This window comes from Glycine soja, chromosome 20, assembly GCF_004193775.1.
Source record: "Glycine soja cultivar W05 chromosome 20, ASM419377v2, whole genome shotgun sequence".
In the NCBI taxonomy this organism is placed as follows: Eukaryota; Viridiplantae; Streptophyta; class Magnoliopsida; order Fabales; family Fabaceae; genus Glycine; species Glycine soja.
In genome coordinates this window covers 48,952,230-49,018,248 of record NC_041021.1, presented here as the reverse complement: position 1 = coordinate 49,018,248, position 66,019 = coordinate 48,952,230, and the positions used below count along the sequence as shown (strand labels likewise).

The 66,019-nt window shown below is 31.1% G+C and overlaps 7 protein-coding genes and 2 long non-coding RNA genes across 13 annotated transcripts in view; 4 read left to right on the top strand and 5 right to left on the bottom strand.

Moving 5' to 3' along the window:
• The first annotated feature begins 6,543 nt into the window (after positions 1–6,543).
• Positions 6,544–11,147, top strand: LOC114403419 (pentatricopeptide repeat-containing protein PNM1, mitochondrial-like). 3 transcript variants are annotated; one of them, XR_003664654.1, is made up of 3 exons: positions 6,544–8,204; positions 9,540–9,661; positions 10,762–11,147. XR_003664654.1 is itself a non-coding variant. In XM_028366381.1 (2 exons), exon 1 carries the CDS (start codon positions 6,653–6,655, stop codon positions 8,180–8,182), a length of 1,530 nt encoding a protein of 509 aa, XP_028222182.1. In that variant the 5' UTR covers positions 6,544–6,652; the 3' UTR covers positions 8,183–8,204; positions 9,540–9,902. The 3 variants fall into 3 exon arrangements, 1 of the variants encoding a protein (XP_028222182.1); XR_003664653.1 differs by lacking the exon at positions 10,762–11,147 and having other exon boundaries at positions 6,544–8,960; positions 9,540–9,902; XM_028366381.1 differs by lacking the exon at positions 10,762–11,147 and having other exon boundaries at positions 9,540–9,902.
• A 1,141-nt stretch (positions 11,148–12,288) lies between these two features.
• On the bottom strand, positions 12,289–15,238 carry LOC114403299 (auxin-induced protein AUX28-like). Its single transcript, XM_028366166.1, has 4 exons — positions 14,845–15,238; positions 12,842–13,177; positions 12,695–12,756; positions 12,289–12,611 (listed from the first exon to the last, which is right to left on the bottom strand). The coding sequence occupies exons 1-4, from the start codon at positions 15,090–15,092 to the stop codon at positions 12,574–12,576; spliced, it is 684 nt and encodes a 227-aa protein (XP_028221967.1). The 5' UTR covers positions 15,093–15,238; the 3' UTR covers positions 12,289–12,573.
• Positions 15,239–22,897: 7,659 nt separating this feature from the next.
• Positions 22,898–26,069, top strand: LOC114402872. The gene is made up of 4 exons (XR_003664538.1): positions 22,898–24,221; positions 25,085–25,164; positions 25,396–25,668; positions 25,762–26,069. It is a non-coding gene; the product is annotated as an uncharacterized LOC114402872 (long non-coding RNA).
• Positions 26,070–28,406: 2,337 nt separating this feature from the next.
• Positions 28,407–33,510, bottom strand: LOC114403141 (transcription factor UNE12-like). Of its 2 annotated transcripts, none has more exons than XM_028365922.1 (7): positions 32,865–33,510; positions 32,626–32,754; positions 30,703–30,828; positions 30,472–30,537; positions 30,013–30,078; positions 29,513–29,590; positions 28,407–29,165 (listed from the first exon to the last, which is right to left on the bottom strand). In XM_028365922.1, the coding sequence occupies exons 1-7, from the start codon at positions 33,165–33,167 to the stop codon at positions 28,935–28,937; spliced, it is 999 nt and encodes a 332-aa protein (XP_028221723.1). In that variant the 5' UTR covers positions 33,168–33,510; the 3' UTR covers positions 28,407–28,934. The 2 variants fall into 2 exon arrangements, with proteins under 2 accessions (XP_028221723.1, XP_028221724.1); XM_028365923.1 differs by having other exon boundaries at positions 30,703–30,825.
• Positions 33,511–36,141: 2,631 nt separating this feature from the next.
• LOC114401619 (sec-independent protein translocase protein TATA, chloroplastic-like) lies at positions 36,142–38,486 on the bottom strand. Its single transcript, XM_028364177.1, has 2 exons — positions 38,060–38,486; positions 36,142–37,363 (listed from the first exon to the last, which is right to left on the bottom strand). Exons 1-2 carry the CDS (start codon positions 38,357–38,359, stop codon positions 37,223–37,225), a joined length of 441 nt encoding a protein of 146 aa, XP_028219978.1. The 5' UTR covers positions 38,360–38,486; the 3' UTR covers positions 36,142–37,222.
• Positions 38,487–40,184: 1,698 nt separating this feature from the next.
• Positions 40,185–43,569, bottom strand: LOC114403715 (light-inducible protein CPRF2-like). Its single transcript, XM_028366832.1, has 6 exons — positions 43,110–43,569; positions 42,277–42,373; positions 41,775–41,994; positions 41,209–41,284; positions 40,974–41,099; positions 40,185–40,766 (listed from the first exon to the last, which is right to left on the bottom strand). Exons 1-6 carry the CDS (start codon positions 43,458–43,460, stop codon positions 40,383–40,385), a joined length of 1,254 nt encoding a protein of 417 aa, XP_028222633.1. The 5' UTR covers positions 43,461–43,569; the 3' UTR covers positions 40,185–40,382.
• An 8,885-nt stretch (positions 43,570–52,454) lies between these two features.
• LOC114403164 (GDP-mannose 3,5-epimerase 2-like) lies at positions 52,455–55,947 on the top strand. 2 transcript variants are annotated; one of them, XM_028365947.1, is made up of 7 exons: positions 52,455–52,656; positions 53,375–53,785; positions 53,904–53,997; positions 54,095–54,224; positions 54,353–54,485; positions 54,905–55,112; positions 55,486–55,947. In XM_028365947.1, the coding sequence occupies exons 2-7, from the start codon at positions 53,376–53,378 to the stop codon at positions 55,639–55,641; spliced, it is 1,131 nt and encodes a 376-aa protein (XP_028221748.1). In that variant the 5' UTR covers positions 52,455–52,656; position 53,375; the 3' UTR covers positions 55,642–55,947. The 2 variants fall into 2 exon arrangements, with proteins under 2 accessions (XP_028221748.1, XP_028221747.1); XM_028365946.1 differs by lacking the exon at positions 52,455–52,656 and adding an exon at positions 52,706–52,823.
• Positions 55,948–59,922: 3,975 nt separating this feature from the next.
• LOC114402959 (calmodulin-like protein 8) lies at positions 59,923–61,036 on the top strand. Its single transcript, XM_028365669.1, has 4 exons — positions 59,923–60,137; positions 60,363–60,523; positions 60,623–60,703; positions 60,801–61,036. Exons 1-4 carry the CDS (start codon positions 60,062–60,064, stop codon positions 60,930–60,932), a joined length of 450 nt encoding a protein of 149 aa, XP_028221470.1. The 5' UTR covers positions 59,923–60,061; the 3' UTR covers positions 60,933–61,036.
• Positions 61,037–65,178: 4,142 nt separating this feature from the next.
• Positions 65,179–66,019, bottom strand: part of LOC114402682 — a 930-nt gene continuing 89 nt past the window's right edge. The window contains exons 1-2 of the long non-coding RNA XR_003664497.1: positions 65,654–66,019; positions 65,179–65,469 (exon numbers count right to left, since the gene is read on the bottom strand). The exon at positions 65,654–66,019 is cut by the window's right edge and continues 89 nt beyond it. This is a non-coding gene — a long non-coding RNA (uncharacterized LOC114402682). The remainder of the gene's footprint in view (positions 65,470–65,653) is intronic.

Sequence of the window (66,019 nt, the reverse complement as noted above, 5' to 3'; positions counted from 1 at the left end):
TCTATTTTTGCTTAAATTTGACAAAATTTTGGCAGGCATTTCGCATTGTCTCCAAGTACACAACATGAAATCGGTGAAATTAATTTTCCGATAATCAAGTATGCACCCAGAGAACAACTAGAAATGCATTACCGAAATTTCATCAATTAAACAAAATAATTTTAACCTTAACACATGAATCTACCATAAAAATACAGTCTCCCCAAACTGTCCAAACGGGACAATTCAAGATTAAATACAATGATTAATGCAAACTATCCGCAAGAATCATTGCATCCAATCTCAAATGGGAATCTAAGGTTCACTCATCATGAACACAATTTATATAGCATATATCAATTGTCATTAATGGTAGTGAACACGTAATAAAAATATTCATTGGTAACAAACATTTGTACCTGTGATGATGAGCAGCACGATCCAAAATGAAAGCAAGAATCAAATAAATAACTGAATGAACACCTACATCAATCATCATTCCGAAAAACAAATATCAATATGAATGCTACACTCAAACTTTGAAGAAGAATAAAGGATAATATGGCGGAAATGATACAGTGTTGTTTGCACCCAAACTCTTACTTACGTGGCTAACATAATATTTCGATTAGTGTCCCAAGAACTATAAAATCCCACACATCTTTGGCTGAGATTGATGGTTGACCATTCTTTTGAAGAAATTAAGAAGAAGAAAAAAATTCTTATTTTATTTCATAAGAAAATATTTATTTCGTGATAAATAAAATAACATATTCAATAAATTACTTAATCTCATGTTAACAAGCAAGAAATTTTTTTATTTAAATTGTTATAACAATAAATTAAAGAAGTTTATTTTCACTAATAATTTAAATATTAATGTAATTCTAAGTAAATTATTTTTCGTCAGAGTTAAATATAATTTTCCTACGTGTATCTTTGGAAGATAATTTTGCTTGAAATCACTCGTTAAAATGAGAAATTATGTGTCATGCTAGTTGATCGTGCTTGATAGTTAAGTCAAATAGATTTTATTAAATAAAGAAAACTAAAGATGTGACTTTTTACATTAATTAAGCAATAAAAAACTCAAGATGTGATTTTTTACATGATAGACTTCCATAAAAGATTTTGTAAATATGTACGCAAGTGCCACACTTTTTCAAAGAACTAAAGAATATATCAGCATCATATATACATCCTTCAAATTCTCCACGGGTTTCCTCGGGACGAGGAAGACATATTTTTAAGAAGCCAGAGAGAATATATTACAGCATTTTGAACCATTAAACAAATGCAAGTAACTTTTATACTAACAGATTTTCTTTTCCATGTTTTCTCTTTAGTCAGTATCCAAATGCAATAATGAATGATGGCTGAAAGGGTAAAATGAATTATTGGATTATGAGTTATAGTTAAAGGGAAAACGCATTAGGAAATTGAAAAGGAAAAAGTTATTAAAGCAATCCAAATATCAATACCAGTAGAGACTACAATTGGGTATAATTACCAAAGACAAACAAACATGCAGAGAGACGAAAACACCAACAAATGGAATTCAGATTCAATAAAACAAACAAGATATCGTGACTGATACCAGCTATCAGAATTATAATCCTTTTGACTAATTTAGGCTCCTTAAAAAATTATTTAATTTAATTAATCAAATTAAATCTGTCAACTAAATTATTATGTCATTTTATTTTTCTATTTATTTAATTATTTTTTAATTAATGTTTGAAGGAAAATAATTAAATAAAATCTTATAAAAACAGACAGATAAATTTTTATTTTTTTTATAATTAGATATGAAGAAAGTAATCGATGAACAATAATTTTTTTATAAGTAATTTTAATTAACGAGATATTATATCACTACTTGAATGTTTTAACTTCCTAAATTTTCTATTATAAAAAAAAACAACTTAATTATATATTTAATCCTTAATTTTGAATATAAAGAGTAAGAGAAAGAGAGCGGATGAAGAATAGCCGCAGTGCAGGGGTGGCATTCTGAGCATCAGGCATGGGGTCGTAGGTTAAAGATAACCGGAGAAAAAGGGGCCCTTAATACGCACCGTTTTGTTCAGATTGTTCTCAGCACAATCGAGTGAGTAGTAGAAAGGAATCAAGGATTGGGGAATTCTAGTTTCAGATTCTTATATGCCAACAATGCGCTCCAGAAAACTCTTCAATTCCTTTTACCGAACCATTTCCTCTTCAAGTTTTCCTCCTCCTCCGGTTGTTTCTTCCCGAAGAGTAGTTGTCACTGGTAACTACTAACTAACTCTCTTTCTCTCACTTCACTTCACTGCACATTTCATTTTGATGATCTTTTAGGGCTAGGCATGGTGACGCCACAGCAGAGTTTTAGTAGTTTAACTTAAGGAATAAAAGACGGTGCAGTCAATGATATCAAAAGATAACTGAGATTGTTGCTGATTTTGAAAGAAAAAGCAAAAAAAAAAAAAGAGACAGAGGGAAAATGGTAAAACGTACCTACCAGAGAGAAAAGCTCACGACGGTGCCTCCGGAGAGAATGTACATACACGAAGCAAGCAAACGGTTCACACTAGCCACACCACATCACATCTTTACATAACACGAGTTCCCAATTTCCATATCACAGATCACAGTCTATGGCTTCAAAATCAAAATAATTGGAAATGAAAAGAGAAGAAATTAGGGTTGTGTTTTTTGGTCCAGCCAAAAAAGGCCAATAACTTAAAAGCCCGAAATCAGTGCTTAGCAAAGCCCAAAATAAAAGCTAGGTTTAATTACTTGGTTCTCTTATTTTTAAAGAAGGTTAAATTTGATTCTTTGGTTTATTTATTAGTTATTAGGTTTGATTTAGTTCTTTTATTTTGTAAAAGTTCAATTAAATTTTTTATTTTTTTAAACGAATTTAACGTAGTCCATTTTTTTCTGCGAGCTTCAAACATTTTCAAAAAATGTGACTTAATTTGATTTTAAATAGGATCAAATTAAATTTATTTAAAAAAATAAATGACTCAATCAAAATTTTAAAAGATAAAGGAATCAAATTAAACCTAGAAAATAAAGTACTAGTCAATGCTGGCGATATTGCTAAATGACACCAAATTATCCACATAATTAAAATAATGGCAACAATTAGTGAACACAAAAAAACATCCTCTACCATTTTATCATTTAATTTTAATTATCTTATGACGTTAGTATAGTATTTCAGTATTTCTCCAAATACTCGATGGCAGCATGATCATTGAAAAGGGTCCTAAAGCGTATCGCTTAGCTTAGTCCCTATTTCCACCAATATCATGCGTCGAATCACGAATGAATGCATGACAAGGGGAGAGTACCTTGCCCTTTCCATTAAATGGTTGTTGAATTTTGCTGCTTTTGATTTTTCTCTCTGCAATCCTAACTACTAGTCCTATATTCAATCTTCAATCTGTTTCAACCTAATAAAGAACTAAAGAATATATCAACAAAAAATTCACATAATTAACAAATGAAGTTAAAAATAATAAAAAAATGACAAATATAATAAAAATAAATTACATGTGGATTATAATTAACTCTATATTTAAAGACTTAAAACATAATTTCCATGTCTCATGAAAATAATTTTATTTTTGTTCTGAAAAATTTGTTTAAAAATAATAAAAATATCATTTTTTTTCAAATATAATAATTAAATAATAATATATTGATAATAAATTTTAATTTTTTTACTATATAATTATTTTTACTAACATTCTATAAAAATTCTATAAAAGTTAAACTCTATTATTAAAAACAATTTTTTTTTCAAATTAACTAATATCAAATAATTTATATAAATATGTGTTATATTTAAATGATAATCATGAAATAATAAAATTAAAATTACGAAATTCATTTTAAAAATTTAGTTTAATTTTTAAATGTTTACCTTTTGAATTTATTATTGTTTATTAATTATTATATTTTTTTAATTAAAATATAATTAATAACGCAATATATGATTTTTTTTAAAATATATAAATAATTTAAAAAATTATATTAACATCAGTTATTTGAAAACTGATGTCGTTAAGCACTTACAACATCAGTTTTCAAATAACAGATGTTAAAACTGAATTTAGTATGATTTTAACATCGGTTATTTGAAAAACGATGTTGTAAGTGTTTAACCACATCAGTTTTCAAATAACCGATGTTAAATTAACATCAGTTATTTAAAAACTGATGTCGTTAAGCACTTACAACATCGGTTTTCAAATAACCGATGTTAAAATCATACTAAATTCAGTTTTAACATCTGTTATTTGAAAACCGATGTTGTAAGTGCTTAACGACATCGGTTTTCAAATAACCGATGTTAATAGGACGATGTTAAAACTCATTTTTTTAGTAGTGCTAACTTGATTTAATTTGATAAGGTGCTGGCCAAAAAAAAAACTAAATTGACAAGTTTAAAAAATAATTCAATATTTTTTTTTTATAAAAATAGAAGTAATTAAGTTATAAATAAGTTAAATTCAAGTTTTATTTTCAGTTAAACTTGTTTAAAGTATTCAATTTAACTTTATTATTTACCCTTCTAGTCATGTGTGATAAAAGGGGGAAAAGTGAATACTAAGAATAGATTTAGGGTTTTGTTATATCTATCCTCCTGCTCAGTACACACTTCTATTTATTATTTTTTATTATCATATATATCTTTTATACCCATAATATTTCAAAAAGTTTTTTTGGAATACTATTATTTGTTATGAAAAGATTTTTTTGGAATGTTAAGAAAAACATCCAAAAAAACCAACCGAGTACTAAAATCATTAAAAATTTCATATATACAATTGTACAATAGTGAAGTAAATGAAGTGAAGAAACACATAATTAATATTGATTATTTAATCTGAATAACTCTCCAAGAGGTGCTTCACTGTAGTAACTTTAAGTTTTCAGGATGAAAAAATCCTAACACTTGGAGCAAGAGACTAGGCAAGAAAGAAACAAAGATGTAGAGAGACTAAAGCAAGAGATAGAAGTAGATGAAGATAGTGAAAGAAAGGGGGAATTAGAGGAAACATAAAAAAAGGATAAATAGTCATTTTTGTTTCTGAATATGTAATTTGTTGATAAGTGTGTCTCTAAACAATGAAAATATAAAATTTAGTCTTTGAAATTGTAAAAAGTGCAACAAATATATTCGGTTGTTAACTTTCGTTCGTCGTCATTAATAAAATAATATGTGTGGCATCGAGACAAATTTGTCACTCAAATGATTGTCAATGTAGTCATTTGTAATTCCTAACATAAGAACATATTTGTTATATAATTTTTTTTTTTACTTTTCATCTTCTCAAATAGGAATGGGTAAATAGTCAATTTTATCCCTAAATGTGTAATTCACTAACAAATGCGTCATTGAAATATGAAAATACAAAATTTAGTCTCAAAAGTGTAAAAAGTGTGATAAATATATTTGCACATTAATTTCTGTCTGTCATCATTAATAAAATACTAAAGATTCAAAGAAGTGAAATATAAAATATATTTATCTTTTATTTAGAGTAGATTGTGATCAATTATTATAATTTGAAAAGATTTATAATGGTTGGTACACTGTTACAATGTTTATTTTGGATAATTTTTATTGTGACAGACAAATTAAGATTGATAATCAATATTATTGTTATTATCATGTTTGTTTTAAATTATGTTTGTCAATATATTTTTTAAGTGATTATTGTAATGTTATGTTTTTAACGATAAAAAATAACGAAAATTTACCCTTAAATGAAACAAAATTTTAGGTCTAACAAATTAGTCCAATAGAAACATACTGATATTCAAATCCAATAAAAAATTATTGACATTTTCATCCAATAATGATAATTTATTGACATTTTGGTCCAATGGAATATACTGACATTTAGGTCTAAAAAAAATTACTGACATTTACATTAAAAAATTGTATCTTACTAACATTTTCATCTAATCTAGTCAGCATCGTCACGTTGGTAATCATTTTAGCGACAGATTCGTCCCTCTATACCATGTAGGCTATTTTATTAATGGTGACAAATATAAATTAACGATCGAATGTATTTGTCGTACTTTTTACACTTTTTGAAAATTAAATTTTATATTTTCACCAGGGACAAAAGTAACTATTTACCCATAAAAAAATGTATTGTTGCTATGAAAAAAGAAAGTGTATTTTTATCCTGAAAATGGAGAAACATTGAGGAGAGAACAAGGTTTGAAGTGGTAAGATTATTCAAGTAGTTTGATTTCACAAGAAGGGAACATATATATATATAACAACATTATAGATTTTAAGTGAGGAGAGAATAAGATTTGAAGTGGTAAGATTATTCAAGTAGTTTAATTTCAGAGAAAAGAAGCAGATATAACAACATTATAGATTTTAAGTAAGATAACATTGAGTTAAAAATTCAAGAATTAAATTAGTCATTTACTTTTCTTTTTTTGTTTGAAGGAAACCTTGATCATTCACTTGCGAAAATTGAAGAATGAAGAGAATATTTTTTGAGTGACCAGGAGAATAATTTACCCCACTGCTCAATAAAGCCCAAAATTGAATTGGGCTAACTTGCTGTTGGCACGTTTAGCTTGTAGCTTGTTCCTTCTCCTCCTTCTTCTTCCTAGTCCCGTTCTTACTCACTCTGAAACCCTAAACATGCCGCCATTAGCGCCTCTGCATCTTCGGAAGCTCTTACTCCGTTCTCGTTCCTTATCATTCACTTCTCCCACTCCGATTCACCCTCCTCCTCTGTTTCCCCAACAACCTTCTTCCCATTTCCATTCCCGAACCCTCCTCACTCCTTCTTCGCTCTTCATAATCAGACATTTCTCATCGGAAACCCAAACGGATCAGATTGCGCACTCCCTCTCCTCAGAGCTTCTCAAAGAGCCAGACTCGGACGCTCTCTCCGTCTCGCAGCGCCTTCACCTGAGCTTCTCCCACATCACTCCAACCCCCAATTTGATTCTCCAAACCCTAAACCTCTCCCACGAATCTGGCCGCACTGTATTAGGGTTCCATCAATGGCTCTCTTCCAACCCCCAATTCTCCCACACGGACGACACTCTTTCCTACTTCGTCGACTACTTTGGCCGCCGTAAGGACTTCAAGGCCACGCATGACGTCCTCTCCGCCGCTTCCCCCGCCGCCGGCCCCAAAACCCTAGCCTCCGCGATCGACCGCCTCGTCCGCGCGGGCCGCCCCAGCCAGGCGGTTCAGTTCTTCGAGCGAATGGAGAGAGACTACGGGCTGAAGCGCGATCGTGCTTCCTTAAAAGTGGTCGTGGAGAAGCTGTGTTCGAAGGGTTTCGCTAGTTACGCGGAAAAAATGGTTAAGGATTTGGCGAAGGTGTTTTTCCCCGACGAAGCCACGTGTGATATGTTGATCAAAGGGTGGTGCGTTGATGGGAAGCTCGATGAAGCTCAAAGGCTCGCCGGTGAGATGTATCGTGGTGGGTTTGAGCTTGGTGTGGGGTCTTACAATGCCATGCTTGATTGCGTTTGCAAGCTTTGTCGCCAAAAGGATCCGTTTCAACTTCACTCGGAAGCAGAGAAGGTGTTGGTGGAGATGGAGCACCGTGGGGTTCCAAGGAATGTGGAGACATTCAATGTGTTGATAACGAATTTATGTAAGATTAGGAAGACCGAAGATGCTTTGGGATTGTTTCGTAGCATGGGAGAGTGGGGGTGTTACCCTAATGAGACTACTTTTCTTGTTTTGATTAGGAGTCTGTATCAGGCTGCTAGGTTGGAAGAGGGGGATGAGATGATTGATAGGATGAGGTCTGCTGGGTTTGGTGAGTTTCTAGATAAGAAGGCTTACTATCAGCTCCTCAAGATTTTGTGTGGCATTGAGAGGGTTGATCATGCTTTGAGTGTGTTTGCTATGATGAAGGATGGTGGGTGTGAACCCGGGCTTATAACTTATGACTTGTTGATGGGAAAATTGGGTGCTCACAATCGTATCGATAAGGCTAATGCTCTATTCAATGAAGCGAAGAGTAGAGGGCTGCCTGTGATGCTCAAAGAGTATGCTGTTGACCCGAGGTATTTGAAGAAGAAGAAGGTTGTCAAGGGTGTGAAGAAGAGGGAAACCTTGCCTGAGAAAATGGCTAGGAAGAGAAGCCGCCTGAAACAGATTCGGTTGAGTTTTGTGAAGAAGCCCAAAAGAGTGATGGGTCGTTGATCATTTTTTATACTTTATAAAGGTTTCGGAATAGATTTCCCTATTTAATCATCATTTTCTTTGTTTCATTGTTAGTTTTGAATATTTGGAGATAAATCTTTGCATGGAAATGGCTCCATTGTAGGACATAAATGCCGCCACATATTCAGAAATAATTTTTTGTACTTGGTGCTTTATGTTGGTTCAACTTCTGGGAGATGTATGCTGGGCTTCTTAATGATTATTGACATTGACATCAGGAAAGGGTACAAATTAAATGATAAAATAAATGTGTGTCAAATTAGCAGAAAAAACTGGAATCTGATTAAAAAATTGTTGCTAATTGAATAATCAAATGATGTCTCAGTTTAATCTGGTTTTAATTATGTATTTGTCTCTTACCATAGTTTGCCCCATTCATAAGCTAGTGTTCAATGCTTTGCTGGAAGGTTTACTGCTGAATTTTCAGCATTTGAAACTGAAAAAGGCAAGCATAAAACTTAAGTGTAGTGCAGATTGTAACAACTCACTTTGTAGTACATAGAACAACTGAACAAGAAAAGAAGATGCATGGCAGACTATAGGGTTAAACCAAGATTCTATTCCGCACCAAATGTTTAAAGAATCACCTTGGTATAGAATTGGTTGCTGAAGCTCAGGTCACTAGCTGGCATTGTTGTTGTTGCCATTCAAATCTGTTGCAAAGACTGTCCTTGCAACTAGAGAAAGCTATGGGTAGTTCTGGTAGTGACTCAGATTATTCCAATGATTCTGATGCAGAGGTTAATGTTACAATCAGGTGAAGTAATCATTACAGGCTTAATTAATTGACAGCACTCAATGTGCTATGTTGATCCAAATTCCTATGACTTGGTCATTTCTTTGAATGTCTAATTAGCAGTCGTGATGTGTACCACATGGTCATGCTTCTCATCCTGAGATTGCTGATTTTCTCTTTGAGCCACATATGACTATTTTGATTTCCTCCAACATCATGGCTTATATGTTGTTGGTTTTTTGTTTTTTTACTGATTATGCTCCTTAACTGTAATTATTGACCATTTTATAGTTGAGACGTAGCAACTAATGCCAAGGACTGAATGCTAGTGATGCTTACCTCTGTACATGCTTTTTCGCTATGGTCATTCTTGTATTAATATGTTCAGATGATGATTAAGAAAATAAAGGTGGTTTGAAAAGCATCTTACTTTCTGTTCTCTCTTGATTTTTGGAATGTGTATCTCAATTTCACATATTTATTTGATGATTTGTATGGGTTATTGCCATGTATTCAAGCATCTTTGAAGTTCTTACATGGAGTTCGTTAGTCTTTTTGGATTTGGATTTTTCTACAATTTAATTTGTTTGTCATTTGCAGATTGCTGGAATAAGATTCATGTGGGAAAATGCAGTCAATCAGAAAAGTGAAGTCTGGAGATATAAAGGTCTTGGCTGTATTCTAACTCATACCATACCATGGACCTTGGTGAAACTTTTCAGGTATTGTACTCATTATGGAGAATTTATTATGTCGATATAACTGAAGAGTGAATACTGTTTTGTTGAAAATACATGTGACAGATCAATGCCTTTTCTCTGTGAAATTGCCCTTGCTTGAATACTGAACAAATATTACTTGACAACGTGGCTCTTTGTGTAGTCTGATGCAGCTATCATTCTTATTGTTTCTTCCCCTCCATTGTTTCTATTTTATGTAATTTTAATAACTTATTTCTTCTTATAATGTCTAGTCCTTTTTCTTTTTCTAAAGATAGAGAAGCCTCCTTGCAATAATTGTATGAATTTAAAATTCAAAATTTAAATTCATATTCAGAGTATGGGGTGACGTGCAAGAATGTATCAAAATACCCCTGTAGTGTAGCACTATTGCCAACGCCAATGCTCTATGGCAGCAATCTCCCCATCATGGTGGATTAGGGATCATTAACCACACATATAGGATATTATCCACTGAGGTGTAAGAGGAGTAAATCTTAGTCTTTCAATTTAACTGAAAGGCAAAATTAAATTTATCTAAAATAATCTTGATTTCCTTTAGAAGATACCTGTGATCCTAGAGGCCTAGACCAAAAAAGTATGGGAGAAGTAACTTCTAATTCTTTGTTTTTGTTCAATTTTCTATGTAAACTACTAGAATGTGTTGCAAACGATTTTCTTAAATGTCATGCTAAGAATCTGTTAGTTAACTCAGGATTTCACCGTACAGAGCCATATTTTGCTCTAAGTTATAGCATTGTCAACTATTGTAATCTAGAACCAGAAGTTCGATTTATAGGTAGGTGTTGTTGAGTCAGTTGACAATTTTTTTTTCTGCAAATCTGATGCAGTGCAGTTATATTTCCCTGTTCGATTATACTGCAAGTCTGTAGCATTATCTGGTGGAAATGATGTATAATTAGTTTAGTTATTGGGTTATATAGTTGAGAACTTGAGATGTTAATTTAAGCCCGTACTTTTTAATTTTAAATTGCGATTGAAACGTTACTAAAAAGGTTTCTGTTAAGTCTCGTTTAAGCGTCTTTTTGGTTAAACATACAAATGGAAAATCGGATGTTAATTTTGTTTAATTAAGCTTTCAGTTTCAACAATTGGGACTGGGAGTGTCAAGAAGTTGCAGATGGAAGAGCAACAAGCATCTAAATGATGTAATTAGTATTGTTGCTGCTGACAGTTCTACTCCAAAGCCAACCGAAAATTATGTCTGTTTCAGTTATTCATTCATACGTGTTCCTAACTAATCTGAATTTCATTTTTCTGGGCATATTTCTGCTCATGAAGCATGGTCACATGTGCTGTCTGGATCTTAAGTTTAGCACGTCTAGGACCCATGTTCAACCAGATTTTCTACATCAATAAAGATTGTAGACTTTAGTCAGGTACCATAGACTACCGATTTTGTGCTAGAGTCAGATCTGTCTAAAATATGGCTGCTGGTGTTTAATTTCTATCTATTTTTTTAGAACAAGTAGGATGTATCTTACCTTTAATGTTTATTATTATTTTTCACTCTATTTCTCACTTCTTTTTCTTTCAGTTAAACAATCCGACGTTCAACTTTATTTATACAAAATGTTTAACAAAATTAATTCAAAAGTTACCTGAACTGAAAAATTAATTGTAACTGGAAGTTTAAAAGTTAGGTTGTTGGATCATGAACTTTTATAAGCATTTAACAAAATTATATGTTGAAATAGCTAAAAAAAATATATAATGAAAAAGGGGAATATATTTATGTGATATTTTTATATATTCTAATTTTATTTTAACAATAAAATATATTTTGGGTATTTATAAAATTTGTTTTTGATTATTTTTTAATACCTATAATTTTTTTATTTATGCGGATCAATTATTTTAAGAATAGTCTTATCTAAACTAATTTGACCTATCATTCTCAGTGTACTCTTTGATTAACTGATATGAGAGGATATTTACTTGTATTTTTATTTGTTTTTATTTTTTAACTACAAAATTGTCACATTATTTTTAATTTGTTTCCTACTTTAAAATTTTAAGTAAAAACAAAAAATAGAAATAAATAACAAAAGTAAAAACTAACTTGTACTTCTATTTTAATGACTCTTTAATTTTTAATATCAAATTTTACTAAAAGATAATTTTTTTTAAATGAAATTAAATAATGATAGATAATTAATTTTAGAGTTTAATGCTAATGTAGTATAAAATATTTTTATATTATTATTCAATTAAAAAATATTATTTAAATTATTTTAAAAATAATAAATTTAGCATACTTTAGGATAATTCATTAGTTTTAAAAAAAATTAATGAATTGTCTTCTTTGTTTTCAATTGTAATTGAGAGACCAGAATGAATAAATAATAAAGAGGAAAAAAAAAAAAGAGTTGAGAGTTAAGAGGGAACATGTGAAGAAATTAGTGGATCCCTCAACTTAGGCCGTAACAGGAAGCACATGGCCCGGGTCCACCTTATCTCTTTGTTTACAGATCCAAAGGTATCTAACTCCTTAACCAACCGCGTCACTTATAAGTTATAATTTGACAGACAAGAGAACTTTGAGCATAATGTGAAGGAATCTTGCACAGTACTCAATTGAATGAAAATGGGAGAGGGACAAAACCCAGTTAAGATTAACCCGAAACATTGACATTAGGTAAGCAAGCTGGCAATGGAATAGACAAAGTCACATTTTTTACTTGGAAACAAAAACGGGATCATATAAACATCTTCTATATTATTTCGTGTCCCTAACGAATTTCCAACTATTTTCTCATATTCATATAATACACATATAAGAAAATTACAAAAAAGATAACAAAGGCACATGATAATTAAACTCTTATTCCTATATTAGACTCGATCTTGCTCGAGTCAATTTGCTTCCTTGAGACGCAGATGAAATCACTTCTTCAGCTTCTGTTCTTGCACTTTTCCACGGCTCTTGGCGCTGTGAATTAGAAATAAACAATTTTATGTAAGATAAGATAATAATTTTCTTTGAACATAGGATAAGTGAGTATGGTGACTAACCAAGACCGATTGCCTCGGAGCCTTTCATTATGCGAAGACGCTTGCATGATTCAACGAACATCCTGTGAAATTGTCAAAAAAAGGTAGTATTAAATAGGTTGATAATTAAAGAAAGAAAAGGAAATGAATGAATGAAGGGGCACTGACTCCCAGGGCACATCACCGACGAGCATCCAGTCTCCGTCCTTGTCTTCATATGTGGGTACATAGTCAGAGCCATTGGTCTCATTCATAAAGTCCTTCATCCCTTGGGACCCACACTTTTCAATCGTGAAGGAACTGAACATCTTAGCCAGCGCATCTGACAGCTCCTGGTAGCTCTTGTACAACTTTATGTCCACCTTTCGTAGATACGGTGCACCATCCATGCTCACCTTCACGAAAGCATTCTTCGTGCTCTTCTCTGCCTCTTCTTCATTGCTGTTCCTTTGAACTATGTTCTTTCTAAATGACCTAACTGGTGGCCAACCCACCACTTGTGCCCTGCAATTTCAACTTTGATAACCATCAATAATTCATCCTCTTTATCCCTCCTACTAATAACTAATAATTTTAATTTAATTAGCATATCGTTATCATCGAGGTATTGCTTCATGATTCCTTTTTTTTTTTAGGGGTCAGAGATACTAGTATCACCCAATTCATTAATCTCATCCATGATGTTCTTCAAAGGCGATGAGAATTGAAACTTTAAGGTTACTGCTTCCTGGTTCAAGTCTACATCAACTATTATACATTTTTGTAGTGTTTTTTATCTGATAATTTCTTAATGGAGACAAGAGATTCGATGGAGGGACCCTTGAAAATAGTAAAGCAAGATAGAAATAGGAAATGGGTATGTGCAATGTGTTAGGCGACAGGACAGGGGGGCGTGGTGGACTATATTATCCTTTTTCCGCTATTTTGTGTTTTTGCTAGAATTCAGCCTTTCAAAGAGTTGAATTGAATGGACGGAAAAAGTAAAGATTCCATATGTCTTGTCCTTTTCCTCTGTCTACCCGACAACCAACCATGCCATCCGCAAAAGAAATATCAAATATTAACTTGGTTGCCATTCTATTCCGCCATCCTTCAACACTTTCCCTTGCTCATTTTCAGGATCACAATTCTCTTTTCACACTCCAATACCTAATTACACACCCATTCTATGTTTTGCTTTTTAATTACTTAATAAACTGTCAAAATTATAAGTGTGATCTCAATTGATTATAGTCTTTAACATTAGTAATTTTCATGGTAGAAATCAAATAAAAAGGTTTTCAAGTAAAGGTTCATTAATTTTAGAAAGAAAAAAAAACCAAACATATAATTTAATTTTAATGTACTCTTGACATTAGACAAATTTAGACAAGTCATTCAATGGTATGCCCGCTGTATCAATTAGACTCCAAGTGAATTAAACTAAACTCTTACAAATTACACTTCAAAATTATTACAAACAATTTTTTTAAAAAAAAAACTTTCAGAAGCAATCATACTTTTATAACGTGCCAAAATAATTAAATTCTTTAATTTACAATCAAATTTTTAGATTTATTTTCTTACAATAAAATCCAAACATGTTTAAAATACCAGGTTGGCAGAGTAAAGCTAGGCAGAGATCAGCAATAAGAAATATAATAACTAGTTAATTACTCAACTGCGACCTTTTCAACCAGAAACAAACTTCAAAGTTCTAAGTAACTTGTAGCAGCATCTCTTTTTCTATTATCTTTTTCAATTGAAAGTTAAATCAATCAGTTTTTTCTTTCTTCCTCCTCAAACTTCCACACTCTACAAACAAGGTAAAGAAGAATTCCTCGTTCTAATTAGTAATTTTCTGTGCATCATCGTTTCACAGATTGAACAAAACCTGCTAATCTGATTCCATTTCATAAACAAGGAAAATATTCATTTTTTCGTCAACAGCTATATATTACCCTTTCTATGTCTCAGACAAAATCTAAGTTACATATGTGCCAGGTTATATAGATCAGATAACAAGAGGAAAGAAAAAAGGCACAGCATAGCAGAATATAGAATCCTCAAATTTTTGTCTCAAACTAAAACTTTTCATACCAACAAAAAAAAAAAAAAAGAACCAAATTTTCTATGGGAAGAAACACATGGAATTGAAATCAAGGGAAAGCATAAGGAGAAGAAGAACTGACTTTGCAGGTGGTTTTGCTGGATCATTAGCTGGAGGAGGTTCAGCAGTGGTAGTCTTGTTCTCTTTGGGCTTCTCTGTAGACACAGATGAGGGTGAATCCGAGGCAGAGTCGTTAATGCAAGAAGAAAGATTAAGCTTCAAATCAACAGAAGCAGTTTCAGAGAAGCCTCTCTTGGCAGCACTTCCCTTGAGTGCTGAGTCGTTGCCAGGGAGGCCGAGTCGCAACTCGGTTTCTTCGAAGTTAATCATCTTGTGGTTGTTGTCCAACACAAGACGCGCCTGCGAATTAAGGGTATCTTTTTCTCAGGTGGAGTTCGGGAAAGTCAAGTTATTCTTCGGTGAAAGCGAAACAGAGAGAGAGAGAGATAATGAGAATTTGGGAAATGGAAACATAGAACCATGGTTTTGCTGATAATAATATGGGGTGCAGTGGGCCGAGGGAACCACGCCGTTAAGATGCTGCCACGTGTAGGGGTTGGATCATCCGTGGGTTGTCGGGTGGTGACGTCACGGGTGATGTCATGATAAGAATGATTGTAGTGCGGCTAGTGGACATCCCAGTTTCCCTGCCTGCCTGCCTGCCTGGGCTCCACACCCCCAATTTACAATTATTCCTTTCCTTCTCAACCTTTTTTACTCTTTCACCTCTTTTTCTATTTCCTTTTTCAATAAATTAACTAAACCGTAGTAATTATTAGTACAGAAAATAAAAAAGCAAAAGCACTATAAAAAAGAAATAAATATTTTTTTACAAAGCCAAATAAATATGTCAATATATACAAAATTAAAATATAGTATTATAATGCAGAGTATATTAATATAATGATATTATCAATGTGATTGGATGCAGCAGAAAAAACTAGTTTCTCATGATATGATAAATTAAAGTTTAATTTTTTCATTAAAAGAAATATTCATATTTAATAATGTTGTAAAAATCAATCCAATCATCAATTCAAAGTTAAACCAGTGAATTAATAATTCACCAAATTTAACTATGTATATATTGAAAACTAAAAAATAATACAACTACATGAATTCATATTATAATATAAACATATAGTATTATTACTAATATTTATAACATAATATAAACTATAAAATGAGACTATACTAAGAATAATATATACTATAATCTATAACTTATCATTTATATTATATATTATATACTATATTTTTTATTATATATTATTTGATTAATAATATATGTTATATATATTTATGTTTTTACTTAAATAACAGCTAACAAGTTAGTTTAATGGTATGATAAGCACTTATGGTTTGTTAATTAATATGTATAAAGATATTAAATATTATAAGTGGATAAAAAATTATCTAAAATATTTCAAACGGTCATGTATTTTTATAAAGTATTAAATTTTGGTGCTAGAAACATACAAACACACAGAGAGCACACTGGTCGAGATTTCCAATCTGACGGGACACCGTGCAACATGCAGAGATGGAAAAGTGTGTAGCCATTTGACAGCATTACACTATGCCTCATGCATCCATCATTTTTATTTTTTTAAAAAGGTGAACTGCAATGCCCGATCCAATAACTCAACTTCTAAATTACATAGAGTATGTCTTTATTGTTAAATTGTTCAACATTCTGTCATCTTCAACCTTTTCTCTTTTCAAATGACTATTACGTGATCAGATAAAAAGATTACAAAGTTAAATGAATATGAAATAAGTAAATGTACATTAGTAAGACAGATACTGATCAAAATATATAGTAGTTATAAATATATAAGTAATTATTATCATGTGTAAAAGATGATTTTATTATTATAAAATAGGAGAGGTTATAGTTTTTCTTTTCTTTTTAAATAAGACTACGCACTCTCCGTCCTAGAGAGTATTTGTTCGAGACTATACTCAATGTTATTCAATTGAGAAAAGAAAAATACTTAATTCTGTCTAACGTTGCCTCAGTTGCTTAGAAAAAATATTACACAAACAAACATAACTGGATTCTAAGAAGCCTAGTATTTATCAGGATAGTTTCACAAAAATATCTTTGGTATCTCTCATAATTTCAATAAATATATTATTACATTTTTCAATACAACATTATTTATTACAAAATAAAATTAAAATAAATATTTGAATATCTTATTTAAAAAGTGAAAACATCAGTTAATTTGAAAAAAAAATAATGACTAAAATTACCTTCATTTTGGAATGGAGAGAATGGTAAATAATCAAATAGTAGTAATCCTTTGAGAGGGATGGATCCATAAATCTATTAGAGGGGACAAAAAAAATTTCTTTCATTGCAAATTTTTAAATATATAACTTTATTATTACACATAAATTTAAATAAATTTTTATTTTAAATAATGATAATTTTAATCATTATCATAATAACAACAAACACAAAATTACTTTTATATAATTTTACACTAGTTATCACCTTAATTATTATCATAATAACAACAAACAAAAGTATTTTTTCATAATTTTACATATCCATATGTATATACATAAAAAAGTATCAAGAGGGAGGGGGGCTAGACTCTGCGTTTCCTCCTCTAGATTTGTCATTCTCCTTGTATATAAGAAAAAAAATTACTTCATATCTTAGACTCAAATATAAATAAATCTAATTAATTTTACTCCTAATTAATAATATCATTTTTAAAATATTTTTCATTTAATTACAACTCTATTGTCAATTATTCTATTTTATTCGTGATGTCAAATTTTAATAAATAACATTTTAAAAATAACCTTATATTTTACTTAAAATTAGGAAAAATAATGATTTTAACTAACTTTTTTATATAAAAGTAATTATTTCTTCTTATATATCGTATTTTATTTGATGGACAACTTTTATAGTACATGCTTAAGGACACCTTTTCTTTAAGTTTATTTGGTCTTGTTAAATAATATTCTAAAGGCATTGTTAAAGGAACTAAAAAGAAAATATATTTATTTGTAAATCATAGAAGAATATAAAAAAGATCATGATATAATAATTTTTTCTCAATAAGAATATTTATATTTTAAAATTTTTAATTAATATCCTTAGGACACTGGTTAATATTTATCAAATTTTCTTTTAATGAATTTACCTTGAAAAAGAGAGAAATAAAATTGAAAAGGATATTAGACTTTTATTGTTTATTTGAGAAAAATATGAATTAGGAATAAGACAAATTATTTTAGTACAACTTAGAAAAAGACATTTTCGTCCAAATTGAGATTAAATGAGAGGGAAATTCTCTCTCTCTCTCTTCAATTTTTGTTTTAATTTATTTAAAAGATAAATAATTTTCTAGAAACAAAAATTTAAAATAAATAAATTTATGTTAAGAAAAAATAATTGAGAATAAATTATAATTTTTTAATAATCAAAATACTTTTCATGTAATTTATTTTTTTCTCCCCGCTCTATTTTTCACTCTTCTGGACAAACGAAGAGAAAATTGTCCATTTCTTTTTCTTTATATTTCTATCTATTCAAACAATAGTTTTTCACTTTATTTTTCTTTTATTTATGTCTTTTTAATTCTTTATTCTAATGTCAATCTAAACAGCGCGTCCCCTCCCTAAAGATGGTTCCTAATAATTATTACAAGTATGCAGATAGGTTTTTTTTACAAAAATTAATTATCTACAAAAATAATAAATATTTTACACCTATTATCTATAAAAGTGACAGAATTCTTATCCATATTATCTAGCATAATTATCATTATTTTTTTTAATTTAATTAGAGCAATAATATAAAGGTTTTTTACATTACTATTTAATCATAAATTATTATACATGATAAAATTATTAAATCTAATAATAGTTACTTTAAAATTAATATGTAATATTATTTTTCTAAATGATTGACAATATTTTTTTTACATAAATATATAAACATTAAACTCTTAATTTTTCTCCAACACTAAAGACATTTATACACTGGTAAATGTATGGAAATTGTTAGTGAGATTATTAGTCATTATATATATTTGGAAGTTTAAAATTATATTTTAATAGTATATAGAAATTTGGAAAGTAACAAATCGCAAAGGGTGACTTTAATTAGTTTCAATTCAAATGAAGGATGATTTTGTTTTGACTTACATAGCATTCTATTATTTCTTTAGAGAATTGATGATTAAAAATGTAATAAATATATGACAATGCACCGTGGGATTGAAATTCTACGATGTAATTATTATATCAACTTAAATTATAATTTTTCAGAAATCTTTTTTTTCTAGTAATTTTAACTTTAATTCTTAGATATTAAGTTAGATTAAACATTTAAAGAGAATTCTTTGTGTTTATGTTGATCCAATCACTCGAATAAAATTATTTCTAGTAAAAAATATACCTATGATGTAGACAAAAAAAAAACATAACTTTAAAACAAATATTAATCACTAATTACACATTATTCACGGTAACAGGAAAACGAGTTTCGCACGTGTATATATATAGGATAATGTTAAATGACACGTCATCCATTTTTTAGTTATCTTTTTATTTAAAAAAAAATACTATTCTGATTAAAATATGTAACTAATATCTTTATTCATATTTAAGTTATTTTTAATTTCTTAATATTATATTTCTCATTATTCATTTATAATAAATATATAAAATATTTAAAGATTAAATAAAGATGAGGATATATTTTCGAAGATAATAATTACTAATATATTAGTGAATATTTAATCATTGCCGCAAACTAATCTAATCTGAATTTAATTGCTAGAGGAACATCATCAATGAGGGAATCTTTTTTCATTATAGTACTACTACTCCTCTTTTTATTGGTAGGTGTGGTAGTACTCCCTTTAAGCTGGTCTATTTGTTTCAAGGTTTTAGAAATATTCTAACAAAAATCACAATTAGTATTAAAAAGGATAAAGTTTACAATTAAGGATCATATGTATTGTGTAGTAAAAGAGAGATAAGGTCTCCTATTATTGTGACTAGCATTGAATCATTTTAATTACAGCACTTATCATTTTCGCGGTGCCTATCTAAAGCGACCCACAAGAGAGGGGTCCAAACACAGTTCTGCATTAAAAGTTTCGTTGTCTTCGGTTTCATAAACATAGGTTAAATAATTTGTACGGAAAACATGTAAAAAAACATGGCTTAAATAATTTTGCATCATTTCTCAAATTTTCAAATTAGGTAGAGTAGTGTTACTGGCTTTTAATTCTTCTATGTCCTAATTAACACGTCAAGGTTCTGCTCTGCCTCGTATCAATTATTTGATAACCTGTTGTTGCGTTGAGCAATTGTCGAATTTTCTTCCATTGTCACTATACGTACGCTATCACAAAACATCATTAATTAGACATTCAAACAAATTAATGGCTGAAAATAAGGAGAAGGAAAATACTTATGTAACCATTTAACGAATTATGTTTTGGTTCTGTTATTATATTTTTTTGTTAAACCAAAAATCAACAATGGCATATACCTGTCTGTCTATCCTAAGCCAGAATAGTATACTCAAGTCCCTAATTTCTCGTTTTTCCTTTATTCAAAAGTGTCACGATATGGGTACTGATAAATTTTGTAGGAATGATTCAAGATAGGCAAAGCCATATGTGAAATGATATTTTGATGAGATTAGGATACGAGTTTCTTCTTTAAATGAGACATTGAACTAACCTCGTCCACCGACTCACGAACCACCAATACAAAAACAACAATGCAAAATGTGTTGGATGCTCGAAGTTAATTTACAAGCTATTAACAAAGTAAATGCAATTATTTTCTCCACGTGACGTAAGTTTATAAATTTTCAGCAAGTAACATTATGCAATGGTTGAGTAAAGGAATTGCCTTGACGGGATTCGAATCTCTTGAATGATATTCTTCATAGCTGTGATGGTGATTTGAATGAAACAGGGGGAATATATCTTGGTGGTTGGTGATCCAGGACTTGCAATAAGGATGATACATGACCCGAAATGGAGATGAGGAATGCCCCGAAAAATATTTTTATTGTAGAGATAATCATATTTTTTAGATAAATATTTCATTTTTATTTTTTTAAATATTTTTTTTATCATCTACTATTACTAATTTGAAGATTGTAAATAATCTTATTTGCAATTAAATGATTTTATCTGTTGTATTTTTTTCATCAATATATTGATTTTTCATAATCAGAGCAAGTATATATGAATATATACTTACTTAACAAATATATGGATGAGAATCAAAATTAGAGTTTTGTTGACCATTATCATTAGCACATTAGTTAAAAAACTAAAAGAAAAAAAAATGAATTCATGAAAGGAAAGAAAATAAAATATATCATAAAAGAACTAAAATTAAGATCTTATTAATCAGTATTATTATTGTGTAATCATAAAATAGAAAAAAAAAATCATATGAACAACATAATTTTTTTCCCACACCATATCCTATTCATTGTCATCCTCAAGTGACACAAAGGACCCATTTGCCCCATTCCTTAATACCAACCAATCCCACTCATTTACAAGTCACACCCTCGTGTGGAATTGACCCCATCCATTGTAATAGACATTGGTCCTACGTGCCTGGCCTCCCTGGTCTCTCGTTGTAGGCCTATATTTCTTAGTACTAGTATTACTATTAGTACTATTTAATACCAAGTACAAACTATTACACCACACCAATGACATTAATGTGATGAGAGTGCGATGAAGGTTGAACCAATGTCTTTTTTCCTCAAAAACAGATCCTTTTACTTTTATAATTGTTTTTATAATAACACTAAATATTTTATATAATTATTTTTTCATTAGCATTTTGATTATTACATTTAATACTATTTTTTAAGTTGGTTTTTTTCTTAAAAAAAACTTTAAACTGTAATTCCTACACTAAAAAGTGCTAGCAAATTACCGTTTCCTCTAAGTATAACACCAATATAAAATTGTTAACTTTGTCAATTTTTGTAACCTTTCGTATGTGATAAAGCAAATGCCATGGAAGATAAACCTTAAATATGACTGTAGCCTATGTTCGTTTTCGACAAAAGAAATGCCATGAGGGTGACTAAAACAGTGAAATGTGGAGAAATTATAACTTTCATTCGTTCGTTTGAGAAGAAAACTACAGTAAGTTTTGTACAAAATCAACGGGACACGTGCTTTTGGATTTCTTCGCAAAATTGAGACGATTTGCGAAGAAAAAGACAGTGAACAAAGTGTAAAACTGGTCTTTCCAAAACTACTATCTGGGACATGCACACCTGGCACGATTTTCATTCCAAATCGAATCTGCTGCATGAATATTCAATTATGTTTAGGAAAATTGAATATGGTAACCAAATTATTCGAATATGGTGCGTCCAACTTATAAGAAGTGCGTAAATATCCCGTGAAACTATCCATATTGAATTATCCTCACACATATTCGATTTTGTGGAAACAAAAATCTAATATCATGCATGCCAAAATTGAATATGGGTGCTTTCCAATTGAACGTTGGGTTTAGTAATCAAATGACTTTATTTGTATTCTTTTTATATTTATTTGCTTAAAATTGATTAAGAATTATAGTCATTATATTTTCAACCTTTACAAATGGGCAAGCCTACTAACCAAGAGGCATATGAAGTTTTTTATTTGGTAGACTAATATGCCTTCCATTGAGTCAGTATACACGCAACTCATTTCTTAAGTTGGATATTGATTAAGAAATACGAATATCAAATTCGACCATGTCTATCGTTTCATAGTATCACTAAAGTGTCCATGGTGACAGAGGAAAGGTAAGAAAAAGAATGGATTCATGGAAGGAAAGGATGTGGCCAAGTTGGCTTATTGATGTATTATGGCTTTTACATTTAAAATGTCTAATATACTTATTTCTTCTAATTATTATCCCTTATATATAATTTTAAATTAGCCGAATCATAAGCCAATTAGGTTCAAGACTATAGTTCAAGTTATGTATATGTGTTGTAATATATTAAAGTTAAAAAAATAAATTAAACCCAATCCAACTTACCAACTTAAATTAGATCACCCATATATAATTTGCTTGAGGCTCTTGCTAAATAAGTCTCCCCCCCCCCCAAAAAAAAACTAAATCATACCAAGAACCCACATCAATTGAAAATCAATAGATCATTACTCATTTTCACTAAAAAAAAAAAATCAACTGAATCACGTTTGATAACTATAGAAACATATATTATGTCTGTAGCAAACCACCCCACCATGAACCTCTGCAAAATCTCAAAATCATTGTTAACCACACACACCATGAACCTCCACAAACCGCCCCTACCTCCAAACCACAGTGAATCCCTTAATATTCGTCGTCTCTACTCCCTCTTGCAACCTCAATCAGACCCAAATCCCAAACAACAAATTGAGATCCAAAATCGAAACCTTTAAAACAGAAAATGCGACTTCCTCGCCGATTAGGAGAAGTTGTCGTCATTGTCACTGCTGCTGGTGATAGCGACAGTATATTGGGTCCCAATTCATCTTGAACAGGACCCGCCTTTGGCCATGCTCTGGACCCAAACCCTAACCTCCAAGATCAAGGGATTCCCTTTCTCAACCATGGCGTCCTTAATCCTCTTTTCCACCGGTGCCTCACCGTTACAGTAACCTTCACCTCGCTTCTTAAAGTTGATGACACTGTCAAGATTCCCTATAGTGTGCGCTAGTTTCGTGAAGGTGAGGATTGGGGCAAATGAGGAGATAGAGGCACTGGTAGAAGAAGGTGTCGACGATGATGTGGAAGCGCCTGAGGGCTTCATACGTTGACCGAAGCTTGGTGAGGGCTTTGTCGGGGGTGTTTTGATGCCTCCAACGACAGTGATGTGGGGTTGGAAGTGGGGCCCCCTGAACTCGTATCGGAGGGCGATCATGCTCTCGGAGAGGAGGTTGGAGAAGAAGGCTTCGAACCAGTGCTAGGAATTGTAGTGTGAATGTCAGGGATAAAGGAAGAACACATTTGTGGGGGTGTAAAAAAGGGTATAATGGATAATAACAATTTTAATTTGAAGAATGGGGGGCTTGCTTAGAAATTAGGGAGGCTAATTTAGCAAGAGCCTTACACTAAACAAGAAACTATAAATGGATCAATGGGCTAGAAAAAAAAAAACAGTTATTGCTTGGGGCACCCAGTAACGTGGGTGAAAGGGTTAAAATGTCATTCATTCTTTCATATAAAAAACGCACAGTGATCCGTCCGTACGAGTCGCTGTTCATTCTCCACTTCCACACGGTGTTTCTTCTTCTTCCTCTTTTCTTCTTCTTCCAAACCGCTTCTTCTCCCTCTTTTCCGCATGTGGTGGTTGGTTGTCCGTGGTTGCTGGTTGCGGCTTTTCTTCTTGTTGGTGCTGGTGCGTCTTCTTATTGTGGTGGTTTCGTCTTGTTGATCGCCTTCGAGGTTAGTGGTTCTTCTTCCTCTTGTGGTGCTTCTTCTTCCTTGTTATGGTGGTTTGGACTTGTTTTTTTTTTTCGTTAGCCATTGTGTATTATTTTGTGTTTTGGTTTGCATTGTTTCTCCCATGGCTGCTTCTGTGTTTTCTTTCTCCCCCGCCATTGCTTGTGCCTACTTATGTTGCTCCATGGTTTTTTTTAAAACCCATACGGGTTGGCAATTCATATGGGTTTTAAAAAAAATGGACGCGGTGTCAATAAAAATATTTGTTCTTTATTTGTTTGTATGGGTTTTAAAAAAATTTGATTTTCTGTTATTTAGTAATTTTTTTGTATGGTTTTAAAAAAAAGGACATAGTGTCAATAAATTATTTGTTTGTATGGTTTAGTAATTTTTTGAAATGTTATTTTATTATTTGCTTGTAGCATTTGTAGTAGTGAACATAGTTATTTAATATTTGTAGTAGTGAACATAGTTTAAGAAAGATGTTAGTTAGTGTTTAAGAAAGATGAAAACATATTTTAAACAATTTGGAAATTGTTAGAGGATGATTGAAAAATAAAATATTTAAAAGTGTTAGTTGGTGAAAACAAAGATTGAAAACCAATTTTTAAAAATTGTAAAATTGGTAGTTATTTTTAGAGAATGATTGAAAACCATAATTAAAATATTTAAAAATGTTAGTCATTGAAAATAAAGATTGACAACCTATTTTTCAAAAAAAATTGAAATTGTTATTTGTAGAGAATGATTGAAAACAAAAAAATTCAAATAGCGTTATGTTCGTTAAAAAATTTTGTAGTTATTCTTTTAATTTTTTTTATTTTTAGTGAATTTGTAGAGAATGATTTTTGTCAAATATATTTCAGAATGTCAGGCTCTACTCCACCATCATCACGGTTAAGCACCCTCAACTAGAAACTCGATATGATTCTTACGACTCTGCCTAGTAAGAATGTTTATATTTCATATTTATACGTTTATTTACACATGTGACATGTTTGTAATTAGTTAGCTTTTGTAATTGTTAAGAATGGTTTCTTTCGAATATATGTCGAGTTAATAGATTAAGCTTTTGCAATTGCTAAGAATGAATTGTCGTTTATCATGATTGCTAATTGAATGTCAATTTTGTTATTTTGTGTAACTAACTAATATTATTTTGTTATATCAAATGTAGATTTACGGTGAAGTTAGTATGTCATTTACTATGAGGTGGAAAGACGTACTTGACCGCTTATGATATTTCATTGACAAGGATGGAAATTTCCATACCGTTGTCTACAACCAAGATTTGGACAAACCAACCATTATAGCAGGGTAGATAACACTAAGAGATTTTTATCACCTGTCAAAATTATTCCCAAGACAACACTCGTTATACCATCAAGTGCCAAATTCTGTCACTTTCAAGGTGTATCTCACTTCACAGAAAGTTACCTACAACAACCTGGTAAACAACTTTCCAATTTAGTTGTCAACAATTCTTTATCTTTCAAGTTTTAAATTTCATAAATTGTTTACATAACATTATTCTTAATATCAGGACGTTCCAAGCACCATGTATTATTTTCTTAAAGACAAAGGCTGAACTCATTTGTATTTGGAGGACGTTGTAGAATGTCGGCTTGTATTCAATCATTGGAGAAAGACACTTAAAATTGGAGCTGGATAAAATTTTTTTTGTAAAACCCTGTCCTTGACAGATAGCATGGAAATTGTCTTTGAATTCATTGATCTGACTCTTAACCATATGTTATTTTGGTCATGTTTATGAACATTATTAAGACTTGAAACATTGAAAATTTTAATTATTAGGAACATTATTATGACTTATGAACATTATCCCTTTGTTAGTTATATAATAGTTGTTTTATCATGTCTAATATTATCCCTTTGTTTTTGAATTAATTTGGTCATGTTTTTCAATTAAATTATTTTTAATTAATCACAATTAAAATTTAAGCAATCTAATTTTAAAAAAGTTTATATATATTATAATTTTTTTAAACAATCTAATTACTAAATACATTTGTTTATACCACTATAAAATAATATCACAAAATCAATATTTTTGTTTATACCATAATGTCACAAAATTAATATTTTTATCATTGCTAAATTTTTGTTATTTACGATTTTTTTATTGCAAAAAATATTTTTAAAATATTCTCAATTTTTAAAAAATTTTACATACCTATGGATCAACAATCCGTATGACCATATGGATTGCTGAACCGTAGGTACATATCATTTTTTTTGTTTACCTTTCCTTTTCCGATGATGAAAATTGATCAAAATTCATCATATACTCCTCACAAACGCACGTATACCATCGTAGATCAAATATGCTTACAAACCGTCCTTAACAAAAGCAACTTAGACTAAGTGGCGGAAATTTTGTAAAAAAAAAATGATGCTGCAAAAATGAAAAACTCAATCTGTTATTTATAATCGAAAATATCATAAAAATATTTTCGTCATTTTTTAAAATTGCTGGATGCCCCAGCAGAAACGCTGGGTGCCCCAAGCAATTCCCAAAAAAAGCCTCTCATAAAGAAAGTCAAGGTCCCGCAAGTTCAAACGCTTGAATTCCTTCCATTTTATTGGGTTAACTTTGCTCGAATTGAAATGGCAAGAGATATCATGGATATGTGTCCCAGGCCTAGGAACCTGAAAGTGGCGGTAGCCTGTAGCACTCTGCCGTATTTTTTAAAATGTTTTTTTTTGCTGGCAAAAACAAAAAATTTAAACACATTCCGCTCTCATGATCGAAGATCATTAACTCAATAACTAAATGAATAAGGATATAACGAACTAATTATCCTGGGTGGGTCGTTACAATGAATAACTGCATAAACATTTAGGGTGTATTTTGGATAACGGTCAAAATGAAATTTTTTCAATGTATAATGGATTATTGTAATGAGAAAATAAACTGTAGCAAAGTAATTTTACTTTTGACATTTAATCACAAAAGTTTATTAAATTTTGTGGTAATTATTTTAAAAATCATATTAATAATAATTTATAATTTAGTGATTATTATACTTTGAGGATATAATCATTAAATTTTATTGTTATAATTGATTATAATCAAAATAATATTTTACAAATAACTTTTCTTCATCAATAAAACAACTAAAATCAGACATTATAATCTTTCTCAAACTTGTTAATAAAACAACTAAAATCAGACATTGTAATCTTTTAATCTTTCTCAAACATGTTAATAGTCATTGACCCTGAAACTTAGGAAGTGAGATGAAACCTTGCAATAATTAGACCGTTTACATGCTAATCTCTTGAACACAAGTAGAGCCCCCAAAATATTTTTATGGTAGTCATCACCGCCACTCTTCTCCATCGTGATTTGGTTTCATCCACCAATTTCCACCGACTTTGGTAGAGATCGAGCGGCCTCATTCAATCTCTTGAACACAAGTAGAGCCCCCAAAATATTTTTATGGTAGTCATCACCGCCACTCTTCTCCATCGTGATTTGGTTTCATCCACCAATTTCCACCGACTTTGGTAGAGATCGAGCGGCCTCATTCAATCTCTTGAACACAAGTAGAGCCCCCAAAATATTTTTATGGTAGTCATCACCGCCACTCTTCTCCATCGTGATTTGGTTTCATCCACCAATTTCCACCGACTTTGGTAGAGATCGAGCGGCCTCATTCAATCTCTTGAACACAAGTAGAGCCCCCAAAATATTTTTATGGTAGTCATCACCGCCACTCTTCTCCATCGTGATTTGGTTTCATCCACCAATTTCCACCGACTTTGGTAGAGATCGAGCGGCCTCATTCAATCTCTTGAACACAAGTAGAGCCCCCAAAATATTTTTATGGTAGTCATCACCGCCACTCTTCTCCATCGTGATTTGGTTTCATCCACCAATTTCCACCGACTTTGGTAGAGATCGAGCGGCCTCATTCAATTCTTGTTCTTATCTGAAGTATTTTTCAAGTTTGTGACCGAACAACCAATAGTATTAAATAACAATTCTATTTTATCATCGAGCATAATTTTCTTTTTATATAAATATTAGTAAGAAGATAAGGTTTTGTTCAGTAAATTAACAAACTGTCATTTTCCACTTTCTCAGCAAGCAGTCGGTTCAGTACTCTCACCTAATTTTGTGCTGGAAATCACTTGTTTTAGAAGCAAACAAGACTCAAAATGTGTGATTATTTTAAAATATCTTTAGCTTTTCCAATGGTCAGATGCTTCCAAAACATCTTTACAAGGTAACTAACCATATTATAATTCAACTTGTATTAAAGTTTTCTCCCGATACATCATTCGTAACCATCCTTTCCTTTTAAATGGTCCCACTCCCCACTGACTAAAAATACTAAACCAAGAAAAGAGGTTCCACTACAAATATTTTGGTCATCCACCACCAACCCCACCACAGATATTTGCAAGAAAAACTTGAATAAGGCCATTGAAAATATTAATCTTCACCATGAAAAGGACATTTGCTGGGCTCCTCCGATTTTACTTAATAGGAATAACAATTACTCCTTCTTTGACAAAACTTGAGAAGAGTGAACCAGCTGCTGCACCGACTAGATCCTTCTCCATCCAATCAGGAAAATTAAATTATACAAGAAAGTAGAATATTACCCTTGTCATAAATTAAGGATGAAGAAATTTAATTATCTAGTGTCTGTCATGATACTTTTTGTTTCGGTTCTATCGCTAATATCAGTGACTGTTAGATTCAGGCTTGATGCCTGTTGATGCTTCTGATTGAGGCATACGAAAAATGGCTGAGGCTAGAGATATGGGCATGATACAAAGTGCCTTGGACTGAAGAAATTGCATAGCTGCTCCCACATCTTCTTCCATAAGCTTAGCCACCTGTTGTTCTGTGCCATCATTGGACCACTTGTCCCAGGCTTGCTCATTGGCTCCACCTTCTATGTCCTGATCCCCCTGCTCGTAGAATCAATATATAAGTATATAACCAATGTAAGAATCTAAATGGAAAAATGTCTATAAAGTTATGGGAATACACATATATACAATATGTAAAGCAAAGTAGACTTAATTAAAATATAAAAACATAAATTTACATGTGTAGTGCAGTGATATGATTGCTATGATTTTATCTGTGATCATATCCCAGTTTAGATACGTAGCGTGGTACAAAAATTTGCAAGTGTAGTGCAGTGCAGTGCTTGATGAAAATAAAGAAAAGGTAGATTGACATGATAAAAAGGGTATGAAAAAATATAAAAAAAAGTAGCATTTCAAAACATATTTGGAGTATTTATCATCACCTCCACTGCAGAAAGGGGAACATCAGCCACAAGCTGAGCAACAGCACCAGCTCCACCCAGTCTACTCATGCTCAGGACCTGTTTCAAAATACCGATAAAATTTAATGATATGAAAAGGACAGAAGGTTCTATTTACTTTAGATAATTGGTACGAAGAAATTAAGAGTAAAGATCTCTTATATATTCAATTGAGATCTCATTGCAATAGGAAGATCACACACGACACAATGTCAATCCAGGAATGTGTCTATCATGTACTAACATAAGAGTATGGATAATGGATATTTTTTTTCACAGTATTAACCACGAAGCCTAACATGTATACCAAATAAATAAAAAAATAGATTCAGCAACAGGTCTAGCATGCATGTTCCTGGGACTGATTTCAAAAGTCATCAATGAAAGTTCAACATAACTTTTTTGTAGGAAGAAGTTTCGAATAAAGATTCAGTCGTTCAGGAAATGAAAGACGAATGCGCATGCAATAGGAGCTTTCATACCTTAACCTGAAGCCTAAGGAACTTCACATAGTCCACAATTTCATCAAGCATCGCCGCTCTGTCCGTCTACAACCACAATTTCATAATATTAAGCACAAAAAGAATGGATATTTTAACAGTAGATAATCCATAACCTACAAAACCGTAAATTTTACTTTCTCTATGTAATCCACTATATTTTCAGTCAAAAGAAAAAAAAAAATCTAATCCACTATTTTGAATATACACTTTATACCAAAGTACTGGATAGATGAGTTTTGAGGTTTAAAGATAAATAAACATCAATGTGCAGGCTATTAGGAAGTTTTACTTTAATTTAATGGTTATTTATAAATGGAAGTATCTTATGAAGCATAAAGAAATGATAATTTCCAAGTTAATTGAAAATTAAAATTGTGTATTTACTGAAAATATAAGCAAACAAGTTAATATTGTAATTGCATTTGCAAAACCACGAACCTTATTGATGCTGGGAACTAATTCCTGCAATGCCTTCATTCTTTCAGCGATTCTTTCACGACGCAACTACATCCAATACAAATGAATAGAAACCACATCAATTGTCATGTATTACTAATAAAACCATCTAGTCTGCAGTGAGTAATTGGTCCCTTTTGGTTATTAATTATGTCATTGATGCGATCGAGTTCTAAGGATAGATTAATTATGTGTCCTTCATTAATTAATTACCCGCTCAGCAATACTGTGAGGATCTGTAGCTTGCCCTCTTCTTGCTCTCACACGAGGGCGGATCCCAGGTGGTTGTGGCATAGCAGCCATTGACGCTGGAGCTGCAGCTGCCTGGCCCTGAAACTGCTGCATTGGGATCATTCACTAAACAACATCACAAATATAACTCATCCACATCCAACTTATTATTTTCAATTTATGTGCAAACATTACCATATGAGGGGTTGATACTTTTAAGGAAAAAGTTGTTTTCAATGATTTATACTCAATACTCATCCTTTTTAATGGAGATATATTAAAAAAAATCTGGTCATGAAATCGGCTCTCCCAAAAATCTTACTTGGAGTGGAGCTGGTTCCTTAACAATTTTACATGGTTGCCTTTACCTGTAAGTTACTACTACATCTAGAATCATAAACTAAAATTCAAGAGGTTTTGTAGGCATGCATCCATGCACACGTACATAATACTACCTGACATGGACATAAATACAAGTACACAACGAATATTTGATGCGTGCGAATGCAGATGAATAGAACACATCAGCATTCGTTGGAGTGTCCGTGTTTCATGACTTCATTAAAAAAAAATTGAATTATGCTAATATTATTTATATATCAATTTTCAAAATATTTTTATATTGTTCTTTTATGATTTCTCTTCAATACATGAATTATTTTTGTTTTCTATTTCTCTCTATTTGTTAAAATGTTGAATTTAGGTTGGGGTTTCCACTGTTAAAGTCAAGATGAAGGATCCACGTTTGCTAATGAGCACATTTGCTACCGTTGCAAAATGTCAAAATCTAAAGTCCTAACAAAATAGAAATATGTAAATACGGGTCCCAGCCAGTAAGGGCGTTGAAATTGAAACGAAGTCACCTATTGGCTCTGCGATGGGGCGAGAGCGATACTTACTTGAGAAGTTGTATTTGCATAATATAAAAATCTGCACGACTTTTCTATAAAGATAAAGAGAAATATAACAAAAAGAGAAGAAAAATTGGAGATAAATGGTGTGATATGATGGAAATATTTGAAATGTATTTTTTACACTTATTCAATTTAATTATATATTGCCATTTATAGTAAATTTGTTAATTATGTATTTCTTTTTAAAAAAAGTATATAATCTACCAATGAAAACGAACAAAGAAAACGCGTGGTGAAAAATATACAATCTACCAATGAAAACAAGAAAAGAAAACGCGTTGGGGGAAAGTAGTACTAATAAGTAATAACTAATAAATAAAGTAGTCTCAATCGCTCATTGCAAAACCCCAAAACAGAAGAGGAAAAAAGTAAAGAAGAGGGTAGGAAAAAAAATTGCCACGATATCCTCCTAAGATTGCAAAACACATCCAACAAACTTCGTGCTGAAAAAATATTTAAAAAAAAAAACTGAGCATAAAACAAAATCTAGGAATTTTTAAAATAGGAATGAAAAAAAGGCAATGATTCTGCGAATACGAATATTGGCCTTGAGGGAGCGAGTGAAATTGTAAACTAACAGAATGAGCGCATCCACAGGCAGAAGAGTCAAATTGTAAAGTAAACCCAATACTGAGGTTTGGCTTTAGAAAAAAGAAAAAGAAAGGCAAGGCATATATAATATACAAACATATAATAAAATATTGGGAGTAAACTAGTATTTTACTTATAATAAGAAATGAATGAATGGCCATGGATGAAGCACTTACTAAACATCCATAGGCATCTCTTCTTTATGCATTGTAAAGTGATCCAACTTTAAGGTTAATATATTATAATAATTTGTCTTTATATAGGTTAGAGGTAAATTATTGGGTGAGGGAAGGAAGTGGGAAATTGGCGGATAGATTTAATTAATAAATAGATGGATGAGTGATAAAAAAGCTAAGGACAATATGGTCATTGAAAGATAGATCAGATGTTAATAATTTACTTGGTTATGATGGTGGAGGTGGAGTTGTGGCTGACGAGGTGGTGGAGGCAATGGCAGCGTGGGGCGGATAGGAGTATGCAGTTGTCCAAACGCGGAAAATAAACCCCTCATATGCATAGAATCCCTATCCTGCATGCACGTAACATATATAACATCGATCAAAAGTAAATAATAAAAACCAAACCAAACCAAAACAAAACATTGGGTCGTACTAACTAAACTGCATGATATGTACATACGGTGATTGGTGCAGTGGAAGAGGGTGATGAGGAGTTGTTGTTGTTATGGAGAGTGAGGTGATGTTGGTGGATGGTGGCATCATCAACATTAACATGAACAACGTCGTCGTCAACGTTAACTTGGTGTCTTAGGAAGGCAGCTTGTTCCAAATTCAAGCCCAGAGGCATTAACCCAGAAGCTCCTCTGAAAGCACCAGTTGTGGACCCCAATTGCAACATTCCCACTGTGCCGGCTTCAGGCACTGCTAAGATCTGTTCGAAGAAATCATCGCCCAACCCCTCTGAACCACTATTACCTGCCATCTCAACTTTGCAATAACCACCGATTGTGTCAAATTAAGCCACCCGTTTTTTATTGCCACATTTGGGGGGTGAAAAACATCAAGAGCAGAAAACAAGGTCTGTGAAAATGGTCGGAATTCTGGGCGGTTACGCTTCCCGAGAATGTTTTGTTTTGTGTCTCTCGTGTTGAATTTGAGAGAGAGCACGAAAAGGAAGAAGAAAAAAGAGAGTGGTGGGATTGGATTTCGTATAGTGCTTTTGGATGGGTCTTTATATTTCGCCAGTTTAAGCTTTTCAGCTTTTGCTTCGTCTCAGTTCTTCTCTTCTGACCACGCACCGAGAACACAAGAGAACGCTGAGTGCGCTTTGCCTTTTATTAAGAGTAATAACCATACATACACATTAAGAAATTCTTTTTCATTAAATGTGATGTGATTATTTCAAGTATGATTTTTAAATATCTACATATAAAGTATATACTGATACGTGATTAAATTATAATATAACAAAATTACATTTTTTTTTTAATGTAAGTCCGCATGTATTTACCTAATCTCCCACCACTAAATCAATTTTAATGGGTTATAAAAAAAATCTATATAAGATATATTCTAATTAAATTTTATTCAATAATTTTTATTTCGTTTTATCATGTTATTTTTTTTTTATAGTTTTCTCCATTTTTTTCTATTTAAAATTATAAGAATTTTTGTATGAAGTTATTATATAAATAAAATTTCTCTTTTTATCAAAAAAGATATTAGATATTGACTTTAAAAAAATACTTTTTTTTATTACATTAAAAAAAAGGACTACTATAAGAAAGACGAGCTGACTCACAAAACATAAACGTAGGAAGCTAAATAAGCAGGCAATGAAAGAAAGAAGGACAAACGATAATCGTGCTTGTTACGTGCACGCGCACGCGTGCCCTCTTTTTTCCGGGGGGGTATCTAGGGAATTAGCATTTGATGATTGAAATTCTAAGGTTTAACTCAATATTAAGGACACAATAATGAATTTTACTTTACTACAGTATCTACTTTTTTAAAAAGGACTTTACTATCTACTAAAGGATCGAAATCTTGTTTACATCAGTTTAATGACACGTATCAATGAACTTCTACAACTATCTACATAAATAAATGCATCTTAAATGGAAATTAGTCTTTGTTCATAAAGAGTGATATAAAAAAGATATGAAATGGAAGTGGTATACAACGCATCACACTTTTAAAAGAAACTGGGTCCAATTCGTCATTGTTTTTAACCTACATGCCATTTAAGCATAGGTTATTAATGAATCTTGAAGTTGCAAGTAATCACATTTACATTGCATGAAATTGGTGTTTATTATTATACCAACACGTGTCTTCTTTTTGTCAGACTTTATATTCCTTTGTTTAGTTGTTACCACTAAGAAGTTGTTGGTAGACAAGAAATTAAAAATAATTATTAATTAAATAATTAAATTTTTTAACTATAGTAAAGATAGAGTTTATATCTTATTAATTATAAAAATGTTACATAATTTAATTTTATCCATTAATTTATGAAATAATCTTGAACTAAATATAAATTAATTATACGTTACTTTATTGAGAATGTGAAATATATATTATTCAAGTATAAGTGTGAAGTAAAGTCTCACAAAAGTTGAGTATCATATAATTTAAGACAATACCTATAAACTTGAGTTTTAAGGTTTTGGGTTAAAGTGTGATGTTAAATTTCTTATAAATAAAAAAGGAATCAACATGATAGAAGTGATGATTGTAGATATATTACCAATTATGATTGTTTATTGGTATAAATTTTCCCGGTGTTTATTCCGCTCAAATTCATTAAATTCTTCTCTATTATCATTTGACTCCTCACTAACTCCAAGTAAAAACACACTCTAAATTCTTCCCATCCAGCTTAATTCTTGTATTGCCGTGCACATGAACATAAAGAGATCCAGCCAAAGATTTGGAAATAATGAACTAAAAGCTTGAGTCCTCTCCAAGCTTCTTTAAGTGTCTTATCTTTCACTGCCAATGATGGGTTGTGATTCAAGACATGTACTGCTCAATTTACTGCTTCTGGCCAAAACGTTTATTGCATGTTCTTTGCAGATAGGATACTGCGAATAATGGTTCACATTCTTTCAATTTGTTACTCCGTAATGTTGTGAATATGTTGTTTTCTCAAGGTGCATGTTGAATCTCTTAAAAATAGAAAAGAATTTTAATTTTTCTGTAAAAAAAAAAGAAAGAAGGAAATCCATGTTTTTAAGCTATAATCATTTGTAAAAGTAATCAGATGCTTCTTCTTTTTTTTTTTTACTAATGATGGTTGGCTTAATCAGCCCACATATTTCACAATGAACCAATTGCAGGATTTGTGAAGCTCTCCAAGTGCTTTTCATCAGAAATGGATATCTTTGTTGCTTCCCCATAAGACAATCCTTGCATAGCTGAGGGAGATTTCAGCAATGGCAAACCATTCACCGTTTATCTCTGCTGCAATGTGGTTCAAGACTTTAAAGCCCAAGTACCCATACCTGCAGTGCCAAAGTTGTAACTAGTAGGTGCTACAAGCAAAGATATGTCATATAAAATAAACAACTGATTTGCGGACATATTTGATTTTATAATCAAGCCTTTCCTAGGATATACACTTTACATTGCCTTCGCTGAAATATAACAATCAGTACCTTCTCTTGCAATTGTCCAAGACTCAGTAGATTGTTCTTCAATTCTGACACATAAAAGACTCGTGGTTATGCTGCTAAATCGATTCATCTCCAACCTGATGTTGCCTTTCCCACTGACCACCATATATTGGAGTTATTGTCGAACTTTACTGAATCTATGGACGTCTCATCAAAATCTGAAAAATACTTCCTTTTTCCACACATACAATTACTACAACCTGAGTCAAGAAACCATATATATGTTTTATGTACCTCTTTTTTCGTCAACACATGCCTTTAATAACATCTGTTCTTGACTTTTTTTTTTTTTTTGTAGTTAGTCTCTCCTTGTTTTGTTAGACATTACCAATGAAAATGCCCAAGCTTGTAAGAAGAATAGCATTCTACCATTTGTTTATTGAAGCCTTGTCTACCTCTTCCATAGCCTCTACCTCTGAAACTTCCACACCCTCGTCCTCATCCTTTAGATTGGTCTCCACGAGTCACCTTCAAAGCATGTTTTTCTTCAACATTGTAACTTATGAGTTGTTCATGCCCAAGTAAACTCCTCGGATTCTTCAATGAAGCCCACAACATGATTGAACTTGGGAGTCATTAACCTTAAATCTTTTCCACAACCGCAGTTTCTCCCTATTAAGACCCTAGCTTTTCATCTTGTTGATGATAACGAGTGCAAGCAAAGTACTCATTCACCCATTCTCCTTTCTTCATGTGGAGCACTTCAAACTCCTTATAATGTTTGCAAATAAGCACGTTTGACTCGTGTTGTACCTTGATATTTCTGATTCAGAGTCCCAAATTCCCCTTTATGTGTTTTTATTTACTAACGATTGTCTTCAAGGTAGAATGATCTAATGCTTGAAATACATTGTTCTTTGCTTTTAGATACTTCAACTTCTAATCTTCACGACTTCATGGTTTTTCATGTCTCTCAGTTAAGTATCGCAGGTCACAATCCATATTCCCCGGTAAAATAGCTTTTAGGCTTGAATTAAGTTTAAACCCAAATTCTAAGAAGCATGGTCCTATTCACAAGTCATACGACTCTGTTCTTCCTTCCACTACCTATATCAATGATTTGAATGGTGTCACTCCACTGATATTTTGCATCGCTTTTGGCAAAGTTCCTTGAACTACCTGTGCCCCTGTAACAAATGAGGGGGCAATTCCCTCAACTACCGAGCACTAGCATTTTGTAAAAGTGCATCTATCCCGTGGTTGTTTCCGATTGATAGCTAGATAGAAAGAAAATTAAAGAATGTTCATACTTCAGACAACTTAGTCTCTTTTAAATGTTAATTTTAGAATAATGTTTCTTTTAAATGTATAAGGCAGCCATGGTAAAAAATTTAGCGAAATATGTCTACTCTTCTACATCTCATACACTATCTTTAGTACCAGACACCTTAGTCTCTTGCTCCTCCTGTTCACTCACAGCAATTGATTTCTCTGCAGCAGCAGGGTTCTCTTCTGTGGAATCAGGTTCCTTTTTAATCTCGGACTCAAACTCCTTTGCTGCCTGCAAGATTTTAAAATCTAATAAGCAACGACCAATTAAGCACAATGTAACTGTTAGTAGATGATACAGTCCTTGAATGACCTTGCTTTATTTATTCCTCCCATTTTTGTTTGTTTTGGTTGTTATATTTTACTTTTACCTTAGAGTTTAGAGTAGACACCTATATAAGTAGAAAGTCCTAAATTGTTGAGTTAGAAATTTTGGTCAAATTGAATCCGAAATTAAGTGAATGATAGTAGTTATTAAAAAACTCTTTGGCAGAGGATAGTCAAGGTTTCCAAGGATCACTAATGTTCTTTTCTTCTTAATTTTTTTTTGTCTTTTTCCATGAGTAGCTAAGTCTCTTTAGTTAGGCATTGATGTAATTTGGATTATTACTTGTACAACACAAATATTCAAATCTTCAATCCAATCTCACTTTAATTAAGCCACTAAAAGGGAGCCAGTTAAAGCAGTAATTCTTCCTCACACAGTACATACATATATGCTATGAGTCATAGTCATTGGCAAGGCATCGGGGTCTTCTAAAAAAATTTCAGCTATCTGGTGCTAATTGAATGAATGAGATAACAAGAATAGGATGTGATATTGATATGGTTTCACAATATGTTACAACTTACAAGTGTAGTAGCTGCTATATACATATTAGATGGGCATAGCAAAAACGTGCAAGTCTAAATAGAACAAGGAACAAACCTGTTGGAAGCTCTTAATGGTTTTGCCGATGGAGCGACCCACTTGGGGCAAATTCTTAGGTCCGAAAGCGAGGACAGCAACTCCAGCAATAACGACGAGTTCGGGAACGCCCAATCCGAACAATGCGTTGCAAGTTAGAGCCTTGCTTCTTCTGGTGCTGATTCTAGCTTTCCTAGAGAGAATTGAGTTGGTGGCCAAGAAGGACAAGGTGGAAGAGGATGAAGAGTAAGAAGGTCTCGAGATTACTAAAGAAGAAGAAGAAGAAGAAGAAGAAGAAGAAGGGGAAAGGGTCAAGTCCATGTTGGTGTGATTCTATTATCTGGCTTCGGCCAAGAGATTGGATAACATTATCAGCAACACGAACAAGATTGTTTCGACAACAGAGTCAAGTTGCGGGTGGGGTGGGACTGCTTCAAGACTTTTTATTGGTTCACCACTCTTATTTGGTATTGCATATCCGTTATATTATTAAGGCTAACATAACACAAAATTTTGAAATATCAAATATATGATTTTCGTAATACGCTTTTTGTCCAAATAAATTGAAATATATCATTTTTTTTTATCTAGAATAACGTTCATGTATCTGAACTTATGATTATAATTTTTCATTCATCAAACTTATACACTTGATTCAAATATTAGAATCTCGCCCCAAGTCAAAAAAATGATGAATTTTAATTTTATGAGAAAAAAAATATATTAAAAATTTTCTAAGATGAAAAACATATATTTTCAATCTTATAAAGACGAAAACATATCTAACTCTATTATTAACTCAGATTTTGTATTAAAAAAAAAAGTTCAAATGCGTGAGCATATTACATCCCACAGGATGTGCTAGTTAATCACGCGTATCATTAAGAATGCTTGAGAATAATGCATAATATCTGTATATCCTCTAAAATCCAATCTTAATGAATAATCTCATAATTTTACTTTTTAATTTTTGAAATATTATATGTTTTTACTTTTATTTAATATTCTGTATTAATTTTGTTTTCAATTAAATATTAAATATCCTCTATGTATAAGTTCTGAATAGTGAATATGCCGCTGTATTAAATTGAGAGCTTGTCATTAAACAGCAAAATAAAAAATAAAAAAAATGAGAGCTTTGTCACCCAGTTTAAACCAAGTCATGAATATATCTCCTACCTGCAAGTAATTAGCATTTAAAACCGAGACCCAAAGATGATTAGAAAATTGTAGAATCTCCCAAACAACCTTTCCTGTAAAGTTGTTATGTGTCGCAATCCTTACTTGGTTTAGTCATCTCCTTCAAACCAAACCATATGCATGCCTTGTCTTGTTGCCCCTTCCATATAAACCTCGTCACACTTTTTATCAATTTAGTCAGACAAATATTGAGTAAACCAAACAATTTGCATGCCAATGCCATAGTACAAAATAGCGAGAAGAACATCATTAACAAGAGTTAATCCCTGTTAATTCAAAGAACGACTCTTCCAATCCGCCAACTTAGAATTAAAGTTGCATCTTTGAACTCTCCCATGCACAATATTGATGCCCAAATACATTCAAGTCCTATCTGTTAATCTTATTTGGGTAATCCAAAAAATGTAAATTATGACATACAACAAATAATGTAAATAATATAATATAATATCTAAAATGAATGGTATAATATAAAAAGATATCCAAAAAATAATAATAAAATATTATGTAAAAAGAATAAAAGATAAATTTAATAAACATTTTAAAGATAAAAAATATAAAAAATAGATATTAAAACTCCACTTAAAATAACATATCAAAAAATGCTATGAAATATTAAAAAACACTTATATAACAAATACTAGATGATCTAGTATTGAAATGTTTATCAAATACTAAATATATAAAGTTACAAAAGGTAGTTTAACCAAAAAAAAAATTATAAAAATAAATATAATTAAATTGTAAATAAGTTAAACAAGTCAAACACAATCTTTTTTTAAAAAAAAATAAGTCAATTTTAAACTATCAAATAGGCCCATTTAAATTAACGAATCAAACTTAAGTAACTCTTATTTTTTGCAAGTCTATATTTCAAGTTCTCGACTGGATTAGTTTGCATCCCCAGATGAGGGTATTTACTTGAAAAATTCGCAGGGATTAAGAATTGTTAAACTAGAAAGTAAAGTTCATTTTATATTATTTTAAAAAAAAATACGGGGTGCACTAATTGAATCCAACATCATGTGCCCCATCAATTGAATTACAATGTATTCCAGAAGAATAGGCCTCTAGTTATAACCAACAGAAATAACTGTTTTAGAATAATTTCCTGGCAAAGCATCCAGGAGATTTGGCTAATTAGTCACTGCTCCCCATTAGATGGAGGTCCACCACGAATCCGCTCCTGTAGATGTTCCAAGCTAGCCACCCGCTGCAGGGATGCTGTTTGACCCATCTTGTTCCCACCTAGCACTACTGCAGCATTCTGCTGCACATTTTCAATTGAAGAAATGCCCCCCAATCCATTGTTGACTATCGGATCATGACTGGGAATAGGATTAGTAGATGTGGGTTGATAGAAGTGATGATGTGGATCATCTTGCACAGGAACAGCTGCATCAGCTGAAGTGTCTGAAGGGCTTCTTCCATCAAATGATGGCAGGCCCAGTGATGATATATCAGACATGGCATGAAGCAATGGGTTCAATCCAGTAATTCTTTTGACGGTCTCTTCGGCCATCTTCACCTAAAAATGAGAATAACATGGTAGGAAATGACAAACACACATGTCAGATAAACTTTGTCCAAACAGATGAAGCAACATTAATTCTAATTTAGCTTTTCTTCACTGTAAAAGATGACCCTCATTGGACACCATCCTCCATCTTGTCAGCCAAACCTATGGAACTTGTTAGAAAGAGCCAGTAGGTTTAAGTATAAAGTAGAGCTTTACCTTTGTTCTTAATGTTTCAACATCAGCTTTTAAAACTCTGTTGTCAACAGCAGAGTCGCTGTATTTCTGACTAACATCAGTAAGGCGCTTTAACAAGGTAGAATTTTCACCTCTTAATTGAGAAACCTATGATAGAAACAAATGTCAGAAAGCATCAATATTTCCATTGGAGGACTAACCGTCCAACACACCAGAGGGGGCATATAAACAAATCTATAAAATAAAATATACACACCTGTGTTTCTAGGTCAGTTAAATGAGCCTGCTTTCTTCTTCTAGAGCGTCGGGCTGACTCCCTATTGGATAGCATCCTGAGATATAAAATGTAACTATTAGGCATTGAATTAGCCAAAGCATAATTTGTCCCCCAGTTAAACAAATGAATATGTTACAATAACAGAGGGTAAAAATGGAATCCTATTTATGAAAAAAAAGGCAGGGCAGTTGAACTTGACACCAGTATATAATTTGTTCAATTTACTGTATAAATTAGGAGATTCATAATCCCTTTAAGAACTATGCAACAACCTCAACAGATTATGCACAATTTTGTTGGGGGAAAATAAATAATAGAGTAAGCAGCATTACTCTCACTTCAAAGATCTAATGTGATACTAGATACAACTTTTCTGGCATGCCAATCATGAGTTTACTTAGCAGGAGCTGGCAAATCCTACTGAGTAAAACAAACTTCTAAATCTCTCTGAACACAATTACATGATAGTATATTTAACTCCTGAGTATACAAGAATCACTGGCATTTTCTACAACAAAGTCAGGTAATTTTGAGAATAATGTTACCTCCTTACTCGTTTTACATCAGCAGGGTCTGTGTTGTCATTCATAGATGTCTCTCCCTCAATGTCCTCATCATCTGACTGTTCTCTTGATGATCCACTTGTAGATGGCCTAATTGCAACAGCAGGTTTCTTTTGCATGGCAGGTATGGAAGGAATCCCAACTGGTACATTGGTATCTTTATCTTGTAACTTAGATGGATCATTTTCAGAAGGAATAGATCCTACATAGACAGATATATTTGACACAATTCAATAGGTGTTATCCATAAAAAGAGAAATAAAAATCAACCCCTAAAGCTGCTAAGTGAAAGAGAGCAATAGTTTTCTGACTAAAATAAAATGTTAGATGTAGATTATGCATTCACCCAACTCATGCAACTGCTGCTAATAGTTGCTAATTTATTTTACAATCAGCATTCAGGCAACTCTACTTTACTTACTGACCCTGTATTGTCATTAAACTTTTTTAATACATGTATGCATAAATATTTACCAATTCAAACCTTTAGAAGTAGTCTGAGATTCAACTAGAGAAGGATTAGTCGGCTGTGATCCACCTTCAGAAAAAGGGGACGGGTCTTGAGATTTAGCCAAAGATCCCTATTGCAATGAATAGGAAAAAAAACATTAGATACTGGCTCAATTCTCAGTGGGAAAAGATGAGAAAAAGTATATAAATAAATAAATAAATATATATATATATATATGTATAAAGTCGTTTATGGTAGCCATTGAAGACCTTTTATTTGGATGCTTCATCCTAATTCCTGTATAGCTATTTGTTGAAAGAACACACAGTCAATTTTCAATTGATTTGTACCCCAGGAAGTAAAAAACAGGTGATATATCAGTATTCAATCAGTATCACTCTGAATTACATAATAAATAAACCACCAAAATCATCCTTAAACAATTACTTTCTCTCCTAAAGTAATAAAACTACTTACAGTAATTACTAAAATATTGAATATTCTTCAGTTTAGTCCCAATAATTTAATATATTTCATTGAAGTTTGAGGACTAAATTGAAGGAGTTTTTAATATTTAAGAGACTACTTAGCATGTTTTCTGATCCTTGAAGTTCTAGGATCATTAATTAAGGATCATGAATATGTTATATAACATATATTGTGTACAAACTTTATGCATATGGAATTAAAATTGCCAATCGACTTTAAGAATTGATTTAGGTTTTAATTGAACATAAGGCACAATTTACAAAAGTTGGACAACGAGACCCGGAATGCAAATATAAAAACAACATACAGGCGAGGATAAACGCAAAAAGAGAATCGAATCGGAAGCATCGGAGGAGGAAGAAAGGGGAAAGAAATACCCTAGTCATGGCGACGGCGGCGCATGCGAGGTTGAGCTTGCTCTTGAGGAAGGCCTGGTATTCGTCGGAGTCAAGGGGGACGGGACCAGGGGCATTGGGGAGAACGGCGCCGTTTGACGGAGGGGGAGGGGCGGGCTTAGGTTGATCTTCGATCTCGACGAATACGACGTCGGCGGCGGAGGAAGAAGACGGAGGAGAGGGTGCGGAGGCGGAAGCTTCCTGGAGGAAGCGTTGGAAGGCCCACTCGGAGGCGCTGCGGCTCATCTGGGAGGAAGTTTGGGCGGCGGAGACAGGGATAGGCGGCTGCCAGAAGTGATCGGAGATATCGTCCACTGAGAACACCCTATCCATATCGTATGATGCGATGGAGGGAGGCACGCAGCTACACAAAACGAGAGCCCCAGGGCATATTCGTCAAAATAAAATACCAGCACAATACCCAGGACTTTCAATTTTTTCTTTCCTATCGACCAATAATACTACTCCCACCAACTGCCCAACAGCTAGACCTTTTTTTTATTATTAAATTTAAATGTTTCTTTCTAAATAACTATAAATATTTAATAAACAAATAAAATATCACAAGCAGATTTATAATTCTTCCTATTTTACATAAAGTTGTAAATCACCATCATACTTAATAATCCCAATAACAACATTTTTTATAACAACAAAGTCGATAAATAAAATCAAGAGGACAAGTTTTTTTCTTTGAATAATGGTATGTTGGATTTAAGAAATAAAAACGAAAAGAAAAACAAGTGCCAGAAAATGAGTAACATTTCAGAAGTGAGCGTGGAGCCAGTTAATCTTTGTTTTTATATGACTTGAAAATTTATAGTAATTATTTTTTTTTATCTTTGAGAATAAAAAAAGATGTAAAAAAAAAATTCTAACAATTTACACACCAACTAATCTTAGGTCCTCTTTATACCACTAATTGTACCTAAAGTAGATAATTAATACCTAACTGATTACCCGGAGTTACTCTTTGTTTGTGCCTAAACTATATCCAATTAAGAACCAAAAAGTTAGGAACAAGATTACATCAATCAAATTTATTATCGTAATCATAAAATAAAATGGATATAAAACTTGATTTAAGGTGTTTTTATATGTGCTGCAAACCCCTATTTACAAGTTGTTTTTATTTCTTATTTTCACTTAAAATATAAAATTATCACATTATTTTTAATTTGTTTGCTATTTTCAAAGAGTTATACAAGAAACTCAGAAAACGAAAGGAAAATTATTTTCACTACTTCATATAAAATAAATTAAAAACAAGGAGATAGTTTTGTAATCACTAGTAAAAAAAATAAAGTAGAAAATATTTTCTCAAAGTAAAAATACCCTAATTTCTTTGTAGAAAGTGAAAGAAAAAATATGCGTAACAAAAGTTATTAATATTACTGACTAAAAATAAGAATAAACCCTAAACCAAGAAAATCTTTAAAGAATTAAAATTAAAAAATATGTATTTTATGAAGACCAGAAGGTTATTTAAGTCTAAAATATATTCAACACCTTTAAATTTTACTCCTCCTACAAATAAACACTCTAAACTTTAATTTTGTATTAACTCATCCTTAAATTTTATCTTTTTTTAAATAGACACCATGAACTTTAATTTCATTTAAATAATTTCTTAAATTTTACTTATTTTTCACATAGACATCTAAATTTCAATTTCATCTCAGTTAATTATTAAAATTGATTCCTTTCATAAATAATTTCTCTTGTATTCAAAGATCAATTGAGATGCAATTAAAGTTTAGCGCGTCTATAAAAAGTTAAAATTTAAATATCAATCATAATAAATTGAAAGTCTACTGTGTCTATTTACAAAATAGATAAAATTTAAGAATTGATTGAGATGAAAATAAAGTTTGAGATGTTTATTTTTTAAAAAAAAGGGGCGAGTTTAATGCTCTTTTCCCTTTTTGATTTTATACTTCTATAATTGTATAGTTTATACATATAAAATGTTAAGATTAATAGATCATAATCATTCCAACAAATTTAGTCGAACTAGTCCTATTTAGTATATTGACTTTTTACTATGTTGAGTTTAAGAGCAAATTAAATCATACGATCCTAAAAAAAAATTTGGGAGAGTAAGAATTAAAACAAACTTATGTTACGAATACCTCCATAATGATTTATGCCTGGACACCATTTTTCAAAGGTGTATAAGATTGACTTGCTAGGACATTAATTAATCAATAAAAAAAGATGAATTGGTTTTTCGAGTTAAAGTCTACTAGATAAAGCTGCATTACCCGTCTGATGACTGCTTAACATGTTGACCCCATTTTTTATGATTTCGTGTGAAATATCTATTAATATTATTGATGATTAATTTTTATTAAAAAAAATTATTAATCCCCTTTATTATATTTTTCTTTTTAATTATATTTTTTTTAATCTGCAGGACTTAAATATGAGATCTTGTTTAAAAAAAATAACATAAAAATACTTAGACCAACAACTTATCAAATATATTTGATAATTTAAATTAGTTATTATGAAAATAAATTTTGAAATTAAATCATTTCTTTAAAAAGTTAAAAATTATTTAGTTTAACTTTTATCATACTTTTTTTTTCTTTTCAATTTTTATTTCTTTCTTGGTCAAGTATCTAGTATTTAGTAAGGTATAACTATAGGAATTATTTATTCATCAGACGGGTTTTTTCAATTTTTATTTATTGCAGTCATCATCAGACGGATAATCAACATGTTAAGTATCTAGTGTTTACTGCACGCTTTGTTTAAAGTTATCTAAATAGTAATAATATAAATTTCTGTTGGTATATGATGAAATTTAATTTTCGCTTTGTTTTCAAACAAAGCGTGCAGTAAACAAAAAATCAAACAAAGCAAAAATTAAATTTCATCATATACTAACAGAAATTTATATTATTACTATTTAAATAACTTTAAATTAGTTTTGTTTTGAGAGTTATCATCCATATCTCATTACATGGTTGACTTGTTCACAACTTGTAAGTATCTCATGCAACCTATGAATATATTTATAAAAATAAGAAAATTTAAATTAACAATATAACCAAAAATTATTCAATTGAGAAAAATTATTGTAATGATAGTAAATATAAATGTGAATATATTTCAAAATTTCAAACTTTTAAAATCTAAAAAATTATTATAATTAATAAAAAATGGTTTTTTACAAATTCTTTATCATATTTAATATTGATTGAAAATTTTTAAGTATTAATAAATGAAATATATAAATTCCATGGGTGACTTTTACCATGGCCTATTTGGATACTTAGATAGGTAAGATGCTTCGTTATTTGGGTCATGTTATTGAGTCTAAAGCATAGGACAATAGATTAGAAGAGGGAGGGAGTTGCTTGGGGCACCCAGCATTTTGGTTGAGGCACCCAACAACTTCCCAACATGCCGAAAATACACTTAATGTATATTTGGTTACAAATAGTAGTCACATTTTTTCATTTCTGCAACGTTATTTTTTTCCACAAAATTTTCGTAACTTAGTATAAGTTGCTTTCGTTAAAGACGGTCTGAAAGCATATTTGGTCTCCGGTGGTGTACGTGAATTTTTTAGGAATATACAGCGATTTTTGGTCGATTTTCGTCATCAAAAAATGAGAGGAGTGTCAAAAAAAGTTGACGTAGGTACGGATTGATAATTCGTATGGCCATACGGATTGCCATAGGGATTGTCAATCCGTACCTACCTCAACTTTTTTTGGCAAAATCGGTCTTTTCTTTTATACGGATTATAATTTTTTTTAATAAAAAACCAAAAATAAGAAAATTTTTACAATGATAAAACAAATAAATTCACATAATATTTTAATTCAGTTATTGCTTAAATTTAGTTATTAATTTTAATTTACTAATTGGTTAAATTTAGCAACGATAAAATTTAATTTAGTCATTAATTAAAAATAATTTATTTCAAAAGCATGACCGATTTTTTTCAAAAATAATGGGATAATATTAGGCATTACAAAAAACTATTATATATAAGTTGAAACAAATTTAGAATCAATATATGACAAAACAATTATTATAAGACAACTATTATATAAATAAATTGTTCAGGAGTAATTAAAATTTTCATAATAATTAAAATGTTCATAGTAATTAAAATGTTCAAAATCCTAAAATGTTTATAAACATAGCCAATAAAGCACACGGTTAAGGGTGAGATCAATTAATTCAAAAACGATTTTCATGTCAGCTTTCAAGGATAAGGTTTCACAAAAATGTTTCCATCGAGCTCCAATTTTAAGTGTCTTCCTCCAATGATTGAACACAAGCCGACATTCTACAACGTTCTCCAAGTGTAAATGAGTCCAGCCTTTATCTTTAATAAAATAATACATGCTGCTTGAAACGTTCTGATATTAAGAATAGCGTTATATCAACAATTTATGTAATGAAATTTAAAACTTGAAAAATAAAGAAATGTTGACAACTAAATTAGGAAGTTGCTTATGAGACTGCTATAGGTAACTTTTTGCTCAGTGAGATAAACCTTGAAGGTGACAGAACCTAGCACTTGATGGTATAAAAAGTGTCATCTTAGGAATAATTTGAACATGCAAGTGGTCTTGAATATGGTAAGAAAAAATGCACTCTTACCATAATGAGTTAAGGAAACTAGATGATCTCCGGTCAGCTAGTAAAAATCTTGTAGTGTTGTCCATCTTGTTACAATGGTTGGTTGGTCCAAATCTTTGTTGTACACAACGTTATGATAATTTTCGTCTTTGTCAACCAAATGTCATACACTGTCAAGTACGTCCTTCCACTTGATAGCATATACCTTATTAACTTCACCGAAAATCTACATGTCATATCACAAAATAAGGTTAGTTACATGAAATAACAGAAAAATCAAATGTTAATTAAATCAAAATGAACATGACTTGGTCCCTGGCGTGAACGGTCTGGAATAAAGCCTCTGGTGGAGCCGCGACATTCTGCATCATGTTTGTCATTTCCCTCCATTCTCCATGCTCTTCGATTGTTAATTCTGACATAATCAAGCAATTAACAGACATTCAAGTCAAGTAATTAACATTCAAGTAACCATATGTTAATTCTTACTAGGCACATTCGCAAGAAGCTGCTCTAGTTCCTCAATGAGGCTAGTCTAATGTGAGGACGACAGACGGGAACATGACATTCTGAAATATATTTGACAAAATAATATTTTAGTATTTTTGTTCTACTAACATTTTTCTATTTCTAATCTAATTTCTTTCTCAATTGTAAAAATCTAATATAATCTACTAATATTTTTGTATGTTTGTTTTAAAAATCTAATCTAAATTGTAATCTAATCCTACTAACATTCCTTAGATAAACTGAATAATAAATAAACTAAACTCAATATAAATATTGTTCATTTTTCCTATTTTTTTATAATAAAAATCATTTTTTTAAAATAAACTCATATGGATTGTTGATCCGTATAGTTCATACAGATTGTTAATCTGTATGAACCATACAGATTGCTAATCCATATAAAGGATTTTTTTTAAAAAAAGGCCATACGGATTGACAATCCGTATGGCTTTTTCACTAATAGAAAAAACATTTTTAAAAAAATAAACTCATACGGATTGACAATCCGTATGAATCATACGGATTGCTAATCCGTATAGTTCAATCCGTATGAACCATATAGATCAACAATCCATATGACTCATAGGGATTGCTAATCCGTATGAAGGATTTTTTTTTTATTTAAAAAAAGCCATACGGATTGCCAATCCTTATGGTGCATATGGATTGCTAATCCGTAAGGCCTTTTCACAAAAAAACCACGGAGCAGACAACCATGGCAGGGAGGAAGCATGACAGGCAGGAAGATACACACAACAATACACAAACACAAGCAGCATCAATGCAAACCAAAACACAAAACAATATACAATATATAATATCTAAAGGCAAGGAACAACAAGCACCACAGGAGGAAGAAGATTTACTAACCTTGACGGGAGAAAAAGAGGTCGCAACAGCGAGGAAGAAGTCGTAACCCCGACGAAGAAGAAGACGCCGCAATCGACAATGGAGAGGCCACAGGAGAAGAGGAGGCAAAGCAAAAATGAAGCAACAAAGAAGAAATCTCGAAAGAAGAAGCTTCTCTCGGAGGAAGAATGAGAAGCGTTCTCTCTAGAAAGAATAAGATGATTTCGAAAATACACGAACGAGTCACTATGCTGCTTTTATATTAAAGGGTGAAGGGAATTTTCGCCCTTTCACCCACATTGCTGGGTGCCCCAGCAAAAATACTGGGTGCCCCAAGCAACTGCTGAAGAGGTAGAATAATGGCTGAAATCAGTTGACATTCAACCCAAAATGACCCAAGAGATGTAAGCCTAGAGTTCAAAGAAAGCAAAACAATTTTAAATTGTTAAATCCATCTACAAAAAATTGATACTAATAAAATAAATTAAAATACATTTCTTTTATTTTGATTTGATTTGGTTTTCAGCTTTTTTATTATTGAACTAAATTTGAACTGAACCAAATCACACTCCACTTTTAATTTATTCATGTTAATTTGTAAAATAATATAGTAGTTTTTAAAATGTTGAAAAAATGACAATGTTATTTCATTTGTATTGGAGTTTAAGACATTAGCAGTAAGTGACTAATTGATTATAAATGATTTGTAATGTACTTTTTTTTATAAAAAAATGTAATATAGATATTGACAATGTTTGGTTTTTTATTATTCTATAAGGACAACTTATCTTCAATAAATCAGAGAAAATTCTCATAAAATCGAAGAAGAGAAGGAAAATTTAGTTTAAATTAGTAAAGAGACAAAGGAATTTAAATTAAGAGATAAAAAAGAGAGAAGAGAGTTTATGAGAGAAATGTTTTAAAAGAATGAATATTTGTATAGAAGAATTGCAGTTCATCTTTATTTAATAAAAGATAATTTAAATAAAATCAAATATAAAAAAGTGAAACATCACAATTAATCAACTAAATAACTATTCTAATTTAACACAAAGCACAACTATTGCCGGAATACATCCAATTTGATCAGAAAGTAATAGATGCTGAACATCAAACTTTGTATGTATATTTTTTATAAGGAAATAAAAAAAAATATAATAAGAACAAAAGAAAAGAAAAGTGCATGATACGTCCATCCTTCAAACAGAGAAATTGTATTGAAATGATAAGTGGTGTGAGCAATGCAAGTAGAAGCTACTTGCACTGCAGGCAGGGGAAAGCAGCTTCCAAGTAGCTTCCTTTCTCGTCTCTGGCTTTGAATTCTATTGTATATGGCAAAAATGTTCACTTCAACTTTACTCCACTGTCCCATTGGACCCCCTACACTGGCCCACCAAACATGGGCTTCAATCAACCCAACCTCTACGTCACGGTTTGCTCTCGTGACACTGTACCCATTAGATTAAGATTTTCATTTTGACACATCTTTAGTTTTTTTTATATTATTAATTAATTAAAAATTATCTTAAATATATTTTTTAAAGTGATAATTGTACGATTTAAATTTTCATATATTATTTGCACGTATATTTTTATACTATTTGTCAATTTAAAATAAAAATACACAAGATAAAAAATGTTTCTTTTTATAGAAGAAAACTCATTTCATTTCACTATCAATGGAAAATTGAATACAAGTTGAAGGATTATAATATATTGCGAAATTAGTTAGAGAAGTAGTCACTCTTGCAAGTATGTATATGGGCAATTATATATGTTTGTCTCCTAACAAACCTCACAACAAAATTTATATTTTTGTGTAATAGATGTCTACAACCTCAAATTATAGTCAAATTCAGAAGTGTCTTTTTCAGGTTGTTATTGCTGTGAATTACTGTTTGAAACTTAGCTCATATACTACCTTTGAAAATTGTAGATATCTCTCCACCTTAAGGGCTTCCGACAAAATATAATAAAAAATGTTTTATTCGTTTTTATATTATAAATTTAAATATTAATTTTGAACATAGTATTTTTAAGAAGTTATTTCTTTATAATTAATTCACATTATATTTTGTGCATCGAGAATTTGATTTTTTATTTTTATTTTTATATCCACTGTAATTAAGCCTCCAGAATATTTCTGCAAATTAACTTCAATCTTTTAGGTCCATTATAGGTAATGATTAGTCTCATAACTTTATTTTATCGAAACTTAATTTAAATATCAAATAAGATGTCTTTTATTTTCAGATAAAGTGGCTTTTATCTTGCTATCTTGATGTATGATGTTTTGAATTGTTTTAAAAAATTCCAAATTTTTATCTGAGAGTCAGTTGTATTTTAATTTTAATAATTCATCATTGTCACTATTATTAATGTTATTATTATTATTGTCATCACAATTATCATTACCAATTTTGTTATTATTATTTTTGTTGTCATTATTATCAGGATCATTTTTATTATTGTCATCATCATTGTTAAAATTGTCATTGTCATTATTAATTGATATTGTCATCATCACTATTATTATTGTTGATATTGTCATCACTAATCATGTTTTAATTTGAATCAAATAAAATAACATCATAATATTACTTGGTGTAATAAATATTTCATAAGATTAAATTTATTCTATTGTTATTCTATCATTTTTTTTATCTCACTTTTATATTTTATCCCATGCTATCATATGTTAACTAACAAATAAATCTTTAATGTTTTATTATGAAAGTCAATAAATTTATCTTATATAACAATTTATAACTAGATAATAGTGTAAAAATCTTTCACATTATTATAAGTAAATTCTAAAATTCTAATTATATATAAAGGCACATCAAGTATTAGTAAATAAGTGGATATAGACTTCAAATTTTAGGTATGATTTTGGATTAAATAAATATTCTCATGTGAAATATATTTCTAATTAAAAAAAAAGACACATCAAGTAAAAACTCTTAATATTTATTACAGTAAAAAATAAAAATTATAATAATTTTTTTCAACCAAGAAAGTGGAAACATTTAAGATTTTTTGTTTCACACCTAATCAATCATTCTCTCACCCGATCCATTTCATGTGTAATTTTATATTAAAGTCGAAAATAAAATCCTAAATATTAGTTAAAGGAGTCAATTGTGAAAACTTTGGTAAATTTGAAGCATTTTCCTCATTTTGGGTTTGCAACGTGTTAAATGCGTCTCCCGTACCAAATTTCTTTTCGTACGACACCTTTGATGATATGATTCCCAAACACTACTACAGTAGGAAAATAATTTAAAAGAACAGGACTAATTTGCAAGGTTTTTTTAAAGCAATAAAAGCATTGGATAATTGTCTTGTGGGTGGAGGAAGGAACGAGAAATGAAAGAAACATTTGTTGTGTCTGTGTGTGTGTGGGTGGGTGGTACTTAGCCAATTGTGAGCAAATAACAAACGAGTGGCTTTCCCTTCTTCTCATCCTATATATACCATTCCCATCACTCCCCATGCCCTCTCAATTCACTTCCTATCCCCTTCTCTGATTCTCTCCATATATTATCTCAAACCCCTCTCACAGGTTTGTTCCTCAATTCCCAACCCTTTTATTCACTCTCACTGCACCACTTCTTTATATAACACATTTTTTTTTTAAATTTTTATCATCCATGTTTAGGGTTTAAACGTTGAATACTCATTCATGGCTTTGTCTTCAACGTCTCATGTAACGGTTTTGCCGTGCCTTCTGTATGGATCATTCGTTTTCGTTTTTTTCCTTCCCCTCTCTGCGTATCATTCCTTTTTGTTTTACTCTCACCCACTACTTTGCTTCTTGTTATATATACGTATATTATGCTTTGCTTCAATTCAATACTCTTTACCTAAAGACGAAATATATATTTTAGTTTAATTTCCCCCCTTTCTTTTGGTCGGAGGATTTTTTTTTTTTAATCCTCCATACCTCTTTTTTTTTTTTTTTTTTTTTTAAGTGCCAACTATATTGAGTTAATTGTTTTCGCTTCTATTAATTAATTGCATTTTAATACCCCTCATGTGCCAGCATGTGTTGTATCGCTTGTGTGTCGTTCTTTTCCCCTAACTCTCGCCGTGTTTTTCAGCCTGGTTTGTTATTCCTTAAAAAGTGGAAATTTCCTCAATTGCACTTTTCTTCTTCCTTGATGTCACATCACCCTTGCCTCACAGTGAAAATTGTTTTGTTTATGGAGTATTTGCTAATGTTTTGGACTTAATTTTCTTAACCATTTTCTGTTCATTCGCCAAATTAATGTGGTGTGCAGAATGGGAAGTGCTGGAGGAACTGACTATGGTGCATACACTTATGAGAATCTTGAGAGAGAGCCTTACTGGCCATCAGAGAAGCTTAAGATTTCCATCACTGGTGCTGGGGGTTTTATCGCGTCACACATAGCTCGGCGCCTCAAGACAGAGGGGCATTACATTATTGCTTCTGATTGGAAGAAAAATGAGCACATGACTGAGGACATGTTCTGTGATGAATTCCATCTTGTTGATCTCAGGGTCATGAATAACTGCCTCAAGGTTACAGAGGGGGTTGATCATGTTTTCAATCTTGCCGCAGACATGGGTGGGATGGGTTTTATTCAGTCTAACCACTCTGTCATTATGTACAACAACACAATGATTAGCTTCAACATGATTGAGGCTGCCAGGATTAACGGCATTAAGAGGTTAGTGATGGTCCATATCATTTCAATTATATGTTTTGTGACTAAACATTTTATGATGTGGTGTCTGTTTTGATTATATGATGATGTGTTTTATGCATTCCAAAAAATGTTTTTCCAGGTTTTTTTATGCCTCTAGTGCTTGTATCTACCCTGAATTCAAACAGTTGGAAACTAATGTTAGCTTGAAGGAGTCTGATGCATGGCCAGCTGAGGTTTGTTGGTGATCTTTTCAATTGTTCAATTTATGTTGGTTCTTGATTTTCACATTGGGATTGGGATTAATGTGTTTAATTTTGTGACTGTTTTTAGCCACAAGATGCATATGGGCTAGAGAAGCTTGCAACAGAGGAGTTATGCAAGCACTATAACAAGGATTTTGGAATTGAGTGCCGCATTGGGAGGTTCCACAACATATACGGTCCTTTTGGGACATGGAAAGGCATGCTTTACACTGAATTGAAAACTTTTATAGTTTTGTCTTTACCAAATGGGTAAATTGGTAGACATTTTATGTTTTGGTAACCTTTTGGATTTAATAAGTTTGTGTTTTGTTGTTTTGTCATACAGGTGGAAGGGAGAAGGCTCCTGCTGCTTTTTGTCGTAAAGTTATCACTTCCTCTGATAGATTTGAGATGTGGGGGGATGGATTGCAAACACGATCATTTACCTTCATTGATGAATGTGTTGAAGGGGTGCTCAGGTATGTCTTGGCTGATTTGTGGCTAATAGCTAATTTTTTTTGTTCTTTCTAGTGTTTTTAGTTTAAATATTGAAATTCTGAACTTGCACTTTTAATGATTGATGGAAATTGAGTCAGTAGAGTTTTATGTTTAGTTATTTTAAGGAGTTTGTCAATTTTGTTAATAGATTTCTTTGCAAAACCCATTTGTTTAAAATTGAGCTTTCTGAAAGAAAAATCATTAGCTCATTCAACACTATTGGATTAATGGCAACAGTACAGATTTCTGCCTTTACATAATTTAGGATTTGCTTTATTTGGTTGGATAGGGGAGCACAATATGGTGTTTAACAAGCAATTTTGGAGATCTTTTATCTTTTTCTTCAGTTACTTCATAATCTTTGATAAAACTTGGCATTGTGGTCTATTGTTTTGTTTAGATTGACTAAATCTGATTTCCGAGAGCCAGTAAATATTGGAAGCGATGAGATGGTCAGCATGAATGAGATGGCTGAGATCATTCTTGGCTTTGAGAACAAGAATATTCCTATTCACCACATTCCTGGCCCCGAGGGTGTCCGAGGTCGTAATTCAGACAATACACTTATAAAAGAAAAACTTGGTTGGGCTCCAACTATGAGGTTGAAGGTAATAATATCATGAATTGGGCGAACATTATCTTATTTCCACTCTATATAATTTGTTCCATGCTCATATTAAGTTCTGTGGAACAGTCATAGCTTATAGGTCAATTGCACCATGCTCAGTTTATTGTACTTGTATAAATTAATTCTCCCTTCTGTGTAAAACTATTCAATGAATTCCCCCTTGTGTTGTGTTTTAAAAACTTTTATATCCAATTTGAGCTCTTTAACTTCTTCAAGAGCTCTAATGGAATGTTTAGCTTTTCTAGATGAAAATCTTTTTAGTTTACCTTAGTCTTTCCCAGTTTTTTTTTTATCTTGATAAACAGCCTCAAGATTCTATGTATACTTACAGTGTCTCAATTTTGATGTTGTAGGATGGACTGAGGATCACATACTTCTGGATTAAGGAGCAGATCGAGAAGGAGAAGGCTCAAGGTATTGATATATCAGTGTATGGGTCTTCCAAAGTGGTGCAGACTCAAGCCCCAGTTCAACTAGGCTCACTTCGAGCAGCAGATGGCAAAGAATGAGGTGGTCAACATATGGCTGTAGTAGTATTCACCTAAATGTTTCAAGTGAAGAGTTGGATTATATACAGCAACTAAATAGCGGTATCTGGTTATTTTTAATTAGCTGCTAAGGATTTCTTATGTATCTGCTGGTTGTTCATGTTTGAATCGGAAGCCCTGATGTTCCTAATGTATTTTATATAGTTTTTTAAGGCACTTCGTGGTGCTTAAGGTGGTTTACTGCACTAGAAGCTCTAAATTATTTGTTTTGAATTTTGATGTCTAAATAATTGATTAGTAAGCAAATAATCTTTTCTTCCTTGTGAATATGGTATCTCTGAATGTTCTATGTAGTGATTTTACTGTAAGACTGACTAGTGGAAAAAAAAAGGCACTATGCATAGAGCTTATAATGTCTCCTACATTTATGTGAGACTGGGAGAGATTATAAGTGGTTTATTATACGGTTAAAATGAATATGTGGGAGATGTGGGAAATCCGTTTCATATGTAATGGGAAGTTATTTTTCTTTAAAAAACTTGAGCCACATATGCACTATTGTACTCTTTGGATTATCTTCACATAAAAAAAAGACAAAAAAAAAAAAACTGAGCAGGAAGAATCAGCCCGTGGTATATGCTTCTGCCTATATACTAAATACTCCAAATATTTTGTATGTTCCACATTTTTAAATACTTCTAAAATAATATTACTAACTAATGTACTTTTCTTTTGTACTAATTATGATACTACTTACATTGTTAATTTTTATGAGGTTAATTTTTATGCACTATCAAAATAAAACTTACATTGTTAATTAATTAAAAACCATCTAGGTACTAAAGTAATTAACAAATCATTCTAGGTATAATTTTCAAAGTAATTATTACAAAGAGAAATGTTGGCAGGTAGGAAAACATTTTCTAATACACTAAATACACTTTGTACTATTGATTGAAATTACAAATTCTAGTGAGTTTCACTTTCATTTAATAAATTTGTCTTTTAATTTTAAAATTTTTAATAAATCTTAATCAATAATAAAGTGTATTAAAAAGAGTGTATAATGAAGTATATTGCTAATACTCTTCTCAGTATAAATTTCAATAATTATATTATACATGATAATTTATAATTAAATAATAATATAAATTAGTTTTAAATTGTTACTATATTTTAATTAAAGTCTTTATTAATTTTAACATTACAACTTGTACTTTTAAACCTATAGGGACATCTTGATGTTGGAGAGCATCTCAGAGAGCAAACGGAGTGCCCAAAGTTTAAGTCTTAGTCAATGTCTCTGCCTAATCATGAATCTAAAGAAGGTCATGCAATCCCCTCTATTTATAAGTGGTGTCATCGGACACCCTTTATGCCTTATACATCAATATATACATTTTGCCTATTACGAAAAAATAAGTGGACAATCCTATATACGTGTCCTTCTCACATTGGATCTTATAGGCCACGCGTCTGTGGGGCAGCTCCATATAATATACGATTACATTGTTATGCATCTCTAACATTGTGGTCATGTCCTAACAGTATTGGATGTGTTCTTGATAGTACAATCCTCTTGAAATACTCAGAGGGGTCACTAGCCATTGATCCCTTGACAAGTGTAAGTTGACTCAATGATTATTCTTGGTTGGACTAGTCACAACCCACAAATATTGAGTCTAAATGCTCAAGTGTGAGTCAATCTTGGGGAGCCATATTGGTCGGATGGTGTAGGACAAAACGTATTTAAGTCACAATTGTGAAACATTAGAGATACTTGAAAATCTTCGTTCAAGTATTAGTTTCTTTGCACTAAAAATTAATTATACGTTCATCCTTGTTCTAAGATTGAGGAATATTTGCCATCTAACTACTCTTTCACCCTCTTTGTTTTTGAATTATACATATAAGCTCATATCAGATCTCAATGGAGCCCATAACAATCTTTTCATTTTAGTTTTTTGTTTTAATCATCTTAAGCTATGTCGGTCTTTTTCTGATCTCTTTCTTTGTCATTGAACAGAAAGATGGAACAAACAAGGCTTTGGTCATATCCTCGTAGACAAATGACAGCGTGTTTCCAATTTTAACCGGGCGGGTTCCACCAAAAGCAATTTCACGTGCGTATTGATGTGTGTCCAAGTAGGAAATTGTAAAAAGAAAAAAACACAATCATCTTTTCTCTTCTTGGATGAAGATTGAAGTGGTCCAAACAAGTTGTGATTCCTGAATCGTGAATATGTATATCAACTAATTTGTGAGGCTAAATATTGATCTGAGACTTTGTGGAAAACAGTGAACCACACAAAGCATAGGATTAGGATTGTCACAAAATTAAGTACACAGAATTTTGTATTAAATTATAAATTTTAAGAGGTTCAGATTACTTCTTAAATTTTGATAAAGATAAAATTACGATATATTTTAAATTAAATTAAAAACTAATAATTTACTATTTCTTCACTTTAATATATATATATATATATAATAAATATAATAAACTAGATTTGAGCAAGTAAAATAATGTATGTATTTAATGTTATAGATGTAACATTTATATAAAAATTAAATAGTATTATTTATAAACAAAATAATGAAACATCATATTTATGAAATATATGTCATAATTCATATCTTACTAATTGTGAATTATTTGAAATTTAACCATATATTTTTAAAAAATATTTTTAGTTATTATTATTTATAAAACATTTTAAAGTAAATGAATTAATAAGCATATTAATTATAGGTTTTAAATTATTTAAAAATTTCTATATTTTAGCAACTAATGTAATCTAATCATTTTAATTATTATTTTTTATTTTAAGAATAAAATATAGTAACTTGAATTTTCTTTGCTGCAAATAATCCAAAAAAGGACTAAAACTATGAATGTAATGCAATTTATAAGATTTTTTATTTATTAAATAAATTAAGTCACGTTATTTTATATAGAATAAATAAAATAATGATATTAAAAATTTTAATTTACAAATCTTGTAAGTATTATTGAAAAAATATAATAAATTAGTGTATGAGTTAGGGATTTACATGTAGCCTTTAAAAAATTATGCATCTTAACCTTTTCTACTAATTATCCATTGATTAAAATTTCAAATACAAATGTATATTAGTGTTGAAATATAGTAGAGCGTTAATGGTTTCGATTTGAAATTCGCCAGTCCATTTGCGTATTGTAGTTTTTCTTTGGTTTTGGATTTTTATTTAGCCTACATCTTTGGGCCTTTCGGAATTTAGTTTAACCTAAAAAAGGAGATTATTGAAGAAGTTGGGCAAATTGAATTTGAATCCTTTCAATTGAAGAGGACATTAGTTCTCAATCTAAGGTTTGAAAATTAGTAGCTAAATGAAGTTATGAAGAGTTAGCTGAATATGCAGCAAAAGCAATAGTCCAAACCCTTGTCATCCCAAAATCCCATCCTCCCATCACACATCCCTCACTCCTGGACCAAAATATGTTGAAAAAAGAGCTTTTTTTGTTTTTTTATAGCAAAAAACGAGAAGGTAAGCTCATGTGGAAAAAAAAGGAATAACATTTCAACTATGGTAGCACCCCCAGCCCCTGTACCTCCAAAGAGACACATCGAAATATATTAATAATCACAAAATCAAACTTGACAAAAAAAAAACTTAATAAGTTCTACCTTTCATTTATTATTTTATAGTATTTAGCTCCTCTATAACTTTATATCTCTTTTTTAAAACTGTCTTTCACTTTAAAGAAACAAAACTAGCTACATGCTCTATATTTAACGCAATTTTAATAAAACGGCAGATATATAAATCAATTTCTTTCTCATTATGTGTAATTTCTGCGCCATGATAAGAACAAGCAGAGTGATATGGCACATAAATTGGGCACCGGCACCTTCACGCTAGACAGTGGGAATGGGAAGTGGGAACTAGGAAAACCATAGAGATTTTCATCAATAGTGTAAGGCCACCCCTTCACAGAAAAGTCACATGGAAAGACTTTTGGAGATTCGGGACAAAGAGAAATCCCAAATTGTGCTGAAAATAGTGGAACAGTGTTTGAATTGTTAGGGTCATTGCAAATTTAGATGATAGATATATGAAGTGTCTTAACTAGTAGAGCAATTTAAGAGGTAATTAACTCTTGGCTCTTGCTAACCTCATTTCCTACTTTCGTACAATTTCTTTCCCATAATTAGCTGGTGGGCCTTTACTTGGACGGTTGGTGCATGCATGTAATTAATAACAATCAGAAGTCCCCTCATAATTTTTGTGATAGATTGAGTCTTTACTTAGACGGTTGGTGCATATATGCATATAAATAACCATCGTGCCTTTGCTTTTATTTTTGTTTCACCATTCCAGTGCTCTATTATTGTTCTGTCTCCTTTTCCTCTCAATTTTTTGTGCTTAGTTGTGTTGGTTCTGCAGCCAGTTAATTAATATGAAGGAGGTGCTGAGTGAAGATTTGATTGTTGAGTTTCTAGAAGCCTTCTGTCTTTTTGACAGAGATGGAGACGGTGTGTATCCCTTCTTACCGTCCCTCTCAACTTATATAATTTGGTAGTTTCATAATTTAGTTAATTTTCTATGTCATTGTGTTTTTTTTTTTATTTTTATCTTTGGTGTTTGCATGCATGTTTTGTCCTTGAATTTGTTCTCTTTTGAGTCTTTTTATATTCTTTTCAAATGAAATGACTTGCGTTTCTCATGTAATTATGTGCTACGTAATTTACTTTAAAAAGGCTGCATAACCATGGAGGAATTAGCTAGTGCACTTAGAACACTGAATCAAAATAATCCTAGGAAGGAAGAGTTGCAAATCATGATGAATGAAGTGGATATGAATGGCAGTGGAACCATAGAATTTGGGCAGTTCTTGAATCTCATGGCCAGAAAAATGAAGGTGCGTGTAGATCAAGAAATTAATTTAATTCAATTATAAATGAGTAATGCTGAAAATGGATGTTAATAATGCATGCATGTGTATGGATCGATCGAGAAGCAAAGTGAAGCAGAAGAGGAATTAAAAGAAGCTTTCGAACTGTTTGACAAGGATCAAGATGGTTACATATCACCCACTGAGGTTCAGTTAACTTCTTACAGAAGCATCAGAATTAATTAATTTGTTTGACCATAAACTTTAGTGTAATTAATCATATATAATTGATTTTTATGTACAGTTGTTATCTGCGATGAGAAATATTGGAGTGAAGATCACAGAAGAAGAGCTGGAGCATATGATCAGACTGGCTGATTTGGACGGTGATGGACGAGTTAATTATGAAGAGTTCATGAGGATGATGACGGTTTAATTAATTGTTATACTAATAGCTCAAATGATCAATAAATGCAAAGTGACACTTTTTTTTTATGAAACAAATGCAAATGACATTCTGGTTTGTTATTCGCGATGATATGTGAAATGCGAAAAGTAAAATATTTGCCTTTAAAGAAAAAACAATGTGTATAAAATTATTTGACTCTATCTAAAATTTCCCTTATAACAAGCATTTTACTTACTAATGAAGCAAAAGGTTAATTACTTGGTTCCCTAATTCAGTTTATATTCAAATCACTTTGCTTAAAAATAAGATAAGGACACAGAAATAATTTTGTCTATAAAAAACATTGAAAATAAGATAAGGGCGGCCTAATTAATTGGATATATATATATATATATATATATATATATATATATATATATATATATATATTATTGTTGAAGGTTATGTTTTAAAACTTGTATCCGTTAATGGTTAAAATTTTAATAATCATTTTCATTCCTATTAAATTTTATTGGGTTTGAGAGAACCTGCAAGTAATTAATCACACTATTTTTTATATTTTGAATTTATATATTTTTGAATAAATTATATATTAAGCTGTTAATTATATTTTAATTAAAAAATACAAAACTATAAACAAAAAATGAAAAATAGATACATCCACATAGATTCAGGTCCAAGTCGAATTTTAAAACATTAGTTGAGGGTTAGGGTTGTCTATACTTCCCCTTAAAAAGCTAGCCTAAGGTTCTTGCATTGAGTATCCTAACAATTTGCTTCAACTTGAATTGGATAAATGCATCCATGAGATTCAGGTTAATAAATTCTTAGAATCTGAAGGGCTTTTCAGCAAGTCATTGGTGATCTCGTGCTTTCCTCAATGGATTTCAGAGAGCAACAACTCAAAAGCATAATTAATTAGTTGTCTAATTAATCAAAACAACTAATAGTGATGTACATGCACAACCTGAATGTATATTGAAGCATCAATTGTCTCATTTTGGATTTTTAACTAGTGGGTATTTTGAACAGTCATTAATTTTCATTCTAGTGATAGAATTAAATTTTAGTTCTTAACTTATTTTAATGGGGTCTCAAACTCTCAGTTTGACTTGAATGGTTATTATTATTATTATTTTTTTTATAGTTAAGCAACCTTGATTGCAGTTGTTTATAAATAACTTCTATTAGAACTCATTTACTCTATAACTGGTATTCTAAAATTACTAAACTTTTTTATTCAACAGCATCTACATAATTAGAGTTGCTCTAACAAAAAAAAGTTTTTATTTTAATATTAATTGAGATGAAATGATTTTTATTCTTAGTGTATAAAAAATAAAAAATGAATAACTAATAGAAATATTATATATGAATAATATAATTATATATGAAAAATGTATAACTCTCAGATCCGCTACAGTAATTTTTTCCTATGACATCATAGCTCGTGATTAATTTTACATAACAATCTAATGATCCTGATTTCTCCTGTAAAAAAAAAAAAAAACTTCGTTGGAGTGGGTGGAGAATATTCATATTGAAACGTCCGTTGACTAAAGTTTGTAGGTTTCTTTACATCAACAAGGAAAGAGAGATCCACAGCACAACATAAGAAAAAAAATGTTTATATTTTAACAATTAAAAATTTCAAACACTCAACTAATAATTTTTTTTTATCTTTTTCTTCTTATCACATTATATTATCAATCAAATTAATTATTTATCTCTTTTTTTTTTTCTCTCAAGATATATACAACTTAAGGGTTGGCTATGAAATATTTTTAGAAAAATAAACACATTAAATAACACAACTGTGAACTGGAAAGTATATTTTTGTGGCCCTAGAGTGCGGAGTTGAGCTAACTAGAGTTTTTAAATGAAATCTAAAGTGAATAAATATATATAAGAAAAAATAAATAAAATAGAGATATCTCCCACCCATGCCCATCAACCAAACTTTGTAGGGGAAAAAAATCCTCCTCATACCATCATATGCTATTGCTTAGTGTCATCTGTTAGATGATCCTGACAATCTGGCACAGAAGGATGGAATCATTTTTTTAATAAGGTTGAAGAAAGTTAGGGCAGTGCCTCACTATCAGGGTCTATAATTAATGATCATAATCTCCATCTCACCCTGGTCAAATGGAAATTGGAACTTGGACGAAAGGTGAAGCACCGAGATATATGATCACTTTTTTTTAAAAAAAAAAAAATCATATAAATTAGCTAGTGTTTTAATTAACATATACAACACATAAGAAGAATATTTATTTTATAAAATTAAAAATTAAAATAAGTATATATTTTTAATATATAAATCATATTATAATAAAAATATGTAAAAAAATAAATATTTTTAAACATATAAGTTATATTTTATATTTATGATAAACCTTTTAATTGTGATATAAAATTATTTTTAATTAATGATAATTTATTTTTAAAAAATATTAAAATTTAATTTATAAATAGAGATAAAAAATGATAAAATGAATGGGATAAAAATGTTAAAAAATTATTTAAAAAGTTCAAGAATAATTCCTTAAAAAATTTAGTTGAACAACAACTCCTAAAAATACTCTCATTTAAAATAATTATTTAAATTTTTATACATACGGTTATTTTTATATAAAGGATTAGAAATAAGAGTTAGTAGCATGCAGAAAATAAAAGTTTTTTTTATATAACTAAAAATTTATATAAAATAAATACTTTTTATTATAAAATATATTATAATTAAATTTGAAATGTATAAATATTTTTTCAACATAGAAATATAAAATATATTATTATTAAATTTGAAATTCACCAATGATATTATAAGAAAGTTTGGGCCCACCTCCGCACCGGTGAGAGCCATTGATGGAGAAATTATGAAAGCAAGGTTTTTCCTTCACATGGAAAAAATTCAAGTCAGCCAACTAGATCAAAGAAAGTATTTTGTTTTACTTTATTATTTTTCCTCTGTAAAATAATCATATATTCCCACAATTTTGGTCCACATATGAAATAGTCATAATAAGATATATTCATAAAATCTTGTTATCAACATAGATGATGTGTGAGTTTGAACAATTTTATCAACAAATTTTATAGAAAAAAGAAACTAAATAAAAAAATAAATTAAAATTCTCATTTAAGTTAAAATTTATGTGTGTGTATATATATATATATATCTTAATTTTTTTTCAGAAATTATTTCCTTAATACCTATATATAAATTTAATACAAAGGAGTTAACATTTTCTCCTTAAAAAAGTCTAAATAACAGAGGAATACTTACAAGTTGATATAATTAAATTGGGCTGTGCAACCTCTCAACAAAAGCTGAATTGAAACTATATTTAGTTCTTTGTTTTCAACAATGAGACTGTTTAGCCATTAAATTTACTTCGCATATATCATGTACATGCGAAATATGCATATAGAAACCATGCATTTTGTGTAAGGATCTATGAAGTGCGGAAACTTAAAAGTTTTATCCACTAGCTACTTAACCAAATGTTATATATGTACTGATCTTCCTAAAATGTCCGTTGTGCCTTTTTATTTGATAGTGTCTATCAACCCAACTTAGATTCAATTGTCTTTCTTTCATTCTAAATGCTCAAACTGGTTTCAGGTAGTCTTCTTTTGGAAAACAACATTGAAGTGAGAGAAAATAGAGAATGAAAAGACAAGATACATACATTCTCACAGATTTTTCTTTCTTTCTATTTTCCTTCTAGTGTCCCAAACAAATCTTCACCCAGAAAATTGTAGATAATTTTCATCAAATTTAGTTAGCAGAGTAATATGGCATGTAAATGAAAATTTTCTAGTGAAACTATATCCTATATAGATACTATATAACCCTCTCAATCAAGTCTAAGTGGACCAAGTTCATTCCATTTAAATATGGGTTAGGACTAAATTAAATGATGGTCTTTGCTAGATCTGTTCATAGAATACACATGCAGTTTTCAAGCCATATCCTGCAGTGTAATGGTTTTCACAATTTATAATCAAATCTAGAGAAAAGCAGCGCAATTAATTTAGTACCTTCGATTGTGTCAGTACAAACATCTATGACTATGAGACAAGGATCTGTATTTATTGATTAACTAAAAGTGGCTAAGGTATAGAGATCGATATATCTATATATGATAGGGGGTTGGGGAAAGAGAGGAACAATTAATCCAATTTCTAATTGCGCAAATCTATATTCAGTTTTTTTAGATCTGGAAGTAGCTAGGGAAGTACTCCCAATTCATAAGGTGCAAAGAGATCAAAATATATGCAATTTAGTAGTACTGATCACGATAAGATTAGTAGACAAATCAAAACTACTGCATGATTGCATATGCAACAGAAAAAATGATGGAAAAAAAACAGTTTTAATTAATTAGGTGACTAATGAAAATAATTAATACTAAGTGTCCCCAACCCCAAGGTAGGAGAACGCACCACCGGAACGCGTTAGTGCGTTACTGTCACTGGAATCATGAACATATGCCACCATCCTCTCCTCTTTCTTTTTACAAGAATCAAGCAACATGAATGCTGATTCAAATAGAATCTCCAGATTTAGCCAACACAAGAATACACAATTCAGCTAGCCATCCAGAAAACATGCATATATATATATATATTTATGTGAAAAGTAGAAGAGAGGAAAAGCAACAATGAAATAGTATCCATATATACATATACATACAAGTATAACTGTATAAATACAAGATGCAAGGATGAATTGAAGGAACCTTTTCTAGGGTTCTATGAAACCGGATGAAGTTGTTCTGGAGAATCAGAAAGCGAATTAGGGTTTCTATATGCTTCCATTCAACAGGTGAAGCAGCCACATGATCTGTTCTTACCAATAGAAGGTAAACTCAGATCATGCTGGCAGCTTCAACTGCTGCAGGTGCACGACAATGAAGAGAGTAGTATACAAATATATGACCCTTTTCCCTCCACGGACCGTAGTAGCTTATAATCTTCATCTATACATGTTTAATTTCTTAGGTTATATGTATGTGTATATATACACATCTTGTGTCGTTCTTCCTCGTCTCTTCTTCAAGAGGTTGAGTGAGGATTGCGTACAGATAAGAGCAATGGGAAGATGG

Excerpts from the sequence above, each read along its gene's own strand:
- LOC114403419 (XM_028366381.1), top strand. The coding sequence starts at position 6,653 with ATGCCGCCATTAGCGCCTCTGCATCTTCGGAAGCTCTTACTCCGTTCT.
- LOC114402959 (XM_028365669.1), top strand. The coding sequence starts at position 60,062 with ATGAAGGAGGTGCTGAGTGAAGATTTGATTGTTGAGTTTCTAGAAGCC. Across the intron at positions 60,524-60,622 it reads TCATGGCCAGAAAAATGAAG|CAAAGTGAAGCAGAAGAGGA; the intron begins GTGCGTGTAGAT and ends TCGATCGAGAAG. Across the intron at positions 60,704-60,800 it reads GTTACATATCACCCACTGAG|TTGTTATCTGCGATGAGAAA; the intron begins GTTCAGTTAACT and ends TTTTATGTACAG.
- LOC114403715 (XM_028366832.1), bottom strand. The coding sequence starts at position 43,460 with ATGGATAGGGTGTTCTCAGTGGACGATATCTCCGATCACTTCTGGCAG. Across the intron at positions 41,995-42,276 it reads ATCTCAGACTACTTCTAAAG|GATCTATTCCTTCTGAAAAT; the intron begins GTTTGAATTGGT and ends CTGTCTATGTAG. Across the intron at positions 40,767-40,973 it reads TTGAAACATTAAGAACAAAG|GTGAAGATGGCCGAAGAGAC; the intron begins GTAAAGCTCTAC and ends TCTCATTTTTAG.
- LOC114403164 (XM_028365946.1), top strand. The coding sequence starts at position 52,777 with ATGGCTTTGTCTTCAACGTCTCATGTAACGGTTTTGCCGTGCCTTCT. Across the intron at positions 53,786-53,903 it reads AGGATTAACGGCATTAAGAG|GTTTTTTTATGCCTCTAGTG; the intron begins GTTAGTGATGGT and ends ATGTTTTTCCAG. Across the intron at positions 53,998-54,094 it reads CTGATGCATGGCCAGCTGAG|CCACAAGATGCATATGGGCT; the intron begins GTTTGTTGGTGA and ends GACTGTTTTTAG.
- LOC114403299 (XM_028366166.1), bottom strand. The coding sequence starts at position 15,092 with ATGATTAACTTCGAAGAAACCGAGTTGCGACTCGGCCTCCCTGGCAAC. Across the intron at positions 13,178-14,844 it reads CCAGCAAAACCACCTGCAAA|GGCACAAGTGGTGGGTTGGC; the intron begins GTCAGTTCTTCT and ends TTGAAATTGCAG. Across the intron at positions 12,612-12,694 it reads CTCCGAGGCAATCGGTCTTG|CGCCAAGAGCCGTGGAAAAG; the intron begins GTTAGTCACCAT and ends TCTAATTCACAG.
- LOC114403141 (XM_028365922.1), bottom strand. The coding sequence starts at position 33,167 with ATGGCAGGTAATAGTGGTTCAGAGGGGTTGGGCGATGATTTCTTCGAA. Across the intron at positions 30,829-32,625 it reads ACCTCCACCATCATAACCAA|CAGTTTCAGGGCCAGGCAGC; the intron begins GTAAATTATTAA and ends ATCCCAATGCAG. Across the intron at positions 29,166-29,512 it reads TTCCCCTTTCTGCAGTGGAG|GGGGATCAGGACATAGAAGG; the intron begins GTGATGATAAAT and ends TTCTACGAGCAG.
- LOC114401619 (XM_028364177.1), bottom strand. The coding sequence starts at position 38,359 with ATGGACTTGACCCTTTCCCCTTCTTCTTCTTCTTCTTCTTCTTCTTCT. Across the intron at positions 37,364-38,059 it reads CCATTAAGAGCTTCCAACAG|GCAGCAAAGGAGTTTGAGTC; the intron begins GTTTGTTCCTTG and ends AAAATCTTGCAG.